At 42.6% G+C, this 72089-nt stretch overlaps 2 protein-coding genes across 2 annotated transcripts; one reads left to right on the forward strand and one right to left on the reverse strand.

Annotated features, from left to right (window-relative positions):
* The first annotated feature begins 22360 nt into the window (after positions 1-22360).
* On the forward strand, positions 22361-47228 carry Copb2 (COPI coat complex subunit beta 2). Its single transcript, XM_036194126.1, has 22 exons — positions 22361-22478; positions 27068-27205; positions 29550-29636; positions 29839-29965; positions 30772-30920; positions 32736-32882; positions 33892-33991; positions 34646-34788; positions 35023-35222; positions 36615-36725; positions 37754-37842; positions 37926-38032; positions 38846-38989; positions 39585-39715; positions 40007-40214; positions 43025-43135; positions 44096-44310; positions 45207-45299; positions 45389-45569; positions 45720-45788; positions 45928-45996; positions 46196-47228. The coding sequence occupies exons 1-22, from the start codon at positions 22476-22478 to the stop codon at positions 46289-46291; spliced, it is 2718 nt and encodes a 905-aa protein (XP_036050019.1). The 5' UTR covers positions 22361-22475; the 3' UTR covers positions 46292-47228.
* On the reverse strand, positions 43694-59762 carry Mrps22 (mitochondrial ribosomal protein S22). The gene is made up of 8 exons (XM_036194127.1): positions 59574-59762; positions 56863-57026; positions 55518-55682; positions 51277-51420; positions 50707-50790; positions 48790-48935; positions 47863-47971; positions 43694-46980 (listed from the first exon to the last, which is right to left on the reverse strand). The coding sequence occupies exons 1-8, from the start codon at positions 59743-59745 to the stop codon at positions 46885-46887; spliced, it is 1080 nt and encodes a 359-aa protein (XP_036050020.1). The 5' UTR covers positions 59746-59762; the 3' UTR covers positions 43694-46884.
* Between the last annotated feature and the right edge of the window lie 12327 nt (positions 59763-72089).

A 72089-nucleotide genomic window follows, 5' to 3' on the forward strand; every position in this document is an offset into this window, starting at 1 on the left:
CAGCCAGGCAGTGGTGGTGCACGCCTTTCATCCCAGCACTCAGGAGGCAGAGCCAGGCGGATCTCTGTGAGTTGGAGGCCTGCCTGGTCTACAGAGCATCCAGGACAGGCACCAAAACTACACAGAGAAACCCTGTCTCGAAAAAAATATATATTTACGTGTTTATAACTACATGAGGGTCTATGTGCAGGAGTGTAATGCCCACGGAGGCCAGAAGAGGGCATCATATCTCCTGGAGCTAGAATCACAGGCTATCTGATGTGGGTGCTGAGAACTGAACTTGGGTCCTCTCTACAAGAACAGCACACGTTCTTAACTTCTGAGCCAGCTCTCCAGCTCTCCCTAGGCCACTTTTGTCTTAGGTTTTTATGGTATTGGTTTTATAAACAGTACAGGCCAATTTTGTCAATACTCTATTTATCAATATGTCTCATTGTTTCTTAATCTCCCAGCCTCCCAAATTCTGGGAAGTAGACGGGAGGATGTGTGGGGATACGTGAATTCTGTGGTAAACAGAGATCGAAATGTGTGGCTATGACAGGGAAGATTGTCTTGGGACCTAAATTCTAAGCCTGGCCAGTAGCTAACAGCTGTCCACCTTCCAGAACCTTCTCCCTACAAGTATAAAAGGGACATAACCAGGTATCCTGTGTGGTTAGCAAGCACAGCTTTATGGGAGCCCCTCAAACAGAATGAAGACACAGGCAGAAAAAGCATCCACTGGAAGGCAATCCCATTGACCTTAACTGGAAGAAACAGAGAAATAGGCATATTAACTACATCTTGCATTATAACCCATAAAACAAAATATGTATCCACAATTCCTTATTGATAAACATTTTAAAATTATATAAACAAGTGAAAAGAAAGAATAGCACTTTCTTACAGAATAATTTCAGTTAGTAAACATAGATGAAATGAGAAATACTGTTTCAGTCACCACCAGACACCATAGAATGGTCACACATAAAATACACCAATGGATGTTTAAGTGACTGTGGGAAAGGTTTTGGGAGAAACAGAATATCTGGAAATTCTCAGGAATATCCTTCCAGATAGTTATCATTTGTAAAAGGCAAAATAGTGACTTAGGCATGACGGAACATGCCTCAATCCCAGCTCTCAGGAGGATGAGGCAGGGGGATTTAGAGTTCAAAACCAGCCTGGGATATATAGTGAGGCCTTCTCTCAAAAATCTAGAAACTTAATCAAAAGGGAAGAAAGAATGGGCAGGCTGGAGAGATGGCTCAGTGGTTAAGAGCACTGACTGTTCTTCCAGAGGACCTGAGTTCAATCCCTAGCACCTGCATGGCAGCTAACAGTTACAGCTGTCTGTAACTCCAAGATCTGACACCCCCTCATGCAGTCATACATGCAGGCAAAACATCAACGCAAATAAAATAAAAATAAATATTTTTTTTTAAAAAAAAGAAAGACCAGAAGAGAGATTAAAAGAAGGAAAAGTTGTGGCTTCACAAACCTCCTTAATCAAGTGATCAAATTTAACCAGCACAAGTAACAAGAGCCATCGTGACATTCCCACCCAACCCAGCACCTCAATCAAACAGTAGACAAACACCCAATAAGCCCCAAGTTATAGTTATTCCACCATGAAATTGACTGATGGTCTTTAAAAGTGCCAAAGCCAAGAGAAGATTGAAGAACCGGTTCACAGAGGGAGCAGCCTGGAGAGCCATGGCAGCTGACAGAGCTCAAGAGCATGCCAAGGAGAACTGCTGGAATTCAGATGAGGGCAGCAGTGTAGTTAAACGGATTAATAGCATTCACAGTAACATTGATATGCTGATCACTGGGCTGTGTCTGTGGTAGGTAGTACATTAACATTCAGGGCAGCTGTGGGTTTATGAATATTAATTGATGTTAATATTAATTAACGAGGTATTAATATTCACTAACTTTTCTGTGAGTCAAAAACCATCTCAAAATAAAAAGTTAAAAAAAAAAAATGCAGCTCTAGGTGTAAGTGAAGCTGAAGACGTGGGGGAGACAGGTAGGCATCGCCTGCCTTCACCATCTCCTCTCCAGTCTGCCAAGATACCTAAAAACTCATCCTCAAGATGCCTCACTTTTTAGAATTTTCAGGCTTTAAATTTTCATAGAAATATACCTTGTATGTTAACCATACTCCTTCTCACACTGACTTTTCACCTAGCTTTCCCGTACCCAAAGGTCCAATGGGGTCATGCCACAGATACTTTTCAGGCTCCCACCAGGTACCCAGGTTAGGTAGCGGATAAGGATGACAAGACTTCTGCCTCCCTGGAGATCAGAATTAGCCATCTGTGTCTATATAATATAATATAATATAATATAATATAATATAATATAATATAATATAATATAATATAATAAAAGACCAGTTTCTTAGCTCTACTTCCTACAGCAGCCACAAATCAAGGTTCAAAGGAGAAGAAAATGCAAAATGCCTGTTTGGGGACAGGCAGTCTATATAGAAGCTTCTGGAAGTTCAGTGATGCATGGCCCCGGGGTCAACAGGAGGAGGCAGTATACTAAGAGGATACTATGTATGCAGTTGAACTCAGCTGGAAGTAAAACAGACAGCATCCGGAAGACCTTGGCTGTGCCGCAGGTGCTCTCCCTGTGATTCTATGTGTGATAACTCATCAGGTACCCCCAAACAAGAGAAGGTACTTTTATAATGGGGGAAACTGAGGCACCAAATTTAAGCAGCACACCTAGGGTTGAGCAGGGGACACATGGTACTGTTGAGATCTGGGCAGTTTGGTGCCAGAGTCTGTGCCCATCACATTATGTTCTCTGATGCCTCTTCCAGAGCTGAATGATGACACGCGGGCACCGGGCAAGGATGGAGACACAGAGCCAGGATTCAGCCCCATCTAAAAAGCGACCCAGAGAAGAACAGGCATTCTAGGCTTGTTGACTCTGTTTTCCTCAGACTTGTCTCTTAAGATTCACACTTCTGATATGCCTTCCTTCTCATGTTAGGGATGAGGATGCGTAGAGAGGGCAGACGGTGTACAGTTCTATTAGCAGGTGAGGCTGGATGTTTCTGGTTTATGGAGAGCCTTCAGTGTGGATGCCGTCTGCTCTAGTTCTCATTCCTAGCTGAGCATGCGCTGGCTCTTTCTCCCACTTACCCTCTCCCTCCTTCCCCCTCCTCCCTTTCCCCGTCTCTGCCTCCCTCTCACACACTAAGTTAATTATTTAATGCCCGTAATATATATCTTGAGGATGGCATTTTGCTGCACTGAGCTTTAAACAGTGCGTGTTTAAATACATTTAATCCAATGAATATTTCAAGGTAATTAATCTCCACAGGGTGAAAGAATGCTCAGGTTTCCCAGCACATCATAATACATTGGAATCAGCTGAGGGAATGATCTGCGCTCCACAGTGGGTTCAGAAAGATTCACTTAAAAACCTTTAGCGATGACTCCCCGATGTTAACTAGCAAATATGCTGCTGAAGAAAAGGGTTAAGGCGCCGCCTAGTGGTTGATGGTGTCTGTGCAAGGAGAGAACAAGCTAAAGACTAGGGGACCGGCTTGAAACTTGGAGTCTTGAGCAGGTACTGTTTTAATTTTGGAGAAGTATGCCCTACAAATGTGTATATGCACTCGTACACCTACACTCACATATCTGTAGACACAGTCATGCTTCACATGAAATTTTGTCTGTTAAATATGCTCATCCTTGTATGTGTGGCTGCTTCGGGAGTGGGTGAGGACAAAAGTGGGTAAGAATTACCAAGGGGTACGCTGGAGGGATGCTGCCTGGATCCGTTAACCCTTCCGTGAGATGTTATCTTGACTAAATCTGAATTTTTGTTTGGGGATATTTTCAATATTTCATATTTCACATGGTGTTTGTTGTATTAGTGATGGCTACCATTAACTGAACACACACACAGATCATGATAGATGCATATATATATGTACTCAACCCTATTATGATTGGTTTTAATGACAACTTGCCCCAAATGAGAATCACCTGACTAAGAAGCCTTATTTGAAGAGCTGGCTTAGTTGCCTTAATTGATGTGGGAAGACCCGCTCAGGTTGTGAACCCATCCAGTAGCAACATAGATAAAAAGGGCCTTTTGCTCTCACGGCCTTTCCTCTTGCTGAGATGATTTTGCCCCATTGCTGACAAGGTTGATTCTTTCACTGGTATCAGAACCAGCATTTCCATGCTTCCATCATGGACTAAGGACCAGTGGCTCTCAAAGAACTTTCTAGGTTTCCCATGGAACTTCTAAGGCATGCGGTCTTGTGGACTGAGCATGACCAGATTGTCACCCTCTCCAATGAAAAATAGCTGCTATGGAGCATCTTGACTGCTGAGGTGTCCAGCCACAGGACCAAGCAACTTCTGGGTTCTCAGCCTCCCAGGTGCAATTCTACAGTTATTTCTCTCTCTCTCTCTCTTTCTCTCTCTCTCTCTCTCTCTCTCTCTCTCTCTCTCTCTCTCTCTGTGTGTGTGTGTGTGTGTGTGTGTGTGTGTGTGTGTATACACATATTACATATTCATTCCACTGGTTCGGGTCCTCTAGAGGACCCTGACTAAAGGAAGTCCCATCTAACCTTGTCAGTCCTGTGAGAGATTAGTGGTTATTTTTTCCATATTGTGGATAAAGATAACTGAGTCTTGCCTGAGCTCACAAAGCTTGTCAACACCAGCTGTGCTGACTCTCTGAAGCCATCTTGCTAGTCTTCCTATTACACTACCTTGTGTCACATTCACAGAGTGAACTTGGCTAGCAGTGTCAAATCAGCTGGCAGCCATTACCCACCTACTAGATTGTGGTACTATGCTTGGCACTGTCAGGAGACAGACACACAAACCATGATGCCTATCCAAGATTGTGAACGTTTTTCTTTAAAGCTAGGTGTGGTGGTACATGTTGGTAATGTCAGTACTCAGAAAGCAGAGGCAGGAGGATTGTTGCAAATTCAAGGCAAGCCTGGTTTACATAGTGAGTCCCAAGCCAGTCAGGACTAGATCATAAGACTGTGTCTCAAAAAAGCGAGGAAAATTAAACAAACAAAAAATCCTGATTAGTGTCTTGCTGGTATTATATATAAAGACTTCACTTTCTAGGTCTTTAAAAATACAGATAACTAGAAAACATAGCTAAGCCGGCAGAGCAACTTTTGAATATAAAGGGTGGATGACGTTCTCTCACTGTCCAAGCGTACTGACAAGAATGGCCCAGGGCTTGGGCTGACTCAGTGGGTAAGGGCCTCGCTGTACCAACAGCTCTGACTTTCCTGCCTTCCTGTTCCTAGGGGCGGGCAGGGAGAGCTTCAGGAGCTAGAATCCATCAGATTATGCAAATGCTCAGAATAATCCTAAAACTGCCTGGACAGGGCTGTGATGGGGACATTCAGGGACACACCCACTCTGTGGCTGTGGCAAGGCCATGCATGGAACACAACACTTCGAAACAACTGGAGTCTGTCAGAAGACAGGGAAGATGACAACTAAATATACTGAGGGATCCCCCAGCTTAAAAAGAAAGGATAAGCCCCCTTTATGTATGCCTCGAATCACAATTAGTCTGGAAGCTGAGGCAGGAAGGTTATGAGTTCAAGTCCTTAGTGGGATCCTGTTTCAAAATAGGAAATAAAGTTAGGACTAGAGACATAGCTCAACGGTAGAGTGCTTGCCTGGCATGTGGGAGGTTCTCGGTTCAATACCCAGTAAACAAACAAACTAAACGTGAACATGTAACCTTAGTGGACACACTAGCTTGAATGGAGCTTCGAACTTGCTAATATCGTGCCGATGTTTATTTCCTGTTCTTAACATTGCTGTTGATTCAAGAGGTTAAGGCTGAAGGCTGCGACATGGAGACTATTGTTTTGCTTTTTCTGGGAAGTGTGAAAGTAGTTCCTAGGGACCCCTACAGCAGCATCTCCATCTATCTGTCATCTCTTTAGCGCCCAGCAGCTAGCCAGGCCAGTTTCTGTAACCTTGTCACGTCAGCCATATCAAGTATAGGAAGCCCCTCAGTGTGCGACACCCCAGAACCGTTTTCACTGGGCATGGTTGTCTGGCGGTTCCAGGTTGTCACCGGCTTCTCATTGGTCATTGTTTCTCATTGCTGAGTTGTGTTCTGTGGCATGGATGCCACCCCGGACTGTGTAACTGCTCACCTGTGGAAGGACAGAGGGGCTGTCTCCAGGCTTTTTCGCCGTTAGGAACAAAGATGTTCTATTTACACACATTTCCATTTATCTAGGAGGGAAACCCAGAAGCAAGATTGCTGAGTTTTAGAATAGCTTCATATTCAGTTTCTTTTAAAAAGAGATGTTAAACTGATTTCCACCATTTGCAACATTACCAGCAGCAAATGAATAACTGTGGCCCCAGACCCTGGCCAGAGCATTAGCTGTGCTGATCAGTATGCGGCGTTTCCCCCAATTGGCTAATAATGTTGAACATCTTTTCCTGTGCTTATTTGCATTTGTGCATATTCTCTTTATGTCCTTTGCCCATTTTTATAACCAGATTGTTTGCATGATTACAGAATTTGGAGGATCCTGCATACATTCTAGTTACTAGTCCTTTGGGGGATTGTGGTATGCAAATATAATGTACTGTTTATGCTTTAAAAATATTTTTTATTTTGAAATGAAAATATAATTACGTCACTTTCCTCTTTCCCTTTCTTCCCCTCCAGTCTTTCCCATGCACCCCCTTGCTCTCTCTCAAATTTACAGCCTCTATTTCTTTGTTGTTACATATATGTGTGTGCATATATGTATCACCAAGCATATAAACACAACCTGCTCAGCTCATATGTTACTTGTATGTGTATGGCTTCGGGGCTGAGCACTTGGTATTGGATATATTGATACTGGAATTTGAAAAGGTTCACATTAAGGTAAATGAGTTCATAATAAAAATTCTCCAAATTCATATTTGGTGAGTTAGAATGACAGGATGTTTGAAGAACTGCACCATTACACCTAACTGGTTATATTTATGTGAGGTTATTTGTAGTCTTGCTATCTTCATGGTAACTCTGTGGTCTATAGTGCCAGTCACTGCTCAGTGCTATCATTGTGGGGTTTGTTGCTCTTGCTAGAGAGTTCCTAAGAACTGTCTCTTTGTTTCCCTGATCTTTTCTATTTCCTGATCTTGATTCCCTTATGTCTGCCCTTAGGATTTCTTTCTTCTGCTTATTTTGGATTTTGTTTGCTCTTCCAGGTTTCTGAGGTCGGAGTTTAGATTATCACTTGAGGCGTTTCTTCTTTGCTAACTTACTTCTTCAGGGCTGCCAGTTCACCTGTCAATGCTGTGTTAGCTGAACGCCAGGATTTGGGTGTGTTCTTTTGCCATTGTTAGTCAATGTACTTTTCCCCCAAGACTTTCTCTGTCGCTTACTAGTTCTGCGTGCACTGTTGAGTCTTCGAGCCTATGTGGGTTTTCCTGTTACTTTTTCTGTTCATTATTTCTAGCTAGAATTGACCTTAGTGGGAAAACAAACACTGTTTTTGGAGTTAGCACAAATCCCAGGGGTCCCTGCAGCTCTGTTCATTCTTTTCAGTCCATTTTCTCTATATTGTTGAGATCTGGTAATTTCTCTGCTCCATCAGATTGCTGTATATTCTACTTACTGAACCTTGTAATTTCAGTTCTAGAATTTTTGTTATATAATTTTTCACTAGATTCTTCAGCTTTTATTTCTTCTCTCATATACTTTTAACTTTTTAAGTTTTTCTTTTCTTTTACTTGGATTTCTAGTATATTCATCATTGTTCATTGAGGCCTTTTTAACAGTGCCGTTCCCAGTGTCGACTTTACTGGTACCATGGAGGGAAAGGAGGGGCCTTTTGCTTTTAGACCTTTTTAGAAGTTACCTCAGTGAGATGGGAGAGGACTTCATGTCTGGGTTGGAATCCCAGGCTTCACACTGGTCTCCACTGATGCTGTGGAGGAGTGGCCTCCTTCCTAGCCAGTGAGTGTTAGGTCATAGATTTCTACTTGGCTTCTGATGCCACCCTGGCAGGAAGACTGGAACATCTTATGATAGTTTGGTGAAAGTAGAAGTCTAGGCTCACTGTTTGGCCTTTGTATGGGTGTGGTAGAACGGCCTTGTTTGTGTGCTGATTTTCTAGAGTCAGTCGCCCATCATCCAAAGTTCCTGCCTTCATTGGCTGCCCCTCTTATGTATGGTCCACTGGTTGGTGAGAACAGGTTGTTTTTTGTTTGTGACCATTGGTGTTTCTAGGTTCCTGATTCTTCAGTTCTAACTCTGAGATACATAGTGAAGAGAAAGAACAGGGAACTCATCACTACGTCATTGTTTGGGTCCTGGGGTCCCTAGCTGGTTGGTCATACTTAAGAATAGAGAGGACGAGAGAAAGCATATCTACTCCATAGTACTCCATATTCCTGTAAGTGAGCCAGGTACTGGCTTGATAAATTCTAGAACACCCTGTATTATTGGTAATTCCTTAGCCTCGAAATGGAGTCCTTTCCTTCTCTAGCCATGTCTACCAAGTAACTGCATGCAACTCCTTTGTATCTGGTTTTACTCACATGTCTTGTCCCTTGGATTAATACATATTATTATAATTATTACTACTATAATTATTATTATACTTCTGGCTGTGAGTGAAGAGTGGAGCAGACTTGTAGCACAAAGAGTAAGATACAAAACTAGGTTAATAGTTTAGAAATACATCATCATTTCAAATGTACTATCTTGCAGCAATCCATGAGTTAGGTCTTAATGATCATTTGTGTTATTAAAGGCTGACGTTATTAGAAGTAGCAAGCTTCCTCAAGTCAAGAAAGTATGATAGATGGAGCTAGATATGTCTGTCTTCTTTCTGGTGTAAATGAAGGTTTCCCAGAATTCCCTGCCCCCAATCAACTTCTGTTTGAAAATCTCTGTCACAACAACTATGGCTCATGGTCATTCATCAAGAAAGAAAGAAAGAAAGAAAGAAAGAAAGAAAGAAAGAAAGGAAGGAAGGAAAAGAAAGAAAGAAAGAAAGAAAGAAAGAAAGAAAGAAAGAAAGAAAGAAAAAGAGCAAGGAAGGAAGGAAGGAGGGAAAAACCAGTGAGTAACCACCATGCACATTTATAACCCATTACTACTAATGAGAGCCTTCTCCTATACAGCCAACCAAATCATCAGGGAGCCTGCTTCATTTTTTGAAGGTATACTCAGCATACCTCCATATGGAAACCTTAAAGATGAGTAAGTCTAAAGAAAATCACTTGACACCCAAATCTGTGTGAGCTGTGCTATTCAGTGTATGGGGCAGAATTTAAATAGGTTAAAATGCATTGATTGGGAAGAGAGTACCTTGTACACTAAGAGAGCTAGATGAGCTGGCTGTGACGGCATACACCTGTAATCCCAGCGCTTGAGAGGCTCTGGCAAGAGGATCAGGTGTTCAAGGCCAACCTAGGCTTACACAGTGAGACTCTGGGGAGCCTGGGCATGGATGGAGGGGAGGGATCAGAGGAAGGGAAGAAAATAAGAGGGAGTGAGGGAGTGTGGGAGAGAAAGACTCTCAACAAACAATACCAAACAGTAGTGGTCCTCTGGGCCTGTCTAGAGTTGAGTTGCAAGGCATCAAACAGTTCGGTGACAGCATTAGTGTTCTGGTTCAGAAGGTACAAAGGAGACCCGCACAGGTAGGGACAGAAAGAAGCCACAATGCCATCCACAGTGGCACTTAGCCTTGTGAATCAGCTGTTCCCTTCCGGGTCACCTGACACAATGTGATGCCTGCTACCCAGGAGCACAGTGCACGTAGCAGACAGATTCGAAACTCCAAGTGCTGATGATAAGTATATTTAACCTCTCTTAAAGGAACATTAAAGAGGCTTTAATGCTTTGGGGAGGGGGACCCCAACACTTGAAAAAAGAAACAGCAATTGCTGACAGAGCCACTTTTCTCCTGAAGGAAGCATGCCAAGATCAATTTCTCAGAGAAGGGAAGGGCAACCAGGGTGCATTATGGATTATAGTCACATTCTGCGTCTCTAAGAGCTTCTCTGGACAGACTGTAAATTACCCTGACCTTAAAGAAAATGTTCACACCAAGGCTTTGGTTTTTATGAACATTCCACCTGGATAGTCTGACCCAGCTTTAGATAAAATAAGAAATGAGCCAAGAAACCAACCGAGCCACAGGAGCCAAGAGGCCAGGCCTGGCTTGATGATTGATTCTGTGTTCTTGCTGTTTCTTTATCAGGAGAGAAACGAGCATTGTTTCCATATGACAGCCAAAGCCAGGTGAATGTGGTACGGCTCCTTGCGATTCTCACCTGCTGTGACTGTTATTACAGTCAGTACGACCTTTGGGCTTTCCTTCAAGTTTCAAAACCACTGCCCAGAGTGCCATCTCATCTCCTTTTGTGTAGTCGTGTTATTGGAAGACTTCTGATTGAAAACAGACACGGACTCTGGAAAGCTTAAGCCTAAACACTATGAATTCAAAGTGTACTGACCAGGGAACAAGAAATGCCAGGATCCTACGTGGGGTCTGTTGCTCCACCTGGTACAGCGGAGATGGGGAGCAGAGCTCCTGGACCCTTTCCAAAGATACTGCTGTGTGTTCTCCTGTGCTGTGACCCCACAAAGTTAGCACCAGCCTCTCAAGAATCAGCAAAAAGGGTCACCTCCCACATCTCTAAGGACATCTCTGGAAGGCTGTCAATCATTCCCACAGAGGCCACCAAGGGATTCCATGAGGGGATGACAAGGTCTCCAGACTAGGAATGGCATGCTGAGAAACTGAACTAATGGTACATGCTAGAAGTGAGTCAGAAATACTGCCCCATTGTGATATGCAAATTGCTAAGTATCTAATGTTACAGATAGAGTTATTGATATGTGTATATTACAAGCACACATACAGTCTAAGAAAAACTGGTGCTTTCTGGAAGTTGATCAATGAACATTTGTAGTCATGTTTATGATGAAGAAGTCTGGGCCCCCAGTAAAGAACTTATTTTCAACTTCTCAACAATATAAGACTGGCTAGACATGTGGACATGATATTTGCAATGGGGACTCCTTGCTAACCACCAGGTCCCAGTGAATGGTATCAGTCTCCTCTCCCCCGCCAGCACCTCAATTCCATTCTTTACCCCCTCCCTGACTTCTTACACTGCAGGTGGTGATGCCACGTGGGTTTATGTAACTATCACAAAAATTTTGGTATCAGTAAAAGATTTCTGAACACACAACAACCCAAATTATTTCCTAGCCCAATGCATAATGAACCTGGGAGCACTCTGTCATGTTGCATCTCACAGGGTCCCTGCAGCCTAGGTTCTGAGTACCCCACATGTGCACTTTGTATATGCCATCACTCCATACAATCCCAATGTAAGCTGAGACATCTCAGTGCAGGGCAAGACTCTGCTGTGACTCCCTATGAGCTTTTCTGCTCTTACAGAAAGACAATGGCTTCATCACAGAAAACAAAGACCTTTCGTGTTTCCTCACCATTATTCCTCCGCCAGGAAGTGTTAAACCCTCTATCTTTGTGTTAGGATGATTTTAAAAACTGATGTTTGCAGTGATGACTTGCGTTTCTTACAAAGTCATTCAATGAAGTTTGGCTTGGACTTAGGACAGGATTTCCAACAGTTTCTGAAATAGCCTTAATATACGTTTGCCACTTTGTGCTATGCATTATGCAAAGAGCGTTCTCAGCACTGACATTTATAAAACTGAAACATCTATCAACTCTGAAAAACATTGAGGGTTCTTTACATCCCACAGTATCAAATATTCAGCCAAGATTTAATCCTTAATTAAAAAATAAGCATACCCATCTCATTAGTATGCAAATTTGTTTCTGTCTTTAATAAATGGTATGTATTGCAAGATTGTTTTAAAACATACGCACACAAAATAAACTTAAAGAAATCCATCTAAAATAAACATGTTCCTGATTGATTATTCAACAAATGTTTGATTCACATACTATTTTACATAGCTGTATACCATCAGCATCTCTCAGGTCAAAAAGAACTCCAAACATAACAGCTTAAGAAGCCTGCTCTAGGGGCAGGGAGGTGGCTTCCTCAGTAAAGCAACTGCTGTGCAACTGTGGTGACCTCACTTTAGATCCCCAACCCCCACGTGAAAAACTAAACATGATGGCCTATACCAGTAATCCTAGTGCTTGGGAGGTGGAGACAGGAGGATCCCTGGAGCTCACTGGCCAGCTAACAAATCTGTGAGCTCCAGATTCAGTGAGAGAGTCTCTCTCTCTCTCTCTCTTTCTCTCTCTCTCTCTCTCTCTCTCTCTCTCACACACACACACACACACACACACACACTTACACACGTACATGTACACACTCATCCACACACACGTGAGCATCCTGTTGTCTGTTGTCGCTGGTTTCTTGGCCCCTTTGAGACATTGGCTGCTGAGCTCAGGGCTATAGGACAGACAGTGTAGGAAGAAGAGAAGGGGCTGATATTTACTGTGAGCTCACTTTAGGGGCTGACTTAGCTCAGTATTGTCCTCATAACAGGTAAGGCCATGAACTTACAACACCCACCTGGGTTTGTGACTCAATACAACCACATACTGCGCCTTAGGGCAAACTTTGTGCTTTTGTGATGACCAAATTTCTTGTCTGTTTCTTAAGATGGGGGTGGGGTGCACAGTGAATTGACTCAGCAGGTAGAGGCATTTGCTCTGTAACCTAGAGACCTGAGTTTGAACTGAAGAACTTAGGTGTGCTACTTAGTTTTTTTTTTTTTTTTTTTTTTTTTTCAACCTGGCACAAGCTGGGGTCATCTGGGAAGACAGAACCTCAGTTGAGAAGATGTGTCCATCAGACTGGCCTGTAGGCAATTCCGTGGGATACTTCTTTGATTGATGATATGGGGGCAGGGCCAGTTCATGGTGACCAGTGCCACCCCTGGGCAGGTGCTCCTGGGTTGTATAAGAAAGTAAACCGGCTGGGCGGTGGTGGGGTGTGTCTTTAATCACAACACTCAGGAGGCAGAGCCAGGCAGATCTCTGTGAGTTCAAGGCCAGCCTGGTCTACAGAGTGAAATCCAGGACAGGCACCAAAACTACACAGAGAAACTGTGTCTTGGAAAAACCAAAGGAAAGAAGAAGGAGAAGGCTGAAACTGGACATACGCCTTTAATCCCGTTACTCAGAAGGCAGAGGCAGGTAAACAAACCAACTAGGCCAGCCTGGTTTATATAGCAGGTTCCAGGCCAGACAGGGCTACCCAGTGAGACTCTATCTCAAAACAAGAGAAAAGAAAGAAGACAGGCTGAGCAAGCTACAAAGAGCAAGCTGGTAAGCAGCATTCCTCAAAGGTCTCTGTTTAGTTCCTGACCTGACTTTCCTCAAAGATGGACTGTGTGATCTAGATGTACAAGCCACACAAACCCCTTCCTCCCCTGATCCAGATGTGCAAGCCACACAAACCCTTTCCTCCCCTGATCCAGATGTGCAAGCCACACAAACCCTTTCCTCCCCTGATCCAGATGTGCAAGCCACACAAACCCTTTCCTCCCCAAATTACTTTGGCCACCACAATAGAAAGCGAACTAGGACACCACGTAAAGGTGGAAGAAGAGAACCAATGTCCTTTGACCTCCATACATGCTGTGGTATGCACACCCACATATCATACACATATACATGTGTGCACACATGATGCACATACACATGTACACAAATAAATACAATACTTTGCTTTTCTAAAGAGTTGTGGCTAAATATTTGGCCTTTCTGCCTTCTCCTCAAATCTCAACAGTGACACTTCTAATTACCCAGGGCTCTTTTTTTTTTTTTTTAAATAAATTTATTTATTTTATATCCCAGCTGCAGTTTCCCCTCCTTCCTCTCCTCCCAGTCCCCCCCCCTCTGTTCCCACCCCCAATCCTCTCCCCCTCCATTTCTGTTTAGGGAAAGGGCAGACCTCCCATGAGTATCAACAAAACATGGCATATCAACTTGCAGTAAGACTAAGCACCTCCCCACGTATTAAGGCTGGGCAGGGTTCCAAAGACCAGTAAAGGAGTCAGAGACAGCCCCTGTTCCCATTGCCAGGAGTCCCACAAAAGGACCACGCTACACAACTGTAACATATATGCAGAGGTCAGTCCCATGCAGGCTTCCTGACTGTTGGTTCAGTCTCTGTGAGCCCCTATGAGCCCAGGTTAGTTGATTTTTGTGAGTTTTCTTGTGGTGTCCTTGACCACTCTGTTTCCTACAATCCTTTCTCCTCTTTTATTGAAGGATTCTCTGAACTCTGCCTAATGTTTGGCTGTGAGTCTGCATCTCTCTCCATCAGTTGCTGGATGAAGCCTCTCTGATAACAGGGCTAATTAAGGGGGTGTTTGAAGCCTAGACCATCAACTTGGTACTTGGATTTTAACATGGGTTCCATGAAGTCTTGAAATTGTTCTCTTCTCTCTCTCCTCTCTTCTCTCTCTCTCTCTCTCTCTCTCTCTCTCTCTCTCTCTCTCTCTCTCTCTCTCTCTCCCCCTGTGTGTGTGTCTGTCTCTATCTCTGTCTCTCATGTGTCTCTCAGTATGTCTGTCTGTCTCTCTGAGTCTGTCTCTGTCTCTGTGTGTGTAGATGTGAGACTCTACTGACTGCTGGGAACCTCCTCTTTCTGGAGGAGATGAAGGCAAGAATAGAGACTGAAGGGTTTTCAAGACTCATGGAAGATAAAATTTACAGAGACTCAGTGACTTCCTAGCTAAATAAAATAGAGCTCATGTTTAGAAAATTCACAAAACCTCAGAAACCTAAAGCACTTGAAGGAAAAAAACTACTACAGGAAAAACTGGATTATCTTCCAAAAAGAGAATAGCAGTAGATTTTTGACAAGTCAAAGAAGGGTAGGCTGAAAGGACTTTGATGGGTTCACAGAAAATTACTTTGAATCTTTGAGTCTGTTCACAACAGCAAAAATACAACCTGAGAACAATATTGGGTCCTGTTCTTTGTGGCTCTTACTGAATTCTGAGCACTCTGGAAGAAGCTTGGAAAACTCAGGGTGACTGATTGCACTGTAAGTGTGATAAGCCAGTGATGACTTCATCAGACTGGTGACTAATGAAATTATAAAATAAGGCATGCCATGAAGCAAAGTTGACTGAGAAGGGAAGGAGGGATGTCTGTGCAAGGTTGGAAGTGGTGCCGAAACCCAACCAGGCCTACGTTAAAACGGGCGCTGCTGTGAAGATTGTTGGTGGAAAACCCTTTTCCCTTTGGTTGGCTCCTCTTTTTATCTCCATGCATCAGGACCAGTTCTCTATTCCTTTTCTGGAGGGAGGTTGACATGCAGAACACTGAACACTGCTAGCTGTGGCACTCATAGGTGACAAAGAGCCTCCCATCAGCCTGATGCTGGCTGTTGCTCAGGATCTGCATCCTGATGGAGCCCCGTAGAGTGAGCTTATTACCCTGGAGAGCTGGGATGTGGATGTTCCCTGGAAAGGAACCTAATCAGCCTTCAAGACAAAGGCTACCTAACAGAGTTTCAATATTTTAATACCATGTATGTTGACAAAACCAGTACATACTAAGTGAATATGAGCCCTGCTTATAGCCCTCCCGCTCATGAGTCTCATCGACTACACCCTCTGGGCTCTGTCTATCCTCAGACTCACTCTTCTTGCAATTTTGAACCTTCCAACAGAGTAGCTTCCTTGGGAATACTCCTTAACGTAAATCCATTCCTTTCTCAAAACCTGGCTCTCAGTTCCCTCGAGACAATCAGAAGCGGATTGTATATATAGTCTCTTTCTTGCAAACTATTCAATTTGAATGTGACTATATTATCCTGACACACCAAAAGTGGGTTTTATAAAATGAAAATAAGAACATGAAAATTGTTATTCAGATTCAAATTAGCCTTCTTTCAAAATGGCAAATTCAGGAGACTGAGGCAGTAGGATCAGGAGTTCAAGGTCATCCCTGGTTACTTATCGAGATTGAGGTGAGCACTGGCTGTAGGAGATTCTATCTCAAAAAAAAAAAAAAAAAAAAAAAGGAAATGTAGCAAACTCCTTAGAAACATTTCATATTCACTTTGGGTAAGCTTTTCTTTTTATGTAGTATATATAATATGAAAATCAGAAAGCACAAATAAAATTCACTAGTATCCTTCTCACTCCCACACACAGACTTTGCTGTTGGTATGAAGGCAGATAATGTGAAATGTTAACACTCAGTTTACATAGACATCTTTCAAGATGAAGGTACACCTGCAGCCACGTGCCGCCCTGTTCATCAAAAGAAGCAGTTTATCCCTTCTCAAGCATCATTTTGGGTTTTAGTGAACTTATCATGGACTATCCACTGATGTGCTTTGACATCCAATGGAAAGGTTCACAGTAGGGCATGACTCGGATTATCATATTCATACATGAAGTACATCATGTGCTCAGCCCAAGGATTTCACTTTTAAATCTTAGGGTCAGCACTACATTTGAATTCAAATTCAGTAATGTCTTTAGATCAACTTGAGCTGACAAATTCTTTAGAAGAAAGTAGAATAAAGCAATTTGATGGGAATTATACTGTGTAGGGCCTTGTCACTCTAGATATTTCACTTTTACATTCAATTTTTTCCAATTAATTTAAAGGCAACTGCTATATGCCAGATAGTCAGGCTATTTGTCATTATTATTCATTTATTTTTATGAAGGACTGCCACTTACAAGGGCATAATTCTTAAGGAAATATAATTGCTCCAAACTTACCAACTTGGTTATAAAAAACTTTGTGAACTCTTTTCCCTGGAAGGAAGTTCAAGGCCAATTAGGAGAGAGCTTGCCAGGGACTGGGGACCACTGCACAGCATGCATTGCTGGGCCTTCCCAGTTCTTGTCTGCTGAGCTTCTTACCCAGGTTCCCAGGACCCTCAAGCCTGTAGAAGAGTGTTCCAAACATGATGGAGTCAACAACAAAATTCATTGGTGGAGTGTGGCTTCCAGAGAAAAGGAACAAAACATGCTCTGAAACCCATGGAAAGAGCTACACAGCATGTGATGTAAAAACAGACATGTTTCTAGATCTGCAGCTCCTCTTGTCAAATGTGTAAGGTGACAAGAGCACAGAACCACAGACCCAGAGCTTGGAGTGGGATGGGACGTAAGAACTCATGTTATATAGCATCATCTTGTAAGCCACAAAATCCAGAGTCATGGATGCCACTCCACAAAACAACCCTGAGGTAGAGAAGCACCCAGAGCTGTCTGCTCACAAGTAGGTACCCCAAGGTGCTCTTAGCAACCCATGTATGAAGAGCAAGACACACAATGCTTGGGCAGGTTGTCCACTATGGGAGTGACTACATGCCAGATTCCTAAAACTTTATAGTCATATTTGCAGAGAAAAGCAGCCCTGTTCTATGAAGTTACCTCCTGATTTCCATTCAAAGCCCACTCTAACTCTGACTCTTTCTAAACAATGACTAAAAGACATGAAGCTAGTTGAAAAATTATATACAAGTCAAAAATATGACCATCAGGGGCTGAAGAGATGACTCATAGGTTAAGAACACTTGTTACTCTTGAAGAGGACTTTAGTTCCCAGCATCCATGTCTGGTAGCTTTCAACTATCTGTAACTCTAGCTCCAGGAGATCTGATGGCCAATTCTGGCCTCTGCTGATACTCAAACTTGTGTACACACACACACACACACACACACACACACACACACACACACACACGGATAGGGACAGGGACAGACACTGGAGGAGGGATTGAAAATAAGTAAGTATTTAAAAAGAACTTGCAAAACTATGATCAACAATCTAGCGTTTGTAGTCTTTGGCTAAAAAAAAAATAAGTATTCTCTGTCTACCACAAATTCTATATCAAATTCACAAATTTGTTTGAACAAATTTTAAGTTCTTTTTTTTTTTTTTTTTTCCCGGCCCCACCCCTAAATTTTAAGTTCTTATGACAACATATGAAGGGTCACATTGAAATCAATCAAAACTTCTACAGTAGGTCAGGTTTGGTGGCACATGCCTCTAATTCCAGCGCTTGAGAGGCTGAGGCAGGAGTTAGGTTACATGGTGAGTTTTAGGCTAACCTGGGCTATACAGCAAGACTCTGTCTTGGAAAATTTGAACAAAAAGGACTAATGAAAGTATTTTTTAAATTTCTACAATCAGATCAGGCTTTCCTGTAATAGCAGTACTCAGGAGGCTGGAGCAAGAAGATTAGGTGTTCAAAGCTATCCTCACTACATACCAAGTTCAGAAACTAACTTGGGCTACATGAGACCCTGTCTCAACAAAAGCCAAAAACTTTTGTAGCAAAGACTGCCCATAAGTGTAATGTAGCCCTATCTCCATTCTTCTTAGGAGGCAGTATAATGGCTCTCCAATTCACTTTAGACTGGTGATGGATAGGAGTGTGGCCATGTGGTCAGACTCTCACTTCCATTCACTTTAAGCAGAAATCCAGGTAATAATTTCTAACATTTCCTTTAATAGGGAAAGTAACTGATGTGCAGCAATGAATCAATAAAGAAGCCTGAAGATTACCCTACTTAACATTCCTCCACCGTTCCCCAGAGTCTGCAAGATAAAGTCCAGACTCCTTAAACTGACAATCACACATCTTCAGAGTTGAACAACATTGGTCTTTCCAGTACCATCTCCCAATTCTCTCCCTTACCCATGGCCCAAGTGTGCTAATCTAGTCTTAATTCTATGGGACAATAAGTTTCTGCATGCAGTCCCCTGGTGTGTGCCTAGCTACCTTCTACCCAGACTGCAAAGGGCCATTAGCTCACAAGTATTCATTTGGAATGTTATAATTTATATAAACTACACCCTGCATGCAGAAAGAGTCAACCCATGTTCAGTGTTACATGTTGCAAACCAACATTTGTCTTTGCATCACTAATCTCTTGGCAAACAATATCCACCACTCCCATTTCACTGTTATGCCATCATTCAAAGCCTTTTACAAACTTGCTTCTCTTAGCACTGCTCAACTAAATATGTTTTGTGGTTTTTTTTTATATTAAAACCCTTAAATAAAACCCCTTAGATTAAAATAAACATCCTATTTTGAAGATCCTCATCATCACAATAGATTTTGCAAATAGTAATTTTCCCTAGATTCGTTAAAGCCACCAAGACTGCAGCCCCATTTCCTTCCCATGTTATCTTCTGTGCATCTGGCTGTCTTCTGTTTCTTCTACTGACATCTTTCAGAGTGCCCTGCTCTTCCTCTCACTTTTTACTCTTTCCAAGGTCTTTCTCTGATTGTTTTTTTTTCCGCTGACCCCACTATCATTCAAAGACTCGCCATCTTCCTGTAGTTAAAAAATTGGGGGGCTATTAGATTCAAAACAGCACTAAACTCTTCTCTATCAGCTCTACAAACTCTTTATCTAGTTTATTCTAGTTTCTTGGACATGAGAGTGGAAGAGGGGGATGAGAAACTACAGTCAGAACTGGGATGACTGAGTTACAAATGTCAGTCTGTCTCTCATTGTGAGCAATGCGACATACTACACACATCCCAGATGGGTTTCAGTTTCTCCCTATAAAGAAGACAAAATAATGCATCTCTTTTAGATTTACCATATGAATCCCAATTGTGGGCACTCAATAAAAACTTTATTACCATCATTTTCACACCCACTTTCTCCATATTTTTATAGTCTATTTTTCCCAATTCATTACATTTGTGTCATGTACATCAGCACAGGTACATATGTGAACAAGTGTGTTGTCTGGCTCAGTGTTTACTGAATCAAAGCCCTAATTCTCCCTATGTTCAGTTTCCAACCCCAGTCCCCTCTTTTTCCTTCTCCCTCACTGTTCTTATAAATGAATACCATTTTCCAAGCAAACATGAAATATTATGATCCACAAACCTACCATATCCTCTTTACAAATTGAGATTTGCTTCTAATTCTGCGTATTTAATGAAGCTTGTTATCCTTTCAGCTGGACACTTTGTCGTCCCTCCTCCCTCGGGCAAGCAATGTTTTGTGCAGAACTGAGCCTTCCTGCCTATAGACTGGAGCCCTTCCAAAGGAGCAACTAGCTGCTTCTTCATGCTCTCATCTATTTCTTTGCTAAGCTGATAACTATGTACTGAACAACAACAGCAAACAAACAAACCTAGACATCTCCTCAAAGACTTTTCATTGCCTCAGCCTCTTAAAAAGAAGTGGAAATGGGATGGTGGGCTAGTTATTTTATTTTATTTTATTTTTGTTAACTTGTCACAAGCTCAGTCATCTAGGAAGAGGGAATCTCAGTGGAGAAAATACCTCCATCACACTGGCCGATAGGCAAAGTCTTGGGGGTGGTGTTTTCTTGATTAATGATTGCTGTGCAAGGGCCCAGCCCACTGTCGACAGTGCCACCCTGGGCAGATGGTCCTCGGTTGTATAAAAAAAGCTGAGCAAACTGTGGCGAGCAAGCCAGTAAGCAGCATTTCTCCATGGACTGTGCTTCTCTTCTTCTCTCCAGATTCAACCTAGGGTCCTGTTTTGAGTTCTTGCCTTAGCGTTCCTCAGTGATGGGCTGTAACTTGTAAGATGAAAGAAACCCTTTCCTCCCCAGACTGGTCTTCAGTGTTTTATCACAGCAACAGACGTCAAACTAGGAAGATGGGGAGGGAAGAGTGTATAGACAGTCCTGCTAAAAGCACTGCTGGAAGAATTCCCTGTTGGGTTAAGACAGCCATCCCAGAAATTGACCAGGTAAGACTTTAAGCTCTGTTATCAACTGCAATCAAGCCCTTGGGAAACCCTCTACCAATTTGTTAAGCTTGACCATATTTCTTTTCTTCCCCAGAGCTATTTTCCTAACCTTCCAGTCTCCTCTACCAGAGTAAACAAGAGATTTTGTTTTAAGCCCACAACTGAACCCTTAAGAAATATGTGTGTGTGTGTATGTGTGTGTGTGTGTACACGTGTGTGTGTGTGTGTGTGTGTGTGTGTGTGTGTGTGTGTACGTGTGTGTACACATATATATGTGCATATGTTTATGTGTTAGTATTTGGTTATGTTCTTGAAATTTCTTTCAACCGAAACCCAAGTCCAGAGTTTTAGAGGCATTATCTTAAGACAATACCTAGTATAACTTCTCATATAGTGCAAGTTCAGTATATAAGTTTAAAAAAAAAAAAGAGAGAGAAGACAGTCTTGCTCAAACTGGTATTGAACTCTCAAGTCTCCTCCTCAGTCTCCCAATTGCTGTGATTACAGGGGCATGCCATCATGACTGGGCTAAGAGGTGATTATAGGTCAGTATTGCAGAACTGAATGTTGGTGAACTGTGGCAGAAAAAGGTGTTAAGATACAAAATGAACACACTCGGGGGCTTAACTCTCCAACAAGGTAAACTACATAAATCTTTGGTGCCCTGGTGTTATATATATTTAAGTATTGTCAACTGAGATCCTGGGGAACAGTGATGTTATTTTATTTTGTATTTCTTGGTACTGTATCAAATCAAAATGCACCCTCTTAAATGCAAGAGAGTTCAGGAATAAGAAATAATAGAAGCCACACTAGTCTACCACACTAGATATAGTTCACATTTAAAAGAAATTTTAAACTAATTTTTGCAATTGGTTCCTGTACAGTATGCAGTGTATGCGATTATTCGTCTCGATTATGTAAGATCTCATGACTGAGAGAAAATTTCTTTTTAATGAAACTCAGAATAGTTAAAATGAATCTTTGGAAACTAAGTGACTTTTTGGTAAAGGAAAATTGAGGCCCATAAATCTCACAAGAACCAGGAACTACCTGATGAAAACTTTGGCTTCCCTCTCTCAGTCTACACACTTCCTTTCTGGAAACCTAGACTTTTGAGCTACAGTCAGCTGAAGGTATATAGCCAAACAAACGCAGGGCGGATGCAGCTGACTCCAGGAGGTTCCAGAACCAAGGTCCCAGGGCGCCTCGGACTTCAGAAGCCGGAGTCCGGGCCACTTCTTCTCGGCCTCAGTGGGTGTCACCCTTGGGCCTTGGGTCATTTGTACAGCTCTGAGTCTCGTTCCGGAGCCCATCTGAAAACGCTGTTTAGATGCCTGTTTTCTCTGCCAGAGGCCCAAGCTGGTCGGACAGAGCTTCCGTGCTCCTCCGCTGCCGCCGGCATTCGCAGTAATGCAGACGGCGCTCCATCTTCCTGGCTTTCTGAACCTGACCGAAGGTGAGCAGCCACAGCCGCTGAGAGCCACCGCCCAGCCGGGACCTCAGCGCCACACACTTCAGCCAGCTCAGCACCGGGAGGCGCGGAAGGCCGCGTTACCTAGGAAACTGGGGCGGGGCCTGGCACCGACCGCCTTACGGGGGGATTTGCGCAGGCGCACAGCCTGGATGCGAGTATCGCGAGAACCGCTTCCCGGAAGTTCCACGTCAGTGGGTCGGCCGGTCCGCGGGTCGGTGGGTTCCTCGGGATTAGTGTCGCCGGGAGCCTGTGAGAGGCTCGGGCTCGGACAGTCGGAGCCATGGTAGGTCGGGTCCCCCGGGACCGAGAGCGAAGCTTACCGGCTGCGGAGGGTTCCCGGGGCTCCCGGGCTGGGGACCATGGTGAGACGCGGTCTGCGCTCCTGCTGCGGCCTGGAGGGGTCCTCCTGTCCGGTTGGAGCCCCGCTAGGCAGAAGGCCGTGCCTGGAGGCTGGGGTGGTTTGGGTGCCTGCGAGTGAGCGGCTGCTGACTCTGCCAGCCGTCAAGGAGCCTGACCGTGCACCGGCCGTCTGCAAGGGGTCCAGTAGCAAGTAAATGCCAGAGGCAGAAAACGGACACCAAAGGCAACTTTGACAAAAATCACGTCGTTCTCTCATTAAGCTGGTGTCCGCTAATCCGGCATCCAGGTTGCACGCAGTGTTTGGTAGTGTGCAGACCCCTAATTGCAAACTTAAACAAAGGGGGAATAAGGCAAATGTGTATGGAATCAAAGGTGTCATTTCAAATGCTTTGGCGGCCCAGTTCGTCGTTTTCTAGGGGCAAAGACAGACTGGGGAATTGTTTATGAAACTAGCTGATGTGATTTTCTGCACTTTTCCATTTATCATCACGGTCACGCTCAAACGTGACCCAAAATGCCTTTGCACAGCATCGTTACAATGAAAAAAGTATGAGGATATCTTTTCTGGAAAAAAAGTAAGAAAAATCAGTATTTGTATTCTTAAACATTTTCTTGCCTGTTTTATTTGTTATGATCACATGATCAAATATTTTGATTGTTGAAGACTGTAGGGGAAATAATTCCAAGTCTCTTACCTGACCTTTTAAAAAACACTTTAAGACTTAAGTTTGCACAAAGCAGATTATGGAAAAGTTGAAATCAGAACAAGGATTGGCTGATGAAGGGCATGGCCACTCCAAGAAAAAGCTTTAGAAGAAATAGTTGGGCATAAAATTTACTGTTTCCAGTTCCTCCCTCACCATCCTCATTTGTACACTTTATCGGATCCCCAAAGTTGAGAGCCACCTCAACAGACCTTGTGTGGTAATCACACCACTTTATATTAAACAGCTGGTGTTGGTGGGGCCTTCTGTGCTCATAGAGAACATTTTTGGAAAAGGCCCTTGGATCTGCCTAATTTCATTTTGAGACATTTTTTAATAGTGATATATTGCTTTCATCCCTTGATGTGTGTGAACTCCACACCCATAGATTGAACCAGCTTTGGGTGGAAGGAACATTTGGGGAAAAATACTGTGTGAACGTGTATTGACATTTTTCTTGTGATTTTTTTTCCTTAACTAGTATTGTATAACAACTCTTTGATCTTGTATTGGTGTTCTAATCTAGAGATGACAGGGAGTAATGGGTGTATTATAAGCAAATACCACACCATTTTATATAACTTGAATTGAGCAACTGTGGGTTTTGGTTTGGTGGAGGGTACTAGAACCATCTACAGACACAAAAGGATGACTATATTTTAAGTCTCATAGAAAGCACAAAACATATATATACATTTGCCTACTCACCATAGGAGAATTTACTGTCCTATATTTTGCTAAACATTTGCCAGCTGATTGTCACAGCAGCCTGTAGATAATAATGAGTAATGTTTATGAGATGGTTACTGTAAGCCCTGCACTGCTCTAACTGAACTCTGAATTTACATCTCAAAATACCAAGAGGTAGATATTATTATTATCCCTGTTTATACAAGTCAAACCTGGAAGGTTAAGTAAACTTATTATTGCATGTCTAATTGAGTGGTGCAGCTGAGGTTTGAATGTAGCAAGACTATAGACCTCAGTTATGCTACCCGTTCCTCCCCCCATTTCTGAATAAATAAAGTGTGAAGAGAAGGGCCTCTATAAGTAATGATCCTGACCTTAAGAAATATGCACTCAATAAGCAAAAAGAGCTGTGTGCACAAATGTACTGTGACTGGGGAAGAATCCTGGCTATGCTAATCAGAAAGGATGTATTGGCATGGCAGTGGCAGTTAAACTAAGTCTGGAGTTGAGGATGCATTGTGAATATTTCAACCATCTAGGACCTGCTACAGTATCTTTTAAAAATGTGACTGGGATAGTAAGTATGACTACAGGAGCTCTTGTCTGCAGTAACGGACATTTTTAAAGTAGTGTCTGCACTTTGGAGTATGTGCAGCTATACGGATTGTTCAAAGATCCTTGACCACTTTGATCAATTTTAAAGAGTTACTAATGTATGTATTTGTAAGTATGTGCTTGGTGGCTTATGTGAAAGATTGCACTATGGCTCCTGGTGTAAATATACTTTGTTGACTCTAAGATGAGAGGAAGAAGTTAAAATTTGTGACAGTAGTGACTGGGACAGAACTTCAGAAGACACTGAAAAGATTCTGCCTTCTGGAATTAGCATGTGGTTTAAAGATAGTGGCTTGAGGACATTTGAGGTGGATAGGAACACATGGCAGTGGAAGTGTTCCCAAGGGAACTGAAGAGTTAGACCATGGGTCTGGCATACATTGAAGAAGAGTAGACAGTGACTTACATTTGACAGTGATCCAAAAAGAGGAGAATACAGGCCTTCTTAGGTGTTTGTTTCAGGGTACTACTCTGTTGGATCCTCATGTGTTGAAAAGTAACCCTAAATTTCTGTCCCAATCATGATTGTTATGGAACAGCTCAGAGAATTGAGCACAGTAACTCATCCTGCCAAGAAGGCTTTCAGGTTGTTCTTTAGGCTTGTTGAAAGGGAAATGAATTTTAAATTAGCCTATAGGAGAGAGTGGAACCTGCTGCTTCGGGGCATCATTGTCTAATGGATTACTTTTCTATGTGATGGCATCCCTGGGAGAAACAGAAAACTATCTTCAAGTCATTTTCTGTCCCGGGGTCCAGATAAGGAGGCTAACTGGAAAGGGCAGTTTTAATCTATTGGTATTTTATGGCTTGGTTTTGTTTAAAATGCTTCTAATGTTTCAGTATGTTTCTGTAAATTCAAAAGGCCTTCATGAACATGAGTAAACCTCTATTGATCAGACATTACTACTTGTCTACAGTTTAAATATCTCTGCCACCCCCACATCTGATCATTTCCAAAGAGCTCATTTAATATGGTTTAGGATTGGTATAGCTTCACAATGACACATCTTCAAAATATTTTCTAACACAACACTAATAGCATGGTCATGAAATTGTGATTTAGTTGATTTTTAAATTTAGTTTAGTTTAAATTGATTTACCTGTCTATAAACTAGGTGTTCTAAAAGTATCCTGTGGTTCCTTAGATGGCTCTCACTGTTTTAGAAGTCACAGATCAGAAGTGTCCCTGGTAGTAAGATGCTATTGGCCTTTCACTAGGTTTATATTTGCACTAACGAAAGGTAACCATGCTGGTGCGGTAATACCAGAACATGCTGATGATATACCCTTTTTGAGACAAGAGTTTAACTTCTAGCCCAGACTTACCTTGAACTCACAGTCCTCTTTTCCAGGGCCTAGAATGCTGAGAGTACAGGAGTGCACCACCACCCCCAACTTGATAATATATTCTTGATTGTCAAATAGTTGCTTTTAAAGCCAGATTTTATGTCAGAATGCCCTTGATGAAACAGTAAATATCATTAATGCTGTCAACCTCAACACTTGAGTAGGCCTCTTCTAAACCTGTATTTGTATGACAAAATGAGGATGTGTAAAATACTCGTAAAGTTACATGTGTCTGATGCGAAAGGGTCTTTAACACAGATAAAAGTTCAGGTTGCAAGCTTTACTTGGAATGGTGCTGCCTTTGTAGCCATATTTTAGTAGACATGGCCTGATAACTGAAAGAAGGTTGCTGGTCCCCGACCATGTTTGTTACTGATGATACCATGTTTGAATTCATGTATTTCTCATATTCAAAGGCCTATCTGTTGAAGTGGATAGTGGTATTAATAAATGTGACTTTTGATTCAGTGTAATGAAATGTGCCATATTTATGGATCTGTGTGACTCAATGAACCATCATTTCCCCAATAACCTATGTATTATTATAAAAAGCCTGGCAGTAATTGAAATCTATTCAAAGTGTAAAATAAACCAGTGGATTTAAATTTAGCTGAGTGTAAACAGTTACTCCTGTGGCTTCAGATCCCACAATACAAGTGGTTTTTAAGAACCCCTGCTTCTCAAGCAGTATCAAAGCAGAACATCCCATTCTCTAAAAATGTCTTACATATTTTACATATTCTGCTTCCTAACTATATATGTTTGAGGCCAGATGGTGGTTGCTTTTGTTACATATCAAGTGAAATGGTATACCACAACATACTAGAGACAAAAGCAGATACAAAAACAGTTTTCTAGAAAGTCACATTGAAAATTTTTACAAAAATATACAACATTATCACTTGAAGTCCTCATAAATTTTAAATGTGTAAAGAAAGGGGTCTGGATAAGTAAAATTTGAAAACCACTGCTATAAATACAAACTTAAAAATATCCCATTTTTGTAAGTGTGATTAACATGGGTGTGTTAGACTTAACTCTATTCATAATTTAGGAAAGTGAAAACAAAATTGTTTCATAAGCCTCTTGATACACTGTTTCAAGGACATTTTATTTGGCTTAACCATCTAATTACTGAATTTTCTTTTCCCCTTAGCCTCTTCGACTTGACATCAAGAGAAAGCTAACTGCTAGATCTGATCGAGTTAAGAGTGTGGATTTGCATCCTACAGAGCCATGGATGTTGGCTAGTCTTTACAATGGCAGTGTGTGTGTTTGGAATCATGAAACTCAGGTAAGATTTTTGAAAGGCCTTTATTAGCAATAAAATGCCACTAGTAATGAAAGAAGCACCATAGTCCAACAGCTGTATGTGCGTTGCTTCTCAGGTGTGATCAGGAGCTGGGTTTGTGTGGGGTGGCTTGTGGAAGAAGCTCTTCTGTTATATGTGGTTTTTAAATACAGCGGCATCAGTGTAGGCAGTGCTACACCAGCTTTTGTTCTACTTGCTCTGCCAGTCACCAATGGCAAGGCAGTAGTTGCCATTCCCTTGTATTGAGAGTGGCAGCAGCATTTTTAGAATCCAGATGTTCTTACATTTCAAATAAGGAAGTGTTGTGCCCTTTTTGAGGTGGTAGGTACAGTGTTTTAAAACAACAGCAATGTTTTGTTATTTGATGCCCACCTCCTGCTATTTTACACATAGCTCTTAACCACACTGAACCTTGATTTATTACTCTGAATGGATGATAGTTGTTGTGACCTTGGCATGACAGAACTGTAAGCACAAGGAATCAAATGACTCACAAAGAACCATCTCCATGTGAGCTGTGGCTTTCCTAACTTGCATGTGGCACTTCATGGCTTGAGATGCAGCCTTGTCTGCTCTTCAGATTGTTTAGCTCCCGGAGTGTGAGTTGACTTTTCTTGCCATTTGTGCCACCACAGCACCTCATGTGTTACTCGGTCATGACGGTGCTGCAGCTGGCCTCTCACTTCTCCACACATCCTTGGATTTGTTAATGATTCTAAAGATTTTGTACATTTTTCTGCCATCTTGCAGACTGCACATTCAGCCTGCTTTGTTGATGTCATAGTCACCCAGTAGCTCTGTGTATCTGTGTGGCACTCATTCAGGCTTTGTCTTAAGAATCTTTGAGTTCTGTCCTGGGAAGCCAGGTGGCCTTAGCACTTCTTGTGAACTAGACTCTATGGGTTTTTCAGTGTTATCTTGGTTAATGAGCCAGTAAAATGTGCTACGTTCCTGAAACATTTCAATATTGCTTTCTTGATACAAAAAGAGGCATTAAAAACGATAGCTTTGTTGGGTCATGGCAGCACATACCTATAGTCATAGCATTTGGGAGGCAGAGGCAGGCGGATCTTTGTGAGTTCAAGGTCAGCCTGGTCTACAGAGCGAGTTCCAGGACAGCCAGGACTATTCAGAGAAATCCTGTCTCAAAAAACTTAGAAACAACAACAACAACAAAAAATGAGCGCTTAATTTTCAGAATTTAAAAGAGAAGGCATTTAAAATGGGAAAACAAAGAAATCTGTTCATCTCTGATTTTTCTAGGAGGTCTCCTGAATTTCCACTCATGTAGATGATCCTCTCTGAGCATCCAAGGGACATCTAAACCCTTAGTTTTCATGCTTACTGAAACAAACGAACAACAACTACAAAAAAAACCCATGGCCATTTTTTCTAGTAATATGTTGCTAAGATGTGAAAAAACAATTATATCTTGTTTGAGTCATTTTTATGGGCTCAGAAAATTTTTATTTTTTTATTTTATTTTATTTTATTTTTATTTTGAGACAGTATAATTACATAGCCCTGGCTGTAATGCCTCAAAACAAACTCATAGAGATCTGCCTGCCTCTGCCTCCTAGATGCTAAGATTAAAGGTGTGCACCACTGCACCTCATCTATGGCTCAGTTGTTTTTAAGACATTTATTTTTATGTGCATTGGTGCTTTGCTTGCACATATGTCTGTGTAAGAGTGTCAGGACCCCTGGAACTGGAATTACAGACAGTTGTGAACTGCCATGTAGTTGCTGGGAACTGAACCTGGTCCTCCGGAAGAGCATCCAGTGCTCTTAACCCCTGAGCCATCTCTCCTGTCCCCTGATGGCTCTGTTTTTAAAGGAAACTTAAGCTAAGAGATAATTCACTGTACGGACAGTGGAGTGGACTGCACAGCGGCTGAATTCCGCAATTGTTGGTGGGGTGTGCAGTGATGGTGACTCCTGCCCTTGGAGAGCACAGTGGGGAAGGTGGGAAGTGATCATGGGTTCCCTGAGCAGGGGAACATAAAGGGAATAAAAGTCTCCCTAGGTAGGTTTTTCCAGAAGAGCCAAAGGGAGCACTCGACAGGACTGCCTAGGGAGACAGTGGGTCTAGAATGCCGTTCTGTGACCATCTGCTTTCTCTTTTACATTTTTAATTTTCAAATCTACTAAGGAAAGGGTGATTAGTCCTTTCCTTTTCCTCCCCATTTTAATGTTGGGCTGTCATATATTCGCTTAACAACATTTTAAACTAGAAATGCTTTCTAGTCTGATGTTTTAAGTACAGCAGAGTAAGACCAGTTATTTCCTCATAACTCAACATGTTTATTCTTGTTAAAATTTCAAGACACTGGTGAAGACGTTTGAAGTATGTGACCTTCCTGTTCGAGCTGCAAAGTTTGTTGCAAGGAAGAACTGGGTAGTGACAGGCGCAGTAAGTAATCCTGAGTATCAGACCCTGCCCTCTGATTGGTCAGAAGTTATGAATACCAGATGCAGAACTGTAATGCCTGATTTGTTTAGTTAATTAAAAGTAGTGTGTGAAGGATGGATATTGTGCCTTGAGCTTGTAATACTGTTTTGTTTTTTATGCAGTTTACCTTATAATAGTGACATTTTAAAACCTCCATTCCTAGGATGATATGCAGATTAGAGTGTTCAATTATAACACCCTGGAGAGAGTGCATATGTTTGAAGCCCACTCAGATTACATTCGCTGTATTGCTGTTCATCCCACCCAGCCATTCATTCTCACAAGCAGTGGTAAGACACAACCTGTTTCAGTCATGTGCTCTCTGAGTAATGATTTTCTTTCTGTGAGACATGTTAGACTTTAACCGCTGTTTCAAGTGGAGCTCTTACTCCAAGTGTCTTTTTAACGATTGGAATCCATTACTGTGCTGTTGAAGTGGCCCACCTGTGTATTTTAATGAAATAACTGTATTTAGGATTATATTGCAATTGCTCCAATTCCTGTCAGGGAAAATGCCAAGGTCTAGATGCTTCAATATCTGGGGAACAGAAAGCTCGTTAGTATGCCGATGAGCGAGCTGTTGGCAGATTGCCATCAACACTGGTTGGCTTATCTGTATATTCAGATTAGCTGCTCCCTGGTATTAGTGGAAAGCAGTGGCCCTGTGGGAGGACCACTACCCTGGGTAGCCGTGAGTTGGTAGTAGTTTTTGACGTTTTTAAATTGACAAGTGAGAACTTGTGTAAAAGCAGTCTTATCTCATCAGGCAGATGCCGCCTCTTTCAACAGTCAGTGCTGTTCAGTCAGACTTAGATGGTGATCACAGTTCTTCTTAAACTAACTTAAAAGATTTTTCTTTCCTCGTGGTTTTTGTGTTTTAATAGTTGATTACATACATTTTGTCCCCACTATTCTGTAGTTAGGTTTACTCTGAGTTGGTAAATGGGGATTTGGAGGTCTTTTCCAGTATTGGTTCTATGGCTTAGATAATGGGATGTGTAAACTCTGCTACATTTGTTGCTTTTAAAGACACCAAGTCTTCTTACTACAGAAATGAAAAACAAACTGCAACTGACTTGACTTTCTTTTGGTGTAGATGACATGCTTATTAAGCTCTGGGACTGGGATAAAAAGTGGTCTTGTTCACAAGTGTTTGAAGGACACACGCATTACGTTATGCAGATTGTGATAAACCCCAAAGATAACAATCAGTTTGCCAGTGCATCTCTGGACAGGACCATCAAGGTAGGTGTCCACTCTGCCTGTGCTTCACTGTGACTGGCCAGAAAACTACTCCTGTGCTCTTACAGAAGGAATATTTGCCATGTGGAAGTGACATGGTGTAAATGAGTTTTCTCTCTAGGATCTTAAAATAAGAAGCATGATTTTCTTGGTCACTGTGTTTTGTGTCCTTAGTCGTTGTTGCTTCTTCTAATCATTTGTCTGTTTCACATTTAAATTCTGTTTTCCCCTTTCTCGGGCTGCCTTTCCTATAGAGTCTGTCTTGTCCGTTCACTCTCAGAGTAAACCACAGATACCTAAGAGTGATACAGGATTGTCGGGGCTAGCCTGGGCTGTGTTACAGACCTAATCGGTGTCCTCTAGAAATGCCATGAGTGTTCACAGAACATTGGCTTCATCCGCTCTTCCTCTGACTGCAGGTCTTTTCATTCTCCCATTTAGATGGATTTTTCTCTGGACGTCTTCGTGGCTCTCTAAGGGTTAGCACAGATAGTCATTCTGAGAAACTCAAGTCAAGCACCTAATGGATGGCTCTAGAGTGTGTGTCACTTCCTTCTTAGCTTTTGCTTCTGTTAACAGTCTTACATTGAATGATAATTCATGTAATTTGGAATCCTTTACCCCATGACAAACTGGATGTTTGGGGCAGGAGCTGTGTCTCCCCTTGCACAACCCCAAGAGGACATTCTGAGAGAGCATACAGTACCTTGGCTGTACTGGACGCTGAGTACATACAGCAGTGAGTGTGGTTAGGTTTCTCTTCATACTTTCTCTGTCCATTGACTTAAAATAAAATTCAAATCGCATTATTTTTGTTTATACATTTACTTACATATGTATAATATTTTTATTACTTTAACTCATCTAAGCTATTATGTGTGTGAAGATCTTCAGGTTTTTACCTGACCTTGTTACCTTTTGTTGAATTGCCCTTGCTTTTGACATAGGTGGAAAACTGAGATCGGTTCTAACTTCTTGACTAAATTAGGTTTATCTATTTACTTTTGAGTCAGGGTTCTCCAGTGTATGCTAAGGTGGCCCAGAATTTACTGTATGGCCCACACTGACCTCACATTCTCAATTTTCTCAACTTCCCAGATGCTGGGAACACAGACCTGTGCCTCTCTACCTGACAAGTTTTCTTTCATTTTAGTACATGCTACTAATCCACTAAATCGCCATCAAATCCTTACTTACCTTAGAGGTTCTCAGCATGTGAATACACTGATTCTCACACTCCACCTGGTTACCAGTTTTCTTAGTTTGCTTTCTGTGGCTGTGCTAAAACGCTGACCAAAAGCACCTTATTACATTTAGTCTGTCATACAGGGAGGTCAGAGCAGGAACTCAAGGCAGGAACCTGGAGGCATAATGGAAGCAGAACTGTGGAGGAACACCATTTATTGGCTTGCTCTTAATGACTTGCTCAGCCTGCTTTCTTATGCCATCTAGGCTCACCTGCCTAGGGATGGCGCCACCCTTAGTGTGCTGGGTCCTCCAACATCAATCATTAACCAAGAAAAGGCCATTCTGATGGAGGCATTTTCTCAATTGAAGCCCCTCTTCCCAAATAACTAGCTTATGTCAGGTTGATAAAAAACTAACTGGATACCAGCTGAGCCATAATTTGTGTGGAGAAGCCTGGGAATTGGCATCTGCAGAGAGCTGTGATTCTGCTCCTTGGAAATGAACATGAGAACAACAGCAGGACACCCTTGAACACTCTCTGCCTTGGGCTGTGATGTTTGGTATCTTGTGTGAGGAGCGGGTGGAACCACCTCTGAAAGTGCTGACTGGCAGTGTTGCTGTTCTCTGAAGGTGTGGCAGCTAGGCTCTTCATCACCAAACTTCACTCTGGAGGGACACGAAAAAGGCGTGAATTGCATTGATTACTACAGTGGTGGCGACAAGCCGTACCTCATTTCAGGTGCAGATGACCGGCTCGTGAAAATATGGGATTATCAGGTACAGTTCCTATACCCTTCCTTGCTATATGCTGGGCATGCTCTTTACTGCTTCCTATAGCACCTCAGAGGTTTGGATGGAAGAATTCTTCAGAGAATTGTAAGTTAAGGCCCCAGTATTTGCACCTAAAATGTGGTCCTAGAATCTCCCCTATATTAAAAACAAATACAAATGCATTTTAAGATTTTAAAAGTGAAATGTCAGCATGCTTATTGTTTGTTTAAAAAGGCTTTTACATTGTTATATTAAACCACACATATCTAAGTGTCCTCATCCCCAGACTTCTGTACCTGAATGAAGACAAGCGCAACAGAGAATGCTGTGATGTAGCCATGATACACATTTCACCACATGGAACAGTCATAAACCTAGTCATGCATCCGTATTGCCATGCTTTGTGTCTCGAAGGTTTTCTTGCTGCACCCTTCCCCGCTACTTCTAACTTCATAAATAGTTTCCCAACAGCAGAATATAGTGGTACACATCTAGAATTCCAGTATTTGAGAGGCTGAGGCAGGTAGGTTGATGCCAGGCCATCATGGACTACATAGCAAAACTACCTGGGAAAAAGTTTCTACAAGCAAGTAGTTAATAAAGTAGGCCTCAAAAAACAATTTTACTTTGAAACTTTTTCAGATTTGTGTTTAATCTAGAAAAGATTTAAAGGCTAAAGCAGTATGGTCTCCTTAGGCCACAGGTGAAGTCTGTGCAATGAAGAAATTGACTATGTCATAGATAAAAATAATGTAATTATCAGGAAAATAATACTCAGATGAAACCTCCATCTCTTGGGATTTTTTTAAGTGTAATAATTACATTTACTTTTATCTATGACATAATTGAAGAAAACAGTCTTGTATTCAACAAAAGAGTAATGTTTTTAAAGTGTCTGTATTAGATCTGTTGAGTTTGCCATAATTCCTATCAGGCAGAAAGAAAGTACACTGAGAAAATTAAGGATGCGTTATTTGCTTTCACTACTGAATCTGCTTCTGTGTCTTGATTTCAGAATAAAACTTGTGTCCAAACCCTGGAGGGGCATGCCCAGAATGTGTCATGTGCAAGCTTCCATCCTGAGCTACCCATCATCATCACAGGGTCAGAAGATGGTAAGTTAGAGTCAGTGTCACTTGTGTGCTTGACATGACTCCCTGCATATTTAAACCAAGTGGTGCCCTCCATTCAGTGGTCTGTTTCTAGCAGCTTCCATATCTTTATTAGGATTCTAGACTTACAATATAGAAGAATAAAATGGCTTTATCATCATCACCATGCTAGTGTCTTTTACTCTGTTATTTAAATAAAAGTACATTAGATACTCTAATGTACAGAAGAACTGAAAAAGCCTGTGCTTTGGAGTCTGACAGACCTGGGTTCGAATTTAGGCCTTGCCACTTTGCAAATGAATGGTTTGGGTAGATTAAGAGATGAGAACATGCTAGTCTATTCATAGGATTATAGCAAGAGGAAAGAGGAAATCACACACAGCAAACGTGATACATGGTAAGCACTCTACCCAGGAAACCCTGTTATGATTTTACACTTAAATTTAATTGCTTATTTCTAGTTTCCTACTTGCAAATTTTTTGCTATTTCATATTTATGTTGCTTTGTAAAGTCAGCTAAAGAATATAGATCTAAATGTCATAAAATTGCTAGAAACTATTTCTGTTGAAATAGAAAGACTTCCATGCAGCTCTCTCACCACAAATAGTTTATCTTGGATGTTCATATCCAAAGGGAATGTACACATTGCTTTTTAGGAACGGTGAGAATCTGGCATTCTAGCACCTACCGGCTTGAGAGTACACTGAATTATGGAATGGAGAGGGTGTGGTGTGTGGCCAGTCTGAGAGGGTCCAACAATGTCGCTCTGGGCTATGATGAAGGGAGCATCATTGTTAAGGTAATTATCCTTTCTTTTGATGTGTGGACGTAGGCAAAGCCGTTCTTGGGTTTTTGTACAGCCATCTTCCAAGTCACCAGTTTTGTGAAATTAGCATTTTTATTGTTAACTAGAAGAGATTAGGCAATGACAGTTTATGTGGAAGAAAGGAAATAAGACTCCATGAGAGAAGAACGTCTGCTCTGTGATTTTGGTGTCCTTTTAGTCACTAAGCGCTATTTGTCATTGTTCCAGCTTGGTCGGGAGGAACCTGCCATGTCCATGGATGCCAATGGAAAGATAATCTGGGCCAAGCATTCAGAAGTTCAGCAGGCCAACCTAAAAGCAATGGGCGATGCTGAAATTAAAGATGGAGAAAGATTGCCACTGGCAGTAAAGGATATGGGCAGCTGTGAAATATATCCACAAACTATTCAGCACAATCCTAATGGGAGGTGAGCTGTCGCTCAGAGCTTGTGTGGGGTAAAGCAACTTTGCATATGCAGAGCATGCCTTAATCTGTGCCCTGGTCCACAGTTCCACAGCTGCAGGCAGTCGGGTCAGTTGATGGAGTTGACATACAAAGTGGCACAATTGACACAGTATTGTTTCCTTGTAGCTGAGATGCACTGGATTTGTGTTCTTGGGGGGGGGGGTCAAGGACCGGGTCCTGTCTTAAGAGTAGGTACTAAGTACTGCCTACTCACTGCTCTTATGGAAGGCTAGCTCCAGTGTGTCTTCTGAGAAAGTTTGGGATTAGAAAACTTCTATTTCTTGTTCACAATTTGAATTGTCAGTTCTGTTTTCCCTTAAGATTTATAAAATAATAACTACTGTGTGAGAGAAGTTTCTACAACAGTAAGTTTAAACTCAAACCTAGAGCTGTGGTTATCAACCTGTGGGTCTTGACCACTTTCGGGGGAGGGTCACATATCAGATATTTACATTACAATTCATAACAGTAGCAAAATTAGTTATGAAGTAGCAACAAAATAATTTTATGGTTGGGTGTCAGCACACCATGAGGAACTGTATTAAAGAAAGGGTTGCAGTGTTAGGAAGTTGAGGACCAGTGCCCTAGAGCTTTAAAGTCATTTTACAGTATGTCTTAAGCTGTCTTCATTATCATAAATGACAAAGTATGGCATCAAGATTTAATCACTGACGACTACATTTTTAATTATCTTATGAAAGTTAAGGCATATAGGCATATATATTATTTACTTTTTTAAATATCTTCAAACTTTTTTTGCTGTAAGGTTTTCATTTTACTTTTGACTGTCCTCCAATAACAGACATTATTATTTTCTAAATGAAATTTGAAGAGAGGTATTTTGTCTATTGGGGAAACATGTTTGGGTATGTAATGTTCTATTTTTGTTTTTAAATGTTAATGGTCCTGTTTATTTTAATAAATTTAGCAGTTGAATAAGATCTTTTGTTCATCTACACGATGCACATCAGTGCGCAGGTAAACTTGCTGTAAAGTAGTGCCTTCTTGTGGTGTGACTGCCTTGAGTCCAGTGGTAGGCATTTTGGTGCTCAGCAAGCACTAGTGAATAATTGGAGTGCTTTGCATCTTCAGCTGTGCTTGCCATTCTGCCCCCAGGCTCTGGGATTCATCAGAGAAGGCCATTGCGACAATGTTTTTGTCAGTGACCCTATATTGTTAATTTTACTTGTTGCTTAGAATATTATTCATAGCATATTCAAAGAAATGTGTAGCTCTAACATATTAAATTATAATTGACTAAAATAGCATTTGTTACTGAATTATTTTATCATAAATGTAGGTTACTGTTTGCTGACATCTATATGTCATCATCCCTGACTTCTGTCATTTCTAGGTTTGTTGTGGTATGTGGTGATGGGGAGTATATCATCTACACAGCAATGGCTTTGAGAAACAAGAGTTTTGGGTCTGCCCAGGAGTTTGCATGGGCCCATGATTCTTCAGAGTAAGTTTTAGTTGCATGATGTCTGACTGCACATAGGGTATTGGTGTCAATATGCTTGATGCTTTTTCATGTTAAACGACAGTTCCACTCCAGCTGTTTCATTGAGGTATTTGGAGAGTGTAAACTGCCCTTGCCCTGTCTGAATTACCACTGAGCTGGCTCACTCAGGCTAATGTAATAAATCCATTCAACTGGGGATCTAGGACCTATATCTGATGGAGCCTGTGACAGGACTCCATGCTTGGGCTTTAAGGCAAAGTAGGCCTGCATCAAGTCCTTAGGAAGCCCTCACAGACATGGCTTCCCAAGGGGCTGCCCTTTATAAAGTAGCTGGGGGAGATGGGCTATGCCATGTCACCTGGACAAGAACTCGGTTTCTGCATGTTCCCCATTGCTCATTCTTAACCTATTTCCGTCTGAATTCAGACTATTCATAAAATGCTCTCATTAAAAGCAGGAGAGGTCATATGAACTCTTTCTAGTGTATACAGTTCATAGCCACCAACTCAGTCAGATTATCCCCATCCCAGTCAGCTCACTCCTCAGTCCCAGGCAAACACTGATCTTTTTGTTACTGTGTAGGTCAGAATTTCTTCTTTAGACTTCTTTAGCACTTCATATAAATGGAGCAGTATAGGCATGCATTCTTGGATTTGGCTTTTGAGGTCATCAATGTTTTTATCTGTATTAATAAATAGGTCTTTTGTGTGTGGAGTAGTAGTCCATTTGAATGGATGTATTACAATTTAAGCATTCACCTTTTGATGGATATTGGTGCCATTTCTAGTTTCTAAAATGGTTTGTAAGCTTTAGTACTTTGCATAAAACATAGCATGAAACCCATTCATTATTTGTCTAACTGTAAAGTTTTCGCTATTTCTTAGGGCAAAAAACAAGTCACTGAATTTTCAAATGGAGATACATTTTATATTTCTGAATAATTAATATTAAGTCAAGTATTTGAAGATACTGCTAATAGTTGATGGCGTTTGGTTGGTGTGTAATATGCTGTTGCCTCTGTTCTTCAGGTATGCAATAAGAGAAAGCAACAGTGTTGTAAAGATATTTAAGAACTTTAAGGAAAAAAAGTCATTTAAACCCGATTTTGGAGCTGAAAGTGAGTGCTATTTATTTATGACACATTTTGAGAATCTTTGTAATGGCTCAGAATAATTGAGCAGAATCTGTGTCCTTTTTAAGGTATCTATGGGGGCTTCTTGCTGGGAGTCAGGTCTGTGAACGGCTTAGCCTTCTACGACTGGGACAATACAGAACTCATCCGCAGAATTGAAATTCAGCCCAAGCATGTGAGTGTCTCCTCTGTGGTGGCTTTTGGGAGGTTTATCTTTGAAATGTCTGAGTCCCTCATGTCAAGAAGGACCCTTTGCACACTGCTCTCCTGGTCCCATTGTGCTGAACACCAAGCCATTTACCTAAGAAGTGCTCAGAATATCAGTTCTGCATTGGAATCAGACAATAAACATTGGCTATTTGAAAGAATATAGAATGTTATACAAATTCCAAATGCCATTCATATTTTAAATGGCCTTAACAAAGTGAATGTGCTTGTTGAAGACAAGAAATTAGGGAATTCTTGATGTGGAAAAGCCCTTCTATACTTCATGTGATGATGGTCAGGAGACCTTCCCCAGTAACAACCTTAGATGCCAGCTGGTTTGACAGCTTTCACTGTTGGGACATTGTCGTTAGAGAGCATCTTGCCTCCCTGTGGTCCTGAGTCTTTTAAAAAAAATGAGGTCATGACCCCTGGAGGGGCTTGTGGTATTGTTTTTTTGTTTTTTTTTTTTTCCGTATATATGTGTTGGAGAGAGAGAGCGAGAGAGAGAAATAAGGCGTGGGAGTCACTGTTTTAGAGAATAAGGAGCAGAGTGCCCTCCTGAATGACAGCACACCAGTCTCCTATTGGCTTCCATTGCTGGCCTGAGTACAGCAGCCCTGTGCTGTCACCTTCCCAAATGTATGGAGAAGTACACTGCTAAGTGCACAATTACTCCCTTCCTGTAAGACTGATCCTGTAGTGAACTAAGTGTGTACAGTTTGATGTGGTCACTCAGAAAGGCAGATCAGTCATCTGTGGTTTTTTCTTTGTTGGGTTGCAGATTTTCTGGTCTGATTCTGGAGAGCTGGTCTGTATTGCCACTGAGGAGTCATTTTTTATTCTTAAATACCTGTCAGAAAAAGTCTTGGCTGCACAGGAAACACATGAGGGAGTTACTGAAGACGGCATTGAAGATGCCTTTGAGGTAAGTGTCTCAGCTCAGCTTAGGCTTTGTTTTTAATATTGTATATTCTTAAAACAGACTGTGCTGATTTTAACATGTTAGTGTAAATTAGGTTTGGAGAGAGTGACTGAAGTTCTGACACAAACAGAAGCTGAAAGTAAGTACGTTTGAAATACATGTGTGCTTTTAGGAAGTCTGCAGGCTTACTTTGATTCCTTCACTCCTTAGTGTGAACTTGAAGATGTTTGGTTCTAAGACTGTTGAGCCAGAGTGATTCAAATGCGCTCTGAAATGGGAAAAACAGACCATCCACTGTGGGGATAGATGTCCTAAAGGACGCTGAGATACTTAACATTCCAGCTTCTTGTGTTGAAGTTTATACTAATACTCTTAGATCATAGTTATATGCAACTGAGATTTCACAACATAAATATTCATCTAACTCTGTTTTTAAATGAAGACAAAAATTCCTAGGAAGAATGTTCTCGAAATGAGTTTTACTTTGCATTCCTTATGTTAGCTTACCACTCTCATCATGTCCAGCTTGTTGTTCACAGGTGTCTGGTGTTGACTAAGATAGCAATAGTCTGGGTTTTTTGTTTGTTTTTTTCTACAGGTTCTTGGTGAAATTCAGGAAATTGTGAAAACTGGGCTGTGGGTAGGTGATTGCTTCATTTATACAAGTTCTGTGAACAGATTAAACTATTACGTGGGAGGAGAAATCGTCACCATTGCCCACTTGGACAGGTACGGAGTATCATTTTGCTTTTTGTGTTAAGCAGCCTAAATTTCAAAGTGCTTTGTGTACCAAATGTAGTGTTGACTTGTCACAGTGATGGGATGGTTTCCCCACATTAGTTTTAGTAGGTTTTCTGATGGTAATCAGAACCACATCCATCAAATGTAAAGATACTGAGCAAGAGAGGTGTGTGTGTGTGTGTGTGTGTGTGTGTGTGTGTGTGTGTGTGTGTGTGTGTGTGTATGGTGTTATTGTAACTGTAGAATTGGGCTTCAGTTTTATTTCTGTTTCTCTTTCAGGACAATGTACCTTCTGGGTTATATCCCTAAAGACAATAGGCTTTATCTGGGAGATAAGGAATTGAACATTGTTAGCTACTCGCTGCTGGTTTCAGTCCTGGAATACCAGACTGCTGTCATGCGGAGGGATTTCAGCATGGCCGATAAGGTCCTTCCCACCATTCCCAAAGAACAGAGGACCAGAGTTGCACACTTTCTGGAAAAACAGGTGAGAGGTTTGGCCTGCCTTCCTTTTTTTTTCTCTCTCTTATTTCTAAAACTAGCATTTGACAGAGTGTTGATATGGATTGTAGAATGTTGCCTCATATTCCTCACTACGGATTCTCTCAAGTCAGGTTTCCCAGCTGAGGTGCTGTGGCAGCATGCGACACACTTAACTTGAACTGGGAGCTCAGCACCCTCCGTGCCTGTCACTGTTGGTGCTGATTTTAGCAGTTGCTTTATACTCCCTTTTTTAAAGTTCTTGATATTTTTATTTCTAGCTAGGCGTGGTGGTGTCCACCTTTAATTCCAGTAGTAGGGAGGCAGAAGTAGGCACATCTCTGAGTTCCAGGCTAGCCAGGGCTACAAAACAAAAAACACTGAATCTTGTTTTAACTTTTTAAAAAAAAAATGTTACAAAGTGCCCATAACAAAGTTTATCATTATCAATATACCTTTTGCCTAATGTAACTTTTTCTACTTCAGTTACATATTCACAGCATATAAAGTAGGTTCTGCAAGGTTTAAATCCAGTTGTTCTTTACTGTCCCCAACCTACCTTCCAGAGGCATTTATTCTGTTTTTGTGTCTAAGGATAGAGCAAGACACTGATGCTTCGTTTTTCAGCATTAGGCATTTCATGTTGTGAGTAGGGATTCTTGGGTGTGGACATCACAGGAAGGAGTGCAGTAGGAAGCCATCAGGTCCAGATATTCACCTAGTCAACCTAGGGACTTTGTTGAAATCCTTCTAGGTAGGATCTCAGCCCATACACAGCTCTGACGGAAGTGACACTGTAGTATTCTAATGCAGCTTCCTCTCGAGCTGCTTAGAGTTGACAGAGGAACTCTATTCGCTATCATTCTGTAGACTGAGTAGAAGCCAGCTCAGAGGCCGGACATTTAGCATTTCATGTAGTTTCTCTCCATTGTTAACATTGTTTTCCCTTGATACTCAGTACTCCTTTTCCAGGGCTTGTGTATTCCCTAGACTGGAGACCTTCAGAGAACAGAGCTGTACGTCAGGGGTTAGAGAGACAGTAGTGGATCTGTTCTGTCCACCTGCGTCTAGGAAGTTTTATCTTTAGTGTTGGTCCTTATGAGCTTGAGCTACCTTGGGGTTCTGAGGTGTAAACCAGGTCGTGTTCTGTCACCCTCACTTGTGACCTAGTGAATTTTTCTCAAGTGTTTTCACTCTCCCACCAGCTTCAAACCTTTAAAATTTGATTAGGATGGAGATGACTTGAGAGATGGCTCAGTGGTTAAGAGTATTTGCTGTTCTTTCAGAGGACCTAGGTTTGGTTCCCAGCAAGTACTTCCCAGCTTACAGCTGTCAGTAACTCCAGTACCAGGGGAATCCAGGGCCCTTTTCTGGCTTCTGCAGGCACTAGGCACACATATAGTGTGCTTACATACATGTAGGCCAAATATTCATGTACATCAAGTAAAAATAAATGTTTAAAAGTTCTCTTTAAAATGTGTATTTTAATTTCATCTTTTCAATTATTACTTCTAATAATACACTAATATTAGTATTTGTTAATTATATTTTAATTTTACTTCAGTCGTATTTCCTCTCCCTCTGGCCTTAGGGGTTTATGTCCTTAGGAGTTTTGTTGTATTTCCAATCTCCACCAAGCTGATACTAAAGGTATCTTAGTGGAGATTGGAAATACAACAAAAGCAAGTACATGTCACCCTCCTCTGTTCAGCTCTGTTCCTACCTGACCAATTCCAGACACAGGCCCTTTGTTCTGGGCTTTTATGTCAGTGCTAGTGAAGAAAAGCAGTAACTTGGATTATCTAGACCCATTGTTTACACTGCATCAGTGGGTAGGTGGGGGAAGTGAAGCGGCACATCCTCAGCATAAAGCCATCCTCAAGATGGAGCCAGATTGAACTCTGGAAGTTGTCTGGCTTCTATCCTGACCTGTCTCTACTAAGTGTTTTCCTCTGGTGTGCTGAGAAGTAAACCACCCTGTTCCCTCTGACACTGCCACATTCCCAGAGCTAAAACCTTGCCCATCAGTGGTTTTGTCTTACAGAAGTTAAATTTGTAATTACATCATTGTTGTAAAATCCTGTCCTGATGGCTTAATAGAGCATGAGGAGACCTTTGGCTTTCTTCCTTTGGATACTTGATAGGTTGAATCTGAGACCAGAGTAAAGCATGCTGATGACAGCTCATTGGTGCCTGGACCCCAGCTAGAAGCCAAATGACCTACAGATGATAGAAAGTTGGATGGTTTTGCCTTTGCCCAGCTTCCTCTTCCCATTTCTGTCATTAATCCTATAAAATGAATCCTGGACTAGATGTTCTCTAAGACCCACTTCTGAGGTTGCCAGCAGCTGAATTTACCTGTGCATGTGACCCCTGCCCCTGATGCAGTCAATAAAATTTTATTTTGTATTTGATTAGGACTTACAGAAATACATGAAAACATCAATTCTTTAGTTCTGACCCACACCTAGCTCTCCCAGAAATCTTTTAAATTGAAGTATTTTTTTTCCTGTAGCATCCTTCTTACAGGATGATCTTAAAGATATAAGTATAAAATTGTGCAGAGTAGACATTTTAGAAATAAAAGCACAAGAAATGGGAATGTAAAGTTTTCATTTGCCAAAAATGGCTGCTGTTTTGCATTGTTGGTAGTATATTCTTGACTGCTAATGGATATCAAGGTATTTGCAGTTTAGATTCCATTTGGTCTACTGTGGGGTTTTCCTGTCAGTACGGTCTTTTGAGAAATAATTTGTTGTGTGTATACTCCATGTGCATATTCTTAAGTCACACATTTTTCTTTTTTAAAATGTGTAGGGCTTCAAGCAGCAAGCACTTACAGTATCCACAGATCCTGAACATCGTTTTGAGCTTGCTCTTCAACTTGGAGAGTTGAAAATTGCTTACCAGTTAGCAGTGGAAGCAGAGGTATGTTCTTTTTTTTTTTTTCCAAGACAGGGTCTCTCTGTGTAGCTTTACGCCTTTCCTGGAACTCACTTGGTAGACCAGGCTAGCCTCGAACTCACAGAGATCCACCTGCCTCTGCCTCCCAAGTGCGCCACCACCGCCCGGCCCAGAGGTATGTCCTAATCCACAATTTTCCATAATCCCGGAAGGTACTTTGTGTTTTTGCTGAAACATTTTGTTACTAATCTTCTTCGAATAGAAATTAGTTACTCGTTTTGGTAAGGCTATTGTCTCTTTGATCTTTTTCAAAGATGCATTGTTAATCTTTGTATAAATTAAATGGGTTAAATTATACTGTTAGTTCTGTCATCTGTTTGAGAAGTTTTCTCCTGTCTAGTCCAGGTCTACAGTATAGACATGACAACAATTTGCCATATTACAAACTTAGGAGAGACATTGATTTCAAAGAAGAGTTCTGACATTTTGGAGATCTTGTATATACTATGTACTGGTAATTAGGGGTTAAGTACAGCATTTACAAGTAAATCTCAGATGTACAAAAAACTGTAGCTATCAAGATCATTTAAATGTGCATTTTATTTGATTTCTGGGAAGCTACAAATGACCATATTCATTACTCAATATTTAAGGACATAATTTTTTATTCTTTCTAAAAAAGTGTTACTGGTTTACTTGTTAAAATAATTGCAGTCTAATGATGTTTAAATTCCATTTACATGGTTTTAGATTCAGTTTCACTAGGTAATTAAAAATAGAAATGAGTTAATTATCCATGTACCATTTGAATTAATTTTGTTCATAGGATTTTTCATTTCATTACACATTTTTATCATGCCTTTCTTTGACTGACAGAGCCCGTTTACCAAATGTAACTCAAAAATTACATGTGTGTGTCTGTTTATCTGATATTGGAAGTTTAAATGTTTATTTCCAAAGATGTCTTGTCTTAAACTCTTATAGTCGGAGCAGAAGTGGAAACAACTTGCCGAACTCGCCATTAGTAAATGTCAGTTCAGTCTAGCCCAGGAGTGTTTGCACCATGCTCAGGATTATGGGGGTCTGCTGCTCTTGGCCACTGCTTCTGGAAACGCTAATATGGTGAACAAGTTAGCAGAAGGCGCAGAGAGAGATGGCAAAAATAATGTGGCATTCATGAGCTACTTTTTACAGGGCAAGTAAGTATTATCTCAAGGTTCAAAAGACTTTAAGGAGCTGTGAGCAGTTATTTCTATACTGACTGTGAAGATGGTGTTTGAGAGGAATATGGAACACAAGTCCTGGGAAAGAGCTGAGGGATGGCTGATGTTAAATAGTGGGGACAGCCAGAGAATAGTGCTACCTACCGTAGTGGCATTTATAGTGACTTCTGATCTGTATCTTATGCATGAGCTGTTCAGGTCAAAGAGCCTACCAGTTACTTGCTCCAAGACCATTTTACTGAAGGATAGGAAGAGGAGGCTGTTCTCTTCCAAAGGACTAATGGCAGAGGACTGTCTACACCGGGGTGTTTTTGATCTGTTTTATGCAAGAATGGTGGATAAAAATGCTGTTTACTGTTTGAGCTCAACTTTAAAAGTGTCACAAATTTTTAAGTCTAGCAGAGTTAATGCAAGCCAAGTCATGTGGATATTAGTCTGCATTTTGGAAATAAACAAGTATTTATTAGCCTTACTCTACATACCAGTTCTTTAAAATCCTAGACTCAATTAATCATCAAACATTAATTTTTGAGGTTTGTGCTAAGGAACTGAACTCCATTATTGAGCTACACTTCCAGGCATGTCAAAAAACTCAGAATGCATAACAAGCTTGCCATAACTCTCCATAAAGTCCCATTATATTCTTAAAGTTATTCAGACTAAATAAGCTAAGAGCTATAATGAGTGCTGTCTTATGCCTCACACTTCTGAAATCCATGGTTTTATTCAACTTTAAGACAATTATAAGGCTAGCAACAGAGTGAATGTGTAAGGTGTGGGTTGGGGGCATTGGAGGATTTTGCCTCTGTAACAAGCCCACACTTTAGGCTCTATGTGCTCTTACTTAACAATTTCTCTGCTTTCCTCTATAGGCTTGATGCTTGCCTAGAGCTCTTAATCAGAACAGGAAGACTCCCAGAAGCTGCCTTCCTGGCCCGCACTTACTTACCCAGCCAAGTCTCAAGGTATGGACTTAGTTTAGGGAGAAATGTTTCAACTAAAACCAGGGCCTGGTTGCTCCATCTGTTTGGTTCTCTGACGTCTCTCACATTAGGGTAGTGAAGCTGTGGAGGGAGAATCTCTCAAAAGTCAACCAGAAAGCAGCAGAATCCCTTGCGGACCCCACCGAGTATGAAAACCTTTTCCCTGGATTAAAAGAAGCCTTTGTTGTGGAGGAGTGGGTCAAAGAGACACATGTGGATTTGTGGCCAGCCAAGCAGTACCCTCTTGTCACGGTGAGTGGCAGACTGCCAGGCTTCGTTTAGAGTGACTGCAAGGAGGAAACACATCCACAAGTCTAACTTTAAAATGTTATTAAGAGCTAATGTCTGGGATTGGGCCAAGTGTCTAGATTATTTCATTTTATTATTGTTTTATTCTGACAGCCAAATGAAGAGAGAAATGTCATGGAAGAGGCAAAAGGCTTTCAGCCCTCAAGGGCCACAGCTCAGCAGGTTCGTGAAGAACTGCATGTGACAGCATGATTGACATTGTTGATTTAAAACACTCCCTGTCCCTTCCTTTGCATGGGGGAATATGTAAATCTCTGGGCAATTCCTTTGGCTTCATTTTTACCTCTTACTGAATTTCCAGGAACCTGATGGGAAACCTGCTTCTAGCCCAGTTATCATGGCCTCCCAAACCTCCCAGAAAGAAGAAAAGGTGGGTCACATATCCTCCACCCCCAGTCAGGAGGGCAGGCTTTTGAGGTTTAGATGGCTTTGGTATTGTCTTCCAGAGAAGAGGCTTCAAGTAGGATGATGTTCATGTCAGTATTAAGGAAAGTTGGTTCTGGCTTTGGACTCTGAACAGGTAATTTAACGCAGAACTGTGTAACACCGCCCTCTCCCTTTCCATGCAGAGCTTACTGGAACTAGAAGTTGATTTGGATAATTTGGAATTAGACGACATTGACGCAGCAGACATCAATCTGGATGAAGATATTCTGGATGACTGAACAGTTTGCCATTTACTAAATAACAGATGAAGACAAATTGATCACCACCCTGACCAGGAACTATGGAAACTCCTTGATTTGCATATGTAAACAAGGGAGAACACAGCCATTTCCTCATCTTCAGAGGAGTTGATGGGCAGCATTTAAGTTACTATGTTCTCCTTGTTAACTGAAAGACATGCACTTTTGATTTTTTTCATATTGTCATTAGACCACCTCATAAAATCTTTGATGAAAATGGACACCGAGTTTTAGATGGCTAAGCCAAATATCTCACTGGGAATCAGCTTCATCCTCCTTTCTTTGAATAGCTAAGGGCATTTTTCCAACCCTCATTCTGACCTTTCTCTACAGTTTGGCTTGTGGGCATACCTCCTGACCAGTCCAGCTGGGCTGTCAACATAGCTGTTGCCCTCTTTATATCCTGGAGGTGTTTTTTGTTTGTTTTACCTGCACTAATGTAAATAGAGGAATTCATAACCAGGCACTCAAATATAAATTTCAGTCATCTCCATGTGCATAGAAATTGAGTAAGGTAACACATTTTTGCGAATTTAAAAAGCAGAAAACAAATGACATATTTTTAATTGTTCTCAGGATGCTGCAGAATGACTGATGACTATTTCTTGATATGTTTGGAGTGCTAATTCTATATATGGTCCTCTCTGTGCTTCTGTTTTTGCGAAGACCTATTGAAAAAACAAAAAAAGTTCTAGAGCAACAGGATACAGTGTATAAAGTCAGTTTTAAGACATCATTAACATTTCTGCAGTAGGAACACAATTCCCAATAAGGTCTTTTTGAGTGCCCCAATAATCTTGAATAGAAGTGATAAATGTATGTAGACATAGACAGCTGCAGCAATACTAATTCTAAACCCCAGAATGGCTCTCATCTCTCTCTGTTAATCCACTTTCAGTAAAGAATAAGATCCTGACATTGCATCTCCTGATCGAAAAAAAAGCAAAAACCATTACACTTGAGAAACCTTGAGAGTAAGAGTTAGAAAACTTACTTTTCATCAAAAAAAAAAAAAAAAGTTTTGTTTGTAAGTTTATCTCTCAAAGTTTTCTCTAAAATACTGCTTTTTCCTGGCTTAACACAGAAAGTCAATGTGAGTACCAGTTTCTATGCTCCTCTTAAGGACATCACATATCACTTCTGTCCTTATGGTTTGAGAGATGTGCAATTCCAAAATGATCATACAACTGAGGCTGCCCTTTTCCAGCCTAATGAGAATGTGCCTACACCAAGGATGGGAGGCTGCTGGGTACCTGTGGGGCCTTGACTACCTCCAGTGCAGCATGGCCTTCCAGTGCTCCAAAAACATGCTATTCCCACTGTCTGAACCTCTCAACTACAGCTGCCAGCATGCCTACTATACACCATTTGGAGTACTGCACAATTCTCCAGATGCCCCAACTCCAGGTAGAAGAAAAACAGGGTTTATAGTCACATTAATGTTTTCAACACCAAAAACGTCCCATATTCACAACTGTATTATTAATTATGACCCATTTCTCAATCTTTCCTCTCAATCATCACCATAGAACTGACAAAAAAGACCATACCTTAATTAAATTTACTCCCTTAGCAGCCTGCTCTTTGGCCTCTTGAGCCGACTGGCCATCTGGATGGAGCATGTGATACAGCTGAACCAGGCTGGTGGCATCATCAATCCTGAGAATGAAAGGATTTGACATTACCAAGAGGTTCCCAATAGCCTCATAGTCCTGCAGTGTTTGCCAACTCTAAACTAGATGACATTTCAGACTTAACTTTGGTAAAGGAGAGGGTAATTCTGTAATTCCAAAAGCATTTGAAGGGGCCAGAGGGATCAATGAGTATAAGGTACTTGTTGCACAAAACCAAGTCCACAAAGCTATCCTCTGACCTATGATGCAGGTAAGGCAAGAGGCAACAAAGGAAGCGCCCGCTCACTTTATGAAAATATGGCTGTGTTCTTTGGGAAATGGAACATCCCTTCCCACAGGAACAGCATTCCTGGTGGCAGAGGATTTCCAGGCCAGCCCACTCAGCCAATATGAAATAGGTTGATCCAACTCAGGATACGAATAATGCTTTATACTTTTGAGATCATTTCTAGACAATTTCTAAGATCAACTCAGGATACGAATAATGCTTTATACTTTTGAGATCATTTCTAGACAATTTCTATCAGCATGAAAATTCTCTTGGCTGGCCCCAAAGCCCCAAAGCCAACAGCCACAATCTTCCCACATAGTCCATGCCTTCTTCTGCCCACTTGTACCTCAAAACTAAGGGTTGGGGAGAACATAAAAATAACCTTAAGTGTTCACATTTTTTCTAACAATCTAGCTCTGATCATGTAACAAAACAAAGCCTGGAAAACTGAATCAAAGTGGAGATGAGTGCAAACGTCCATGTATCACTGGACTGAACACATTGCCATTAGGAAAGTACTGGTTTACTGTTGGGTAATAAACAACTGTTTTACTTGTTCAGATCATACTTACAGGTCTCTCTGGATCTGATCGATGAGCAAACCGTCAATCTTTTTTGTATTTACAAAATACCAAGCCATTCCTCCAAAGTGTCTGGTTGACCGTAAAAGCTCATACTTCCCATGCCTGTCTATGTCTTCATAGGTCTGATGATGAACCTATCCACATAAAATGCACAGCAAAGTCAAAAGTGAGCACCATCACATGGGTCAGAGAACCAGCAGGAACACTGCCACAAGTCAGTGCAGCCAGGTCTGCTGCAAGCTGCACACTCCCTCCCCAACCTCATTCAGGCAGGCCTTTGCCCACTGCAGGACCTGAGCATGATCCCCAGAACCCACATAAAAAACATCTGGGATGGGCACAGCTGTATTCCCAGTGAGGGCAAGATGGATCCCTGGAAGCTACTGCAATGGCCAGCTAGCCTAGCCAACCAAACGAAGTTGCAGGCCCATGAGAGACCCCGTCTCAAAACAGAGAGTACATGAAGAACCCAAGGTTGTCCTCTGACCTGTACACAGGAAAAGAGCATGATAGCAAATCTGTGCCTTCCCTTCAGCAAATCATAACAAATACTAAAAAAGCTTTGTCAATTACTCTTGAGCAGCCAAGCAATCTTAAGCAAGCACCAATCCAATATATTATAACCATTAGTGATGACCAAAAAATCTCTTCTCTCTGGGAAGAAATCAGGGTTTTTTTTTTAAACTGCTCTTTCCCCTATCCCAACTCCCCTATCCTACCAGCTCATCCATGCCATCTGACAGTCTGTCAGTTTTCCTTCCAGACAAATCTTCCTAAATGAGGGCATTTCTGTCTAAAACTTTGTTTTTTGTTGTGTGTGTGCAGGTGTAGGTGTCTTCTTGTGAACAACAAGGTCCCCAGGATCCCCCAGCCTCTGCCCCCTCCAATAGGGGTTAGAGATGTGCACCAACTCACCTGGCTTTTCCGTGGGTACTGGGAATCTGCACTCAGGTCCTCAGGCTTGCAGAGCAAGCACTTTACCTCCTGAGACCTCTTTTCAGCCCTGTCCAAAGGTTTGAAAACTGCTTGATGAAGACCATGTTCCTCACCCAGCACTGAGGTCACATGTGAGACAGCCCATCCACCTTGAACCGTTCTACAAATCCACTATGTTTGGCCACATCTCAAGCTTACTTGGTTATTTTCTACCTACTGCTTAGTCTGTCCTCTCTGAAACAGCCCTATTCTCCAAATAGCCCTCTCTCACACTGTTCCTTGCCCTTCTAGAACTCTTTTCAAGACCCCTATGAATCCTTTCCTGAGAGCACTCTTATACTTCATATTTCTGGCTAGAAGGGACAGTTACCTGCATACTGTCTTACCACTGCTGCAGTGCAGGCCTTAATGTCAAGCAGTCACGGTAACACTGCCCACGAAATCAGGTTCTAATGAACACATCCTAACTGAGCTGTACTGTATACACAGCACCCCATACACCACACTCTGACAAATGTTGGTAAATAACTGTTCCTATAAGGAGAATGGAAAAGAGAAAAGGCTTTGCCATCATGAGTCCTAACCAACCATAACAGTAGTGCAACAAAGAACAAGCTACTTCACTCTCCAAGCCTAACTTCCCCATTCTTAACGGTGGCTGAAAACATAAAACTCCACAGCTATACTCAATGAATTTCCAGCTAAGTCCCTTTCCTATATCCTTCAGCAAAGCCAGTAGCCGAAAAACCTTTCGAGGCTGGACAGTAATAGCGCACACTTTTCATCCCAGCACTTAGGAGGCAGAGACAGGTGGCTCTGTGTTTGAGGCCAGCCTGGTCTAAGAGTGAGTTCCAGGATAGCCAGGGCTACACAGAGAAACCATGTCTCAGAAAGAAACAAACAAAAAACCAAAAACCTTTTGCATACCTATATTTAAATCCCATTTTGGAAACTGTTAAATACACTTACCTTGATATACTCAGTGGAATCTGGCTCAAACTGGGCAACACAGAGATTGAGGACATCAGCATGCCGATCCTGGCTGTACATGGTCTAAAACCACAAAGCAAAATGGGAGTCAGAGGAGACATAAGTTTACCATTTATCCTGACACCTTGTCAGGCCTGTCCACATACAGGCCACCTATGTGCCTATCAAGAGCATAAAGGGAGCTGGATGTGGTGGCGCAAGGTTTTAATCCTAGCATTCGGGAGGTAGAGGCAGGCAGATCTTTGTGAATTCGAGGCCAGCCGGTCTATGTAGTGAGTTCCAGAACAGACAAAGCTACATAGTGAGACCCTGACTCAAAAAAAAAAAAAAAAAGTAAATAAATTTTGAAAAGCATACAGAAAACAGCACAGGCTTTGTAAATGCCACACAATCAAGTTACTCTTACATTAGTACCTGGGTTCCCCATGATGAACCCTGTCAAGTTACTCTTACGTTGGTACCTGGGTGCCCCACGATGAAATGCTAGCAGCACCGGAGCCCACTGCTTCAACAAACAAAGGATCATCATGGAAATGGAATCCACCATACCTTAAGGTTTTCATCTTTGAAAATTACTGGTGGCAAAACTCTACGACCTTCTTTTGGGAAATAAATTTGTATCACCCGGTCCCGTTCTTCCCAAGAAGCTTTGCGTAGTGTGCCACTTGGTTCTCTAACAACAATAAAACGTTCCTGAAACAGAAAGCAACCATAGATGAGTTGGGAAGACTTCTGTTCATCTCTTGTGAAAACTAATACAACCACCTTGGCAGGATTTAAAATCACTGTAGAGACCATTTGCAGGGGTGTGTCTGAGGCATTATGTAGATTAGGTTGAGATAGGAAACCCACCCTAATGTGGGCAGCATCATTCCATGAGCTGAGTCCAGGACTGCATCAGGGAAAAGTGAGTGAATGAGCTCCAGCATGCATCCCTCTGCTTCCTGACTGTGGATGCAATGTGACCAGAAGTTGGCCCACAGATAAAGTCACAACTAAAATCCTGTCTTCTAACAACAAACATGAATGGCCAGAATGAAAAATGTGAGTCACTTTTCTAACCTCAGCATTGGGCAGCACTATACTGTAGTCTGTTGGCCCAACTCTACATCATCTTACCCTTGACTACTGCTGTATAATAGGCTGCTGCATTTAGTCAATAGACTGCTCTTGTAAACTGGCAATCAAGGGAACTAAATGGAAGCAATAATGTCTGAAAATGAGTGGCAAAACTAACTCTGGTTTTACTAAAAAATGGAAAATCCATTGGGAAGTTAGGGGGTTTTGCATTGTTGAAAAAATACCTAAGGCAGGGCAGTGGTGGCACACACCTTTGATCCCAGCACTTGGGAGGCAGAGGCAGGGAGAATCTCCAAGTTCAAGGCCAGCCTGGTCTACAGATCGAGTTCCAGGATAGCCAGGACTACATAGTGAGATCCTGTCTCAACAACAACAACAACAAAGCCACCTAAGATAAAACCACTCTACCTTGCTCAACTCAAAGTGGGACAACTATACTACAGTTCTCCAAGGCTCAGGGACCAGGACTGAAGAGGGGACAGAAAAAAATGTAAGAGCCAGATGGGGAGGAGAGCTGTAAAATGCTGTCTCCAGGACATGATGTGGCTTTTGTACTCATGAAATCATTACAACTGTAATTACCTGCATAGGATCTACACAAACATTAAGAGCAGGCCAGTGAACATTTCATCATGGACCAGAGAGAGGCATAAGAGGCTCCACCTCTTCTTGAACATCTTTGTTATAGTTACTACTGTTGTAATAAACACCATGACCAAAAAGCAAGTTGGGGAGAAAAGGGTTGGCTTACACTTCATCATCACTGTTCACCACTGAAGGAAGTCAAGACAGGAAGTCAAACAGGGCAGGAACCTGGAGGCAGGAGCTGATGCAGAGGCCATGGAGGGGTGCTGCTTACTGGCTTGCTCTTCACAGCCTGTTTAGCTTACTTTCTTATAGAACCCAGGATCACCTGCCCAGGTATGGCACCATCCACAATGGGCCGGTCCCTCCCCCATCAATCACTAACTAAGAAAATGCCCTACGGGCCTGCCTGCAGCCTGATCTTATTGAAACATTTTCTCAACTGGGGTTCCCTCCTCTCAGATGACTCCCATTTGTGTCAAGTTGACATAAAAACTGACCCCTTGTCAACCTGACACACAAACATATCACTTATTAATCATAACTTTTCCTTTCTTCTTGTCCTCAAAATTTCACATTAATATTATAATTATAAATAATTATAAAACATATTACAAACTTTAAAAGTCCTACAATCTTTATAAATTCCTACACTTTAAAAGTTCAGTCTCTAAAAATCCAAAGTAAAACTCTCTTTTAAAAATTCAAGCCTCTCTACTGTGGACTCCTGTAAAATCAAAAATAAATTAAATACTGTTTTATTTCAAGAGGGAACAACCAGGACACAGTCACAATCTGAACATAGAAATTCCAAACTCCAACTGTGTAAATAACTCAGTGGCCAATGCCTGGGATCCACTCAATGGGCTCCTCCAAGGGCCTGGGTCATTTCTCAGGCTCTACTCTCTGTACCCAACATAGATTATCTCCTAAGATCAGAACAGCTCCACTCCACAGCTGCTGCTGTTCTTGGCTGTCATCCCATGATACTGGCATCTCCAAAATGCTGGAGTCCCTTGCACTTTCACCAACAACCTCTCTTGCGCTCTCTTCAGAGACTCCAGTCTTGCCACACAGTACCAGGCCTCAGCTGCTCTCCATGACCCCTTCATGCCTTCCAAACTCTTACTGACTCTTACATCACCAAATTCAGCTGCCAAGAAAAGGTAAATTGGCTACCTCTGGAATACAGCTTCTTTGTACTGACTCTAGAACACTTCCCCTAAGGATTCACCTCAGTGATGCTGTTCTCAATCACTCCTAGTTTCTCAGCTCCAGCTGACCAGCATCAATTGTCCCAGTGAAGCAAAGTAGTGCTGATCTCTTGTTAATCATGACTGATTCTCTGGCCCCAGCTGATAAGAACTATATATTCTTAATTCAGAGTATGCAACGGCCCCCTTAGAATCTTTACTTGATTCTCAAACTTCACAAGCCAGGCCTCCATCCTCTGTGCTGCTCTCAACATTCTTATCTCTCAAGCTCCTACAGAACAGCCCACTGAGCTCTCAACACTCAATGGCTTTTCTAGCCCGAAGTCCCAAAGTCCTTCTACAGTCCTCCCCAAAACAACATGGTCAGGTCTGTCACAGTAATACCTCACAATTCTGATTAGTTAGGGTTTCTAATATAATTTCTGTCTTAGTTAGGGTTTCTAATACTGTGATAAACAGCATGACCAAAGCAAGTTGAGAAGAAAAGGGTTTATGTGGGTTACATTTTACATCACAGTTCCATCATCAAGGGAAGCCAAGGCAAGAATTCAAAAGAACAGGAACATGGAGGTAGAAGCTGATGCAGAGCCACAGAGAGGTGCTGCTTACTGGCTTGCTCAGCCTGCTTTCTTATAGAACCTAGGACCACCAGCCCAGGGATGGCACCACCCACAATGGGCTGGGCCCTCCCCCATCAATCACTTATAAGAAAATGTCCTACAGGCCTGCCTGAAGCCAAAAGTTATGAAACCATTTTCTCAACTGAGGTTCCCTCCTCTCAGATGACTCCAGCTTGCATTAAGTGACATGAAAACTAGCTAGCACAGTGTCTATTGCAGTTATGGTTGCTAGGGAAGAAAGAGGTGTCCATTTCTTCAGTGTTCTGGACACTGACAAAGCTGCCCTGGCCTCAGTAAATACCTTCTCACTCAGGTTCATGCAAGCAACCCCACTGAACTCAGTGGATCATACAAATACAAACGAGAAAAAAAGAAGAACTTCTTGAGGTGAAGAAGGACTTCAACAGGATGGGAGTAAGAGAGGAGACTAGAGGCTGAAAATGACTACAATGCATTATATACATGTATGACACTGTTAAAGAATATTCTTAAAATTAAAGAAAAAAGGAGGGTGCCATGACCACACACACACACACACACACACACACACACACACACACACACACACACCACACGAGAAAACACCAAACAATCTTCTCCTGAGGTTTCAGCAAAGGAAATCAGTACAGCCTAGGTGAAAAGAATGTCTTTCGCTCACTATCTTGCAGTTTCTGTCCACTGCTGTCTGTCTGCCTACACTCGCCTTGTGTCTCAGCACATGTGTCTTAGGGTGTCTATTGCTGTGATAAAACACCATGACCAAAACAACGTGGGGAGGAACGGGTTTATTTCATCTTCCAACTCTCAGGTCATACACAATCCATCACTGAAGGAAGTAAGGGCAGAAACCTGGAAGCAGGAACCGAAACAAAGGCCATCAAGGTGTGCTACTTACCATCTTACTTACCCAGGACCACCAACCAGCCCAGAGATGGCACCACCCACAGTGAGTTGTGTCCCCCTACATCAATCATCAATCAAGAAAAGGCAACACAGATTTGCCCACAGGCCAATCTGATGGGGCATTTTCTGAATTGAAGCTCCCTCTTCCACAATGACTCTAGTTTGTGTCCAGTCGACATAAAACTAGCCAGCAATTGGGTACCAATCCCAAATACACTAAGTCCACAGTATATAAAGAAATGGCAACAACATGACATGGGCCTGCCAGCATTTCTTGCTTCTTCAGATACTCTGCTTTAGAAGCTTCAGAGAGGGATGTCACATCATCCCTCAGACCCATCTCCATGTGGTATTTCAATGATTATTCTGTCATCTAGCATATACTCACCCGATGTGGTATGTCATATGATATATCAGTAAACACATATTTGTTTGTTTCTGTTCCTTCCAAAATCTTGTCCTCAGCTAATACATCATTTATTGGCGTTCGTTCTTCCAGAACTGGTGGCATCTTTAATCGTACTTTAGCTGCTTCAACTGCCAGTCTAGTCGCCTAAAGAAACAAAATATCTCTTATGGAAAGTAGTAGTGTCCAAAAGGATCATCTGATAAAAGCAGGCACTCATCAAAAATGCTGATGCCTACCAAGAAAAAAAAAGCTGCAGCCATGAACCGGAGTGAAAGGCCAAACTTGGACTGGTGGGGCCTGGCCTTTCCTGTGGTGTGACAGAACACCAGCTCCGGCTTACCCACGATCTAAGCAGAACAGGAATGTTGAGAGCCAGGCTGCAAGAGATTCTTGGAACACAGCAAGCCTGTATTTATTCAGTGTTCACTATGCGCCAGACATCATTCAAATACTCCAACTGGGTGCTGGAAAAAATGGCTCAGACGACCTGGATTCAGTCTCCAACACCTACATGGTGGCTCACGACCATTAGGAACTCCAGTTCCAAAGGTCTGGTGCCCTTTTGACTTCCATGGGCACCAGGCATGCATGTGGTGCACCTACATACATACAGGCACAACCCATACACATAAAACAAAGGAAATCAAATGTACTGGCTTCACTCAATGCTCCAAACCTACAGGAGCCTAGTGCTGTTATTAACATCTCTATTTGATGGAAAACAAGAGTTACAAACAGGAGGCACTAGGAGCTGCAGCACTGGAGTCTGAACTGAGCGCCACAGCCTCCAGTCTCAACTACACTGTGTTATTCACATTATTGGCAGTGATAACCTTTGAGGAGAAAATGACATCTCACTCTCCTTCCAATACGCTACTGGGTAGTGAAGTTGCTGCTGAGTCTTAAGTATGTCCATGTCTCACATAGTCATACAGCAGTGTATTCACTCCACAGAGGACTCAGACTCTGCTACCTGGAAGAGGGTGCTGTTCAGCAGCTTTCTAATTTCACCAAACCTTCAGTTCCAAAGCAGTTCATAGCAGAAGTATTTTAAGGAAGGGAGCTGGAGCAGGCAAGATGAAAGATGAGCAGGCTGGTTTGGGGCAGGGAGGAGCTTCAGCCTAGCTTGACCCCAGTCTGCTCAATTATGGTCAAATCCCTGCTCCTCTCCGCCTCCCTACTCACATTTCTTTCCTCAATTCTGGGCCTGCTTTGCCCTCTCACCCATGCCTATGGAGGACCAGCCCTGACATCTGCAGGGGCCTCTGAGTTTTATGGAATCCTGAAAGAAAGGTATTCTGCCAATACTCTGGAGTGGAGATACCTCTTCCAACTGTGCCTGGGTCATTAACTTATAGGTTGGTGGCTTCAGTGGTTGGATAGCAGGCTTGAAAGTCTTCTTCAAGTCCAGGCCTGTCATCTTGGTGAGGATACTCTGGACTTCCTCATCCATAAATGTAGGTTTCTTGACTTCTGAGCTACCAGATTCTGTTAAAATAGATTTCAGTAATATGAAGACAACAATAGCAAGCCGAGACTTCTAAACAGGAAGTGAACAATAAAAACCATTTGTACAGGATACACCTCAGAATTACATGATGCTGAGAGCTATGATTCTCCCATTTAGTCAACTTGCACTTCAAATTCTGTGAATATTCACAACATGCAGATAGTCTGCCAACAAGATGCTCTACTACAGGGAACCCGACAAATGAAGATGACAAGAACTGTCTGTTACCTTTCACAGACTCGTCTCTTCGTTTTTAGTTGGTATTTTGGAGATGATGCAAACAGAACCCAGGACCTGGCACACAGCACTATCAGTAAGCTACACTTCAGCCATCAGACCCACTTCCTAAAAGCCAGACACAGCACACCCACAAAAGTCCTAACACTCCAATCTTATAAAGGAGGGCACCAAGGCTAACCTAAAGATAACTAGCCATTAAGAACAGAGGAAGGACTGAGCAGGGTTCACTGGTTCTACAGCCTCAAGCACTTCCAATCTGAGTTCAGCTTGGACTCCGGCTCATGCAGTTTACCTCTTCCTTTGTCTCACAAAGGGCCATCTGTTCCTAGGCTCCTCTTGGCCATCAGTCCTACAGACGCTGGTGTCTTGTAGGGTCCTGATCTATTTCCTTTTCTCCCTATTCATATTCTCACTGGGTGCTTTCCTAGCTTCCTGTGTCTTATATCCATCCGCTCTAAAATCCCAATCTCTAGCCAAGATCATCTACATCCACTACCCAATGGACATCTGGCCTGTATTCCAATACCACAAAGCCATAACCCACCCCCAACTTTTTCTTGTCTCATACCTGCTTTCCCTACTATTCCCTATCACAGCACCATTCAGTCCAGAACCTTAAAGTCATTCCTGCCTTCTTCCATACCTACCACACCCAGACAAAAAGCAATTCAAATGACAGGAGTGGTTATTATTAACATATGAGATTATTTACTGTGCAGTACTTACTAAGCTAAATATATACCATATTCAGCATAGTCAACCCTCACACCAAGCCTACCTATAAAGTAATACTACAACTGTCCCCCTTTTACAAAGAGGGACATGAATACATATTTGAGTTAACCATCATACGTCTCTTTTTAGCTGTTTCCCACTGTCATTACTCTGGTCGAGGCCATTCTTATCCCTTATCTTGGCTTCCCTGCCTCTTTTCTGACCTCACTACAAACCATTCCTACAGAGAGATTACTTGAGGGTAACCTGCTAAAAATGCAATCAAGATGACATTCATGTTTAAAACTCAGTGACTGTTTGACTGTGTCCCACACTAGGAGATTTAGTCTCTATCTTAGTTAGGGTTTCTATTGCTGCGATAAACACTATGAACAAAACCAAGTTGGGGAGAAAAAGGTTTATCCGGCTTATGCTTCATCACTGTTCATCATGGAAAGAAGTCAGGACAAGAACTCAAATAGGGCAGGACCCGACGGGCCATGGAGAGGTGCTGTTCACTGGCTAGCTCAGCCTGCTTTTTTATAGAACCCAGGACCATCAGCCCACAGATAGCCCCACCCACAATGGCCTGGGCCCTCGCCCATCAATCACTAATTAAGAAAATGCCTTACAGTTGGAGCTTATGGGGGCATTTTCTCAACTGAGGTTCCCTCCTTTCAGATAATTCTATCGGGTGTCAAGTTGACATAAAACTAGCCAGCACATTTTCTGAAGACCAAAATCCTGTTTTACTCCTATGGGCACCCACAAGCTCTCAAGAGTGTCCAGTAACAGAGGTGCTAAGCACCACTCTCCCTCCAGACAATCTCACTCACCTGCCCAACACTAGTTTTCATTTTTACTCTGCTGCTCTTCAATTTGTATCTGACTGTGTATTAAAACTGGAATAACAAAGGCACCCCAAATTCAATACAAAACAAGCATAATTCTGCCTTCTTTGCTGTTTTTATTTCATTTGACCTACTCACCAATCCCAACTCAAACAAACGAACAAATTCTGCTCCTACGATTAATATTCTCTAGCCTGGCACTGCTCTCCATTCAACTGCTTACCATCGAAACCTGTAAACTTACTCAGGCATTATGAATCTTAACTCCAAAATAGGTTCCCCAAAATACCTGCGTTCACTTTCTTCTCTATACTTCTGCTTATTATGCTGTCCCTCCGTTTGGAACGTTTATTTTCACCTTTTAGTATGGTCAGCCAGATCAGCTTTGGCTGTATTTTCCCTGTAACCCATCCCTGTGTGTCCAACCTAGTCTCTTAGGTGAGCCCCGACGCACCCGGGACCACCGTGCGCCACAGGACTAGGAGAGACTCTACGTCAGTCTTATAGTATGTCCCAAGCTAGTGTCGTGCTTTGCAATGAGCGGACCGCAAGCACAACTGGCTGAGTGAATGAATGAATAAAGGAAGAAGGCTCAGAGAAGCCCTGCAAGGACAGACGAAAACTGACTGAGTCTAAGAACCCGCCGCGCAGTATTCCCCGGCTAGAGCAAGCACCAGGTCTCCCAGACGCTCTAGCGGCGGAGCTCTAGCGGTCACTCACCGGCCTCGGAGCTGAACGGGCGGCAGGGCTGCCCCACCTCGAAGGGCTGGGGCCGCGTCGCGAGCAGAGCATCGGGGTGGCGCTGGGCTGCGGCCCGAGTACAGACCCTCTGTGCTCGCCGACAGCCCAATTGGAACCTCCACAACGACAGCGGACGCCTGAGAGCAGCCATGATTACCCGCCGCTCCTTGTGCCGGAATCGATTAGATCGACTTCCGGCTCGCGAACCTTTGTACAGCATGCTGGGAAATGTAGTCTAGGTGGAGGCAAAGAGCAGTTTTGAAACTGAAGTAACGCAAGGCTTCTTACAAGCAAGAGGATGGCTATACGGGATGAGCTTAGAGACAGTCTCACACTGGAGTGTAAGCTAGCCTAGAAATAATTATGTAGCCCAGGTTGGCCTCAAACCCACAGCAATCCGCCCTCTAGTTACAGATGTGGGGACTGAATTTTTAAAATTACCTTTTTATTAATTTTGTGTATGCATGCGCATGAATGTGTGTGTGTGTGTGTGTGTGTGTGTGTGTGTGTGTGTGTGTGTGTGTGTGTGTGTGTGTGTGTGTGTTAGGTCAGAGGATAACCTGGGAGAGTCGCTTTTCTCCCTCCAGAGATGAAACTCCAGTTAGGCTTGGTAGCAGATTCTTTGCCGGCTGAACCATCTCACTGGTCCCTATTTGCTTATTGTTTGTTTAATCTTAGTTTTTTCATTTGTATAAAAGAAATGTTAAGAGCACATGTATTAAAAAGCAAGGGTTTGGAATATAACTCAGCAGTAGTAGAGTACTTGCCCAGAAAGTGTGAGGCCCCAAGTTAAGCTCCCAGCAACATACATACAAGGCCACCCCACATACACTCTCTCGTGCAAAACCCCACAAACTGCTTATTCACAAAAGTAGATGTTTGAGTCTCTTGCTATATGATTTAAAAGTTTTTGCTATATGCTCCTTTTCTTTTTATGTTTTTATGGTTCTAAATAAAAGATTTGTATTGCCTGCCTAGATCTTTTCTCCTACCTACAGGTTTAAATCCAATTGCTTGTGGATCTTCTTTCAAACCTGTCATACACACCCCAGATATTAGCTCTTCATTTTGAGTCCATAACCACTACCACATTATACACATTATTCCTTCCCTTTATAAGCCATAATTTCTGATCATTTTGCTTATTATCTGCTTATTTTTCTCACCACGTGATAGTAATGCCTTTACATATTTTATTATATTATTTAATCTGACCTAGTACAGCTTATATGCAGAGCAAACATTTGTTGAGTGAAAGAATGGATGGATGGGTGGGTGGGTGGATGGTTGGATGGATGGGTGGATGGATGGGTGGGTGGGTGGATGGGTTGGGTAGATGGATGGATGATGGATGGATGGATCGATGGATGGATCGATGGATGGATGGATGGATGGATAGATGGGTAGATGTGTGAATAATTTCATTCTGCTCTTTCCCAGCTGCCTAGGGAGTGCAAGTCTTCTCCTTCCCTACATTATGCTGTCTAAGAACTTTGCCCAAGACCTGGCAAAAGAAAGTTGTTGAGTAAACATGTGTTCAAATTATCTGGATAGAGAGACTTAACTCCTACCCTCGCTTCTTTGCTTCCCCACTCACCTTTGTGAAAATTCATTATACAAAATGGAATCATTCCTAGCATACCCTACCAGAAAAGGAGTCTAGGACCACAGAAAACACTATCGTCACCTCAAGAGCTGTTTCACAAAACCAACCCACTCACAAAGGCTGTCCTGTCTTTAAGAAAAGCTTTACTTAGCAACTAATAACAGAGCTGCTGTGACCATTAGACTGGCTGTACATAGTTATTCCTACTTCTTGCCAGCTTTCTTAAGCAATAACTGTCCCCTAAAGAAACCACCTCCCTACATTTCAAAGTGATTGAAATTGATTGTCTAAGTAAAACGCATGACTTTTTCTTTGTTGTTGAATTTATCAGAGATCATCTTAGTTTACGCAGGTATGCCCCAGTTTCTTCTCATCCTAATCTTTGTTTGTTCCCAAATAAAAGTTTCTTTTTTTTTTTTTTTTTGGAAATTCATGCCTATATTCTGTTTGAGTTTTAAAAGATTATTTATTTTGCAAAATGAATAGGCAAATGGGTAATAGAAGAGGGCACACAGACATCCACATAAACTCACATTTACAAATAAATAAATAATCAGTCACAAACTCCAGGGATTAGAAAGTACTTATCATTGATGGGGGGGGGGGAGTAGTAAGAGAGATTGTTTTTAGCCTACTCAACTGAGCATGCACCAAGAAGACTTTCTCTCATTAATCCAAATGAAGAGACACAGAAACTATAGTCAATGGTAGAAACTTGAAGTAAATAGAGCTTGGGGAATGTCAGCCTTTTCCAGCAATGTGGTCAGTGATGAGTCAGTAGAGGAAGCCAGTCTGCAGAGAAAGGGAACAGATCTCAGAAGCAAAGAGGGAGATTGTCTGGGAATGGATAGGAAAGGTGCTGTCCTACCCAGAGAGCACCTCCCCCGCCCCAAATCTGGGGCTCTGGCTGTTATGGTAGGAAATCTCTGCTCCCTCTGTGTTTCATGGGGTGGAGGAGGATGCAGAATCTTCTAGAAATGGCAGAGACTCTTCTGGGAAGGGAGACATAGAGAAGAGTGTCTGAGAGAATGTAGGGTTGGTGGAGCCACTTCCCACCCTCTGGTGTTAGCTGCCTATCTCTAGTTTTCCACAGGAAGCCCTGTCTGTTCTACCAGCATCCACTGAACTACATTTCCACCTTTGCCAGTCAAGGCTACATCTGTCTGTGGTGACAGACACACACTATGTCCTATAGTCCTGGGGCATACATAACAAAGGTACTGAAGCTGGATCCTTCTTGCCACCCAGGTGCAGGTGACTTAGGCCTAGAGAACCATCCATGTATGTCACAGCCAGCATGGACATAATCTGTAATAGATGAAGCTTGGTTCCTCTGATCCCCAGAGCTGGCTGTTGTCAGGTTTGGTATGTGGAACATTTTGTCTGAGGGACATTTTGGCCTGGGTTGAAAGAAACTCCCGTCATCTTAGAACCGGGTGGTCTGTCATGTGGCTATTTTTCAATTCTCTCTGGACTCAGGAAGTCCTTTGGACTGAGATCTGGGATTTTTAAAGGTTAATAAGCCCATTGGCAATTTCTTTCATGGGAAGCTGATACATTTGATGGCTCTGACTTCTATCTAGTTCCCAAAGCAGAGATCTGTGCATAATTTCTTTAGACTTGAGGCTTCAGTGTTCTGAAGGTTACCAAAGCCAAGTCTCGGGGAGGCCTGAAGTGGTGTGCCTTGATTGCTGCCTGTGGGAACCAGAACAAGAAGGGCAAAATGTATGTCCTCAGAGTGTCCCAAATGTAAGCCTGTGTGTATATTCGGCTGGGTGGTATATGCACATGTACATGCATGTTCAAGGAACACTTGTAAGTATGCATTGTGCGCATGTGTGACTATTTTGAGTTTGCTCATGTGCAGGGGGTGTGTGTGTGTGTGTGTGTGTGTGTGTGTGTGTGTGAGAGAGAGAGAGAGAGAGAGAGAGAGAGAGAGAGAGAGAGAAAGAGACTATAGGTACTTGCATGTTTGTGGAGGTCAGAGGACAACCTCAGTGTCAGTTTCCACTTTCCACCTGTTTGAAATACAGTCTCTTGTTATTTAATGCTGTGTATACGAGGCAAGCTAGTCCACACGCTTCCAGGGATTCTCCTGTCTCTGTCTCCCATTTTGCCTGGGGATCTGGGATTATAGATCCATGTGTCAGTGGCCATCAAGCAACAAAGGCTGTTCTGACTGTCATCACAGTCGCCAACACCACGGTCACCATCGTCCCCTTTCCTTCTCAACTTAATGGGTGGTGTTCACTCTACCTCCTTTTGAAATAGCCCGAGACTGCAAACGCTTCAGATTGAGATAATTTGTCTGAACTAATACTCCAGGGAAATGAATGACCAGATAAGTGCTACCACTCACATGTCTCCGGCTGCTTTACTAAGTCAATTCCCATCTAGTAAATGAACCCAGGAAGCATTCTTGTCCAGTGAGCTGCTTCTGTGTGGGTGTGCCTTAGAGCGATGCCAGAAATCAACCCTTCTTAGCTCTAGTCAACACACACAGGCCCAGGAAAGGAAAGGATAGAACACACACATACCCACAATTACTCAATGGAGTTGATAGATTTTCTTATATAAATTAATACACAAGCACACAAACAACCAGGAATATTCAGATAAACTAGCATATAATAAACTGCACATATTTAAAGCATATAATTTGCTAAGTTTTGACACATATACGCCATATAACTGCAGCTATAGTCAAAGCAATGAACATAACCACCATCCCAAAAGCTTCCTTGTGTTTCTATCTATGTTTGGAGGCTGTCGGGGTTATAGTGGATGTGCGCATGTTCATGTGTATGTGGGTAGAGTCCAGAGGTTGACTTCAGGAGCCTTCCTCTCTCTCTGTCCACCCTATTTTTTTGAGATGTGGTCTCTCAATCAACCTGGAGCTCACCAATATTGGAAAGACTAGCTGAGCAGCAAGCCCCAGAGACCTTCCTGTCTCTACTCCCCAGAGCTGGGATTACAGGCCTGCACCGGTATGTCTGGCTTTTTGTGTGGGTGCTGGGGATTTGAACTCAGGTCCTTGTGCTTCTGTGAGAAGCTCTTTACTAACTGAGGCATCTTCAACCCTCCTCATGCTCCTTAGCAATCTTGTCCTCTTTCTGGATAACTCTCCCCCGCTTTCATCCTAGATATTTTGCATTGTCTGGAGTTGTATAGAAAAGGCATCACTAGCTGTTTAGACTCTTTTTGGTCTGGCTTCCTTCACCTAGCACAGTTATTTTAAAACTTACCCAGCAGTCATATGTACCTATTGTTCTCCTTTTTACTGTTGAAAATAGTCCATTGTATGGATGTCCTGTATATGGTTACGTTTGCACTTATTTAGCACATTTGGGGTTGCTTATAATCTGCCCTTATGAATGTTTCTGTTCAGGTCTTTGAACCCGTATTTTCATCTCTCTTGGGTAAATTCCCAGATCTGTATAGTGATAGGTTTTACTTCCAAATTCTTAACACAGTTAGACTATTTTGCATTTCCTTTAATATGGTTTTGTCCCCTCAGCATCCTCACCAGTATGTTTACATTTCCTATTTCAGCCTATTTTTCATTTTGAGTTATTTATAAATTTTTTATATTAGTGTGTGTGTGTGTGTGTGTGTGTGTGTGTGTGTGTGTGTGTTTTATACACCTGTGTGTACCAATTGTTATGGAATTATTTGTCAAAAAGATTGTCATTTCTTTGCCAAACTGTTTTGTGCCTTTACCAAAAAAATCAGTTGGCTGTTGATGTGTGGGGCTTCATGGAGGTTCCGTTCCACTACATTGTCCTGTTTTTGTATTTTTATGCCAATCGTGCAGTTTCAGCTACCATGGTTTTAGAGTAACTATTAGAATCAGGTAATACTACTCCTCCAACTTCATTCTCTTTCTCTTCCCTAAAGCTGTTGCAATCTGTTTATGTCCTTTGCATTTCCATGTAAGCTCTAGATGTCTACAAAATTCCTCCTAGAATTTGTAATGAAAATGTGTCAAATCTACAGACCAGTTTGGAGAGAAATTGTGTTTTAATAGTAAAAATGGGCTTTTTAACCTATGAACAAGGCTTTTCTCTACACTTACCTATGTTCACCAAAGACATTTGTCTTAGCCATGGTTTTATTGCTGTGAAGAGACGCCATGACCATGGCAACTCTTATAAAGAAAAACATGTAATTGGGGCTGGCTTACAGTTCAGAGGTTTCACCCATTATCCTCATGGCAGGGAGGATGGTGGCACACAAGCAGACATGGTAGCTGAGAGCTCTACATCCAGATCTGAAGGCAGCAGGAAGAGAGATACACTGGGACTGGCTTGGGCTTTTGAAGTCCCAAAGCCCACCCCTAGTGACATACTTCCTCCAACAAGGCCACACTGAACCCAACAGGGCCATACCTACTCCAACAAGGCCACAGCTCCTAATGCCCCTCCCTAAGCATTCAAATATATGAGCCTATGGGGCCATTCTTATTCAAACCGCCACATTCTACTGTCTGGTCTCCATAGGCTTATAGCTATATCACGATGCAGAAATGCTTTCAGGCCAACACCATAAATTCCCATAGTCTATCACAATCTCAATAATGTTTAAAAGTCCAAAGTTCTAAGTCTCTTCTGAGACTCATGTGATCTCTTAATTGTAATCCCCTGTAAAATCAAAATAATAATTAAAAAAAGCAGGCCACATACTTCCAACATACAATGGCACAGGATATGCATTACCATTCCAGAATGTAAGGAAGGGAGCATAGTGAGGAAATACTGGACCAAAGCAAGGCTGAAAACCAAATTCTACATCTCCATGTCTGATGTCAAAGTGCTGCTCTTCAGATCTCCAACTCATTTCAGCTTTGTTGACTGCAACACATTTCTTTCTCTTGGGCTGGTTCCACGCCCTATTAGCAGCTCTCCTCAGCAGGTATCCCATGCCTCTGGCATCTCCAGCATCTTGGGGTCTCCAGTTGGGGTCGTCACAGTGTCAGACAAAGGTCTCTCTGGGCCTCTATGCAGGAACACCCCTGGCACATACCTGGCCTCAGTGACTTTCCCTAGTTATGGAAGGAGATTCCACAACACCTTCCTTGTATCTTTGACTCTAAAGCCAGAACCATGTGGCTGAAGCTGCCAAGTTCTGTTGTTTGCTGGGGCTGGAACTTGGCCCCCTTGTTCAAATACATTTTCGCTAGCTTTTTATTTTTGATGGTTTCCTCCACTGCCTAAGCTTGGCTGTCCTGGAACTCGATCTATAGACCAGGCTGGCCTTGAACTCAGAGATCCACCTGCCTCTGCCCCGAGAATGCTGGTATTAAAGGCATGGGCCATCACACCCAGCCCTAAGCTTTTCTTTAATTCCTTCTCACAGGTGGAAGCTTAGCTGGGTGGGTGGGGGGGGGGGGCTTGCCTTGTGGTCACCACAGTATCTATGCTTTCATTCAGTCTCAGCATTTTTTAGAGTCTAAAGTAATTTTTAAAAATGATGTTTCCTGACATAGATACCATTTCTATGGTCTTCATCTTTTTCTGTTGATCCAGATTTTAGCAGCTGGTATCATAGCCTCTGTCTGGAAAGTCCCACAACATTTATGTGTTTACGGGTTTACTAGTGCTGAATTTTCCCAGCTTTTGTTTAGCTGAGAAAAAAATTATTTATCCTCTTCTTGTGGGAGATACTTTTCCCAGAATGACAGTTTTTTTCTTTCTGTACTTCAAGGGAGTTATTCCAGTGTCTCCGTGCCCACTCAATGTCTGATGCTAAATCTTGCACCTTTACTCCTGTTCTGTACATAATGGTCTTTCCTCTGAACCGTTATCTAAAATGTTTTCACATTATCATCGGCATTGAGTATTCAGCTTATGTTATCCCTCCATAGTTCTTTCATTGAGGTTTGCTGGCTCTCCAGAATCTGTGGATGTAGCAGGCTTTCTTGGACCACCAGCCCCGAAATCATGACACAGAGACTTCTTATTAGTTTTGAATGCTCTCTCTTAATTAATGCTTGTCCCACTAGCTCTTATAACTTAATTTAACCCATTTCTCTTCATCTATGCTTTTCCTCAGGGCTTTTTGCCTTTCTCTCATTCTGTATGTCCTACTGGAGGCTACCTGGCAGGCTAGCCCTGGGCATCGCCGCCTCTTTCTCCCTGGTTCTCTCTTTCCTCTTCTCTTCAGAGCCTAGATTATTCTCTCGGCCTGCCAGCCTCACATATCCCTCCTCTGCCTAGCAATTGGCCATTCAGATTTTTATTCGACCAATTAGGTGCCTTAGGCAGGCAAAGTAACACATCTTTACATAGTTCAACAAATGCAGTATAAACAAATGTAACACATCTTTGCCTAGTTAAAGTAATATTCCATAACAGTAGATTATCGCTTTCGGTGTACATTTGAAAAACTTGTATTTACTATCTTAAAATAATTTCTCAATGTATCTGTCCAATATATTCAAATAGTTCCTAGTTCCCCATTCCTGCTCTCTCCTTCAGTGACTCCATTACATGTAAATCAAGTTTCTTGAAGTTAATACACACCCAATAGACCATCTTTCATTCTTTAAAATTCCCTTCTCTGTGTTTCATTCATTTGACCCTCCACTGAGCTCCACCTGCAGCCTAGGGTCAGATTTTGGGATACCCTCTGCTGCTAGCATCTCCATCTGCAGTTACTGTTGTACCATCGAAGAGGTACCTGCTGAGGGCCCCTCAGTACCCTATCTGAGGCTCACATCATCCCAAGAAGGTGACAGAGAGGAGTCAACAAAGTGGGGTAGCAGAATAATAAAAACTACAGGTTCAGATCTTGGCCCCATGGATATATTTAATTTGGCTACCCAGGAAAGTGAAGGTGCTATTGCTGTGTGGCAGAGATCTCAGATGAGTGAGACTATGCCAACAAAAGCTCTGGTTTATAGTAAGTAGTCCAGGGGTAAATGATCATTTGGAGAGAGAGGGGTGCAGGATATGAGGTGCTGCAAATGGAGGCACCTGTGAACCCCACTGTTGGAGGAGAAGACCACTACCACAATTCAAAGTCAAATTTGAAGCAAGCTTTAATTTAACACTGGCCAGGTGGATGGGTTCTGGCCAGGTCCATACCCAAGTTCCTGGGAAATGGCTCAGAACCACAGTTTGTAGCAGCCTAAGAAGGAAAACCCATAATTCATTGCATTTCCCATCATGTCCAATCAGGGGCAAGCATACATCCTGATGTACCTCCAGCCTGTGAACCTCCTGCCCACATGTGATCAAGCACAGTGGTGCAGATAGGTCAAACAAACGTGTTTGGGGAATGAAAAACATGTGGCTTGTTATCGCCCATAAATAGTAGCCTTCAGCATTTCAGGAATTATCTGTCTTTGGGCAAGGGGCTTGCAGATCAGAGACATTTTTGTTTCATGGATCTCTTGGGCACAGCAATTAAAACTTAAAATGCAACTTTGGCTCTCACAGCAACCTGGGTCCTGTTCCTTTAGGGATCCTATGAAGTCTTGCAGCCAGTGACAGGACCACGATGTGCTGTGTGCTCAGCAACATTCTCAGCGAAGGAAAGATGCCATAGTGATGCCCACTCTTGGGCAGTCAGGGAACATGTTGTATGTCAGGTGCAGGTACCAATACGGTGTCCTGAGAGATCAGTGCAATTTTGCAGCACCCCCCCCCCCTCATGGTTCCTTTCTATGCCTGGCCTCTCTGGCAAGATAGTCAGATGTATAAAAGTGTTGGGATTACAGGTGCATAGACATGTCCTCCCCACCTACCTGCTCAACATTCATACCCCGTTCACCCTAGTGAGTGCTCAGTTCTCAGTGGCTGCTCGTAATTGTCCATTTAAGTTAGGTACGTGCCCTAGTTATATACAACAGAGTAATCGATTTCCCCTGTCCCCCCCAAAACGCACTGATATTTATTTTACTAACAACTCTACAGTCTGGGCAGAGCTTGGGGAGGGGCAGCTCATCTCTGCTCTCTCTTATACTAGCTAGGGTGGCTCTAAGACTGTGACTAGGGTCAGCTGAAGGCTCATTCTCTACACCTACCAGTTGATGCTGACTTTGATAGGGATCTCAGCAGAAGTGTAAGTCCACAAAGCTTCCTGTGGGTGCTCAACCTGAGCGTTCTGGTACCTGCATCCCAACAGGAACATCCAGAAGAGACAGACCCAGTCAAAACTATACTACCATTTCTAACTCTGCCTTCAGAGGCCCATGCTATGTTTCTAAGTCACTTTATTCATTAAAAGCAGATAGCCAGAGTAGCCCGGACTCCCCAAGAGGCGAATTGGGTTCCACGTTTGAAGGCATACCAAGGCATTGCAGGCATGTTTGTGAACCCCGCAGAGTACATGAACAGGACTACTGGACAGCGCCTCATTCTCAAGTCAGGTGGCTAGAGGACTTTAGGGAATGTAGCAAGGAATGGCAAGTCCTTCACCTTGGGAACTGGAGATCTCTAGGGAAACCTTTCTGGGGAGGAACCTGAGCCCAAGGAAAAGCTATGGAGGTGGGTCCTTGCATGTCAAGGCTATTGAGTGACAGAGTGGCTTAGCACCCATATCTGGGTGGTTAGAGAGCCCATGATCTTTTCCTCCACAGTAGCTCCAGAAAGATGATGGTCCTCATCACTGAGCCATGCACCCACCAGCTCTGTCTGATACTAGCAGGGTGACTTTGGAGTGACTTCATTTTTCTGAAAGTCAGTTTCTCTCCCATAAAGTAAGTTTGATAATGTTCACCTTTCAGCGTCACTTGGGGCTTAAGCGATAACCCTCCTGAAGGGATTAGCCTTTGTTGGGTGTAGAGAAGTTTCTAGCGAATGGCACTTGGTACTGTCCAATAGAATAGGGAGCCTTACCCGTTTTCAGTACAGCCTTCATTTGACTCCCCCAAAGAACTTTATATTGGGAAAGGCACGAACACAGGTGGGGAACAGAAGCACAAAGGAGCAATGCTAGAGGTGGGTGGAGAAAGTTCTGGTCCTCCCGTTAAGGAGGGACTGTTCACTCCTCAATGCTCAGCCGTGTTCTCCCAGAGTGACGCTAGGTGGCGCTGTGGGACCGCTGTGGGTACCTAGGCAGGCCCAAGGGGCCTCCCAGGAGGCTCAGCCTTGGGCACCCTTCCAGGCAAGGCCTCAGCAGGCCTGCTTGCTCCAAGTTCCAAGTTCAGCATCTTCCCTAGAGACATGGAGCATCCTTTAACATTCAGTCTCGTATTACCTTCTCCACTGGCCCAGAGGACAGACAACTAACTCTTCCTTCCTTCCAGCCAGAGGCCAGGTGTGTCCCAGTATCCCAAGTGGAGGGTACAAGGACATACTTCTCGGAGAGAGGGTGGCCTAACTGCAAAGACTTTTTTTTTTTAATCTCCTAAACACTAAAAATTCATAGACTCTCTGGTTTTGAAGTTTAATGATAAATCTCCATGGTCCGCATCTTTTGGGACTTCCTTTGCTACTGCATCTATTTGAGAGGATTTGTCATGGGTCTTTGAAAAGCAGAGTGGAGGAGAGAGAATGGGCATCAGGAGTCTACCAGAGTTCAGTCTCTGCAAACCCTGAGATCAGTGAATACGTGAGTGGGTTGTGTAGAAGTCTTGGGCCTATTTTCGAGCTGGGGGCATCTGTGTTCATGTGGTCAGCACACACACACAAACGATACCCAACTTCAGCAGGCTTGGGAAAAGTACCCTATGGCTGGGTAGACATTGCATGCTGAGAAGTCAGAGGAGGACATGGGAGGTTAGAACAGAATGCAGGGAGAGTGGACTCCCATGAGCCAAACCATGACTGTAATGATGCATGTGAGTGGGACCCAGCCTTCATGGCTGAAAGGGGCTAACAGCGCCCAACTGGGGTCTCATCGGTGCCAGGATCCCAACACAAACCCAGTAATGACACCATCAGGGACTTCCGTGATTCCCAGTCTCAATAACAAACGAGGCGGCCTGTGCAAGGACCCTGAAGCAGCTGAGAAGGACAGAGATGGAGGTAGCCTGCAGGCTCCAGAAACCACCGTTTCCCCCTGCCCTTGATGGGACTGAGTCATAGCTCCTCCTCCAGCTCTTCTTGACCCTTGGAAAGAGTGGAGAGTCAGGATGACCTCATGCTCTGTCTCTAGGGGGAGGACTGGCCAGCCACAGCACTCACAGCCCAGCACTGTTCACGTGCATGCTCCTGTCTGCACTGACACTACAGAGTGTCCCCGAGGTTTCAGCTCTCAGCCCCAAGAAAGACAGGAAATCAAGCCCAAAGTCCATCTGAGACACCTCAAAAAATAAATCTGGTCTATGGAACCCAGGGCAGCCCCAACACACATGAACACATACTCGGGTATGGAATGAAGAGCCTACAAGGGAAGTCACATAGAGCCATAAGGCCACATTCTATGTCCACAGGTCAGCCTGCGAGGCTGTGGCAGCCAGCCTGGCCTCACTGTCTCCCTGCACCACAACCTTGTCATTAGTCCTTGGAACTGTCGCCCAGAGGCCTTGGCTGTTGCTGGGAGGTTTGGGGAAGTGGTGGAGTGGAGAAGAACCTGAAATCGCTTTATCTGCCCGCAGCTGATAATCTCCTGAGACGCTCAGGCTCACAGCGGCCAGGGCTTTGGGTAGCTTTGGATGACAGGTCCCTTGACTATGACTCTGAGCCCCAGCAACAGAAAAGAAAAGAATACAATGCCAGGGAGAACTGAGTAGGCCTGTAGACCCATGTGCAGGAAGCCTCTGGAAGAAAGGTGGAGTCTTTGTTCACGCCTGGTGCTCCTGCCTCCTACATGCTCATGGTAGAAGCTGAGGGACACTCGGCTTATGCCGTTGGGGCTTAAGATGTATATTCTGAGATTCAAGAGCAATTTGATATGTCATGTGATTTTTTTATGTTAGAGCCTGACAAGGCTCCGAGTTGGGA

The sequence above is a fragment of the Onychomys torridus genome, chromosome 7 (assembly GCF_903995425.1).
Source record: "Onychomys torridus chromosome 7, mOncTor1.1, whole genome shotgun sequence".
NCBI classification, from domain to species: domain Eukaryota; kingdom Metazoa; phylum Chordata; class Mammalia; order Rodentia; family Cricetidae; genus Onychomys; species Onychomys torridus.

Coding starts and splice junctions, on each gene's coding strand:
- Copb2 (XM_036194126.1), top strand. Junction 38,990..39,584: donor GCATTGAAGATGCCTTTGAG/GTAAGTGTCTCA, acceptor TTTTTTCTACAG/GTTCTTGGTGAAATTCAGGA. Junction 40,215..43,024: donor CACACTTTCTGGAAAAACAG/GTGAGAGGTTTG, acceptor TAAAATGTGTAG/GGCTTCAAGCAGCAAGCACT.
- Mrps22 (XM_036194127.1), bottom strand. CDS start 59,745: ATGGCTGCTCTCAGGCGTCCGCTGTCGTTGTGGAGGTTCCAATTGGGC. Junction 47,972..48,789: donor GATCAGATCCAGAGAGACCT/GTAAGTATGATC, acceptor TTTCATTCTCAG/GATTGATGATGCCACCAGCC. Junction 46,981..47,862: donor AGGGAGTAAATTTAATTAAG/GTATGGTCTTTT, acceptor TTTTTTCAATAG/GTCTTCGCAAAAACAGAAGC.